General features: G+C 36.8%; 1 protein-coding gene and 1 pseudogene across 2 annotated transcripts; both read right to left on the minus strand.

Annotated features, from left to right (window-relative positions):
* Positions 1 to 13028: 13028 nt before the first annotated feature.
* Positions 13029 to 17863, minus strand: LOC143542214 (uncharacterized; annotated as a pseudogene). Its single transcript, XR_013136869.1, has 8 exons — positions 17550 to 17863; positions 17246 to 17470; positions 15757 to 16007; positions 14156 to 14338; positions 13953 to 14078; positions 13718 to 13894; positions 13500 to 13643; positions 13029 to 13432 (listed from the first exon to the last, which is right to left on the minus strand). The product of XR_013136869.1 is annotated as an uncharacterized LOC143542214 (transcript).
* Positions 17864 to 18878: 1015 nt separating this feature from the next.
* On the minus strand, positions 18879 to 33643 carry LOC143542217 (auxin response factor 23-like). Its single transcript, XM_077034852.1, has 10 exons — positions 33312 to 33643; positions 33173 to 33234; positions 21935 to 22050; positions 20390 to 21021; positions 20153 to 20250; positions 19903 to 20064; positions 19623 to 19821; positions 19294 to 19432; positions 19087 to 19192; positions 18879 to 18950 (listed from the first exon to the last, which is right to left on the minus strand). Exons 5-9 carry the CDS (start codon positions 20161 to 20163, stop codon positions 19089 to 19091), a joined length of 615 nt encoding a protein of 204 aa, XP_076890967.1. The 5' UTR covers positions 20164 to 20250; positions 20390 to 21021; positions 21935 to 22050; positions 33173 to 33234; positions 33312 to 33643; the 3' UTR covers positions 18879 to 18950; positions 19087 to 19088.
* Between the last annotated feature and the right edge of the window lie 38446 nt (positions 33644 to 72089).

Genomic DNA, 72089 nt, shown 5'->3' on the forward strand with positions numbered 1-72089 from the left:
TTTATTTTTTATGTTAAGTATATTTATTTTTAGGTTTAGTTTCGATGCCGTAGCGAATACCAACTAAATTTGCGATAACTAATCGCTACAACGCCCTAGTTTTACCGATTGTATTCATCGCGCAACGCGCGGGTAAATAACTAGTTTTAAAAGTAATTATGCACACATATATCCGAACACGTGGCAACAAACATAGTGTAAAGAGTTAGGCTATGTGTAGTGGAGGGACAACAAAATGGGGTGTTTTGTTTCATGTGGCACCCAGTCAGCAAAGAGTGGGTTTTTGTTTTAAGGGTATAGTGTTGTAGCCCTATATATACACATATATATATATATAGGGAGAGGATCATGAGAGAACTCCATTTTATGTAGAGAACTAGAGAACTAATAATTAAGTATTTTTAATTTAATTAAAAAATATTTTAAAATTTTTTTTCTTTCATCCTTCTTATATGTTGTTAATCTTCATCACAAAAATATATAAAAATAAAAAATAATAAAAAACAATTAACGTTGTAATGCATATATACAATAACTCGACTTTTTTTATAATGCATATGTGCAATAGTGTGCATTTTGATATTTGAAATAGTGTTGAATATCATATATAGTTGTTTGTATTGTATATTTGCAATAGTGTTATATTATATACAAAAATTGAAAAAAAATGATATAGTGCATATGTGCATTAGTGTTGTATTATATATATGCAATAATGTATTTTGCATACAATTATTAATGTCGTATTTGCATATATATTCAATAGTGTGTATTAGATAATGTATTTGTGTTGTATTATATGCAATAAAACACTATTTTATATATACAATACACATTAATGCACATACGCATTACATCGACGTTTTTTTTACGAACAATATCATCTTATTAGAAGGAGGAAAGAAAAAAATCACAAAATAATTTTTTTAAAATAGTTAAAAATAATTCTTTACTAGTTATCTAGTTCTCTCTAAATCTCACCCATATATATATATATATATATATATATATATATATATATATATATATATATATATATATATATATATATATATATATATCACAAACAATATAATAATGATAATTACACAGCACAAGCCCCGCGATAAATAGTTCGCCCCCTCCCCCCTTTATCGCCCCACAAATCGGTGTGTGGAGGGGGGGGGGGGGGGTTGCGGCCCAAATCGCCTAAAAATTTCGCAATACATATAGCCTTAGTATAGACTGCTTCATGAATTGTACTTTACACTTACAATATAAAATGTGAGAGGAACCCGAGTGCCTTTTAATTACAATATATATATATATATATATATATGAAAAATATATATTGTAATTAATAATTTATTTTATTTTTATAGGTTAATGGTAAATCAAATAAAACAGTGAATGATAATGATCTGTTTCATTTCCTTGTACATTTTATTCCCTTTTCATTAATCTATTACCTTCAATCAGACATACCCAAAAATTATTAAAATCACCACAGCAACAATCAAGATACATACACAATTATGCAATCAAAAATTACAAGTGACATGACAAAGTTATGTAATGGGTTATAAACAATCAGGACATGTGTTTTTATATATTTATAATAAAAGAGGTTATAAACTTTGGGGACATTATTGTACGAGTAGAGAGGTGGTTCGGTGACCTGTGGATAGTGTAAAAATCGGGGCCCTTTAGAAAATACACAAAAAATAGTACAGCTTTACGGCAGGCAGCTGGTAGCGTGTTATGAGGAATCTTGTGCCCGTGGTGGAGTGAGTGTGGTGTGGAGTCAGTATTTGCAAACTTCAATGGTGGAATAAAGCTCACTCTCCTCTTTCCAATAAAATGACAAAATGCATATACAATGACATCCCTCATTCACATGCATCATACATACATATCAAAATGCCACAAGAAAATGAACTTTCAATCACTTGGCTAGAAACCTGTCTATTACATAAGTCAAATATTCAAAATATTAAATAAAATATTAGTGGTTGGTAATAAAGATTTATAAATTTAGAAAATGAAGTAGAAACAAACTTATTTATTAGATATTTATGTGTTAGGAACCTACGCACATAGAAGCAAATCCCCACATCCTATAGCATGAATGTACAAGTGTTGTCTCGTCTTTATGTCCTATCACCTATGATTGAAAAAAAAATTGTACGGAAATCAACATAAATATTTTTGGCTCCGTCTATTGAGACACCTTATTTTTCTATTTAGACACTGATATGGGTCATATTTATCAATATGAGGCATATTAATATATCATTGTGTCTGATTTGGGGCCTAATATGCTTCATATTGGGCAATATAAAGCATATTGGGGGTGCCAAAATAGATGTTTAGGTGTGCCAATATCACAATCCATATTTTTACATAGATATCAACAAAAATAAGTCATTTTCAAAGTTAAAAAACCACGAAAACTGCATACTTTAGTTCATATATATTAGAGTCTTCTAAAAAATGCAACTTTATCATTAAAACTTGGGTTATTTGGGTTTTGTGTGTTTCATATTGTACCTAATAACTAATTTGTATCACAACTGGGTTCGTTCAATTCAGGTTGTTCGGTTATCGGGTTCATCCCGTTGACAACGGGCTTTAACATTTGTTAAATTTTAAAAGGAGAAAATGAATACGGTGTTGTTAGTCGTGTAATCTTAAACGCCAAACCCACCAAAACTACGTAGTTTTGATTAAAATCACTCTAATTCAGTTTTATTCTCTTCCTTACCTAATGATAAAAGACGATGACGCTAAAACATTTTTTTTACAAACCTTTAGTTCATACTCGAAACAATCAGCGGCCATGTAGACCGACATGGTAATTATATGAACATAGTCAAGCTCACACAACCCTATAGACTGGCTCAATGAGACGAAAACATGATGCTAAGTGAGGTGGGGTATGCCTACCCTCTGCCCATATATGTATGGATCCAGACACACGTATAACTAGCCTTAGCAGATACTAAAGTTTTAGATATATGTAATCCAATGCGAACTTTTGTATAAATGATTTATTTGTATTTAGACGTATTCACCTTTGTTATGATGATCGGTACTTCCACTGATTTATGCTTGTGAGTTACCTCAGACATATAGTCCGAGAATAAGTTTATATAAATGATCTAGCTTTAGACATTTAGTCTGTTTTTCATAGCTTTAATATTGATAAATCATTTGTTTAAATAAAACAATTAGACCTTTAGTATTTCTGTTTACTTACCAATTATGTGCTACGTTTCTTCTTCACGAAGAAACGTCTTTGTTAGGTTCTTCTTCAAGAGGAAACGTCAATTTCACTATACCCCTTATTTATAAACCTTTATGATTCTTAATCATGAAAAAAAGTTACTTTGACTATAACCTTTGTATATGTAAAGCTTATGTATACTAAATTTTAATCAAGGTTTAGGCTATACACATGATTATGGTCTAAGCAATAATAATAAAATATTTAAGCGAAACCCCTACCTTACACGTGCACTTGAAGTTGGACTCCTAAGGTTGTTTGAACAACATTACTATTCTATATGCGTACTAGGGACTAAACCAACGGAACTTTGGGGCGCGACTCGTCGGCACACCGTTCAATGTTATGTGTGTGTTTTGAAGTGTGTTTGGGATGCTTTGTGCAGAGCCCAATTGCCCCCTTTATAGGCGAAATTTGGATTACGTCGCGTACGCCGTACGCGACGCCTTGGTTTCTCCGGGAGGTTCTACGTGGCGAGACGTGGCATGTCACATTGTGCCAGGTTGTTCTACACGTGTCTCCGTTTACTTAACGTGGACATCGCGTATCGTGATGGTCCAAGGAGTAAGGCCATCACGTAGCATGACACCACCCGTTTATTGGGTTTTGTGAGAACCCATCGTGCATCGCGAGGGGCTTGTTCTTAGCTCGCCGTATAGCGCGATGGGTAGCAATTATTGATTTTCTCTTTTTGGTCCTTTGATGTTGTGTGTTTATGATGTAAAATGATTGAAAAGGATGGATTTTGCTTTCGCATAAGATCGTGTTTTAAATTTATAAAAGTGATTTCTACTAAAACTAAACACACACAAAATAGGCAAGTATACCTAGGGCTGGAAATTTATACACAAGACATGGATACACGAGACGTACCTACACGACTTTAACTGGTAACATGTAAGGCCTTAACAGGTTCGTGTACTAAACAGTGTTTTGGACAAAAATCTGCTAAGGATCAAGTATCCAAATTTGTAAATGTGAGGTAAGGTGCTAACACGATAATAACTAATGTATAAGTGAAATCTTGTTGAACTCAGCGATGTGATTACGAGGGAAAAGGCCCTTAACCAAGATAGTCTTACTTCGGTCAAAACTTATCAAGGTAATCTTTGGTCGAATCTTTTCGGTCAAGGATCAACAAGGTAACCTTTGGTCGATGAGTATGTGATTATCGTGATCTCCGGCACAAAAAACCCCGGACGGTGAAAACTATCACCGTCAAGTTTATTAATGGTAAAAAGGGTGTTACAATTGGTTGTGGAGTTGTTGATCAACGATTACAATCGAGCTATGTGTGTGTGAGTAAACTTAGCAGCTAGGGTACGTGTGAATGTGTGTGAATACAGATGTGTGTCCCTCTCATGTTGATCACAACTCAATATATAAAGAAAAAGAACAAGTAACTAACTAACAACTATCTCCTATTTTCATGGAACTCCTCCACTATCTTCATCCACTACTTTGACCAAGTGCTTATTGAAGTTGAGTACGAAATAGGTGGTAGACTAGGTCTAGGAGCCGTTGCAGTTATTAATCTTCAGTCTTCATACGTCAATCATCCATCAACAGCAATGTTGACTAAGGATCCTGGATCCAGACTCAGCTAGAGAATTCTTCAGAAGGATAATTGATCCAAGCACGTCTTCAAGAATAGCATATCCTTAGTACTCAGTTGTTGGTGACTCAACAAGAAGTCCTATAAATCCGCCACTTCTCCCACTAAACGTGTTACAGCCATTTGACCACGTGTTTGACAAGTCCAATAGCGAGATATCCGGTGGAATAAGTCTTGGAGCCGTTATACTTATTAAATAACAACCTACACACAAGAAACAATTGTTAATAATACCAAGTACTGAGGACCACTGATCCTGACAGGATCTGTCTAAAGATAACTGATCCAAGAACATATGTCAGGATAACGTATCCACAGTGTCAAATTTCCGTGCCCTAACAATTGCCCCCAAAATGGCGGTTGTGATAAGATCACAGCTGTCATTTTGCCTTTGAATTCAGACTTCCTGCAAAAACGGATGAGATTTGACAAGCTAGATATAATTATCATATATCTATAGAGTTTCCTTGAGAACTTCCCTTCAAGCTATATATCTGAAACCTCTTATTCTTCCTGCAAATCATGAACAGCTAGTAATACTTGTATAATCCGGGTAGATGTTCCATCTTTCGAATGGTGAAATCCGGGTTAAGATTTTTGGTAATTGCAAGTAAGTTTAATAAATAGTATCTTTTACCTATCTGTTGATTGTCTGTTATTTTGAAAGTTTGTCTGATATAGCTTTAGACATGTTGAAAGTTTTGAGAAATATTCTTTAGTGAAAAGTTTTTAGGATAAAATATCCTTGCAAAAATAAACCAGGATCTTAAATCCTTATAAAAATAGATTGAGAATAATGAATCCTTATATCTATGAAGATATAAACTGAAATCAAATAAGTGTAAACCGATAAACAGAAATCATACCGTAAAGTCTAGTTAGACCTAAGTTACCATAAGTATTGATCCTTCGGTGATCATCAGAATCTAACTTATGATACCTGATGCAAATAACTTATGATATTATCTGGGATTAAACCCAATAAACCGGGGACAAGCCCATAAAATAAACTGGGGACAAGCCCATAAAATAAACTAGGGACAAGCCCAACAAACTGGGGACAAGCCCAAACTGGGGACAAGCCCAAACTGGGGACTGGCCCAAAAATACGGATGTTAATTGAGGACTCGCCCAAACCGGGATTTAGCCCAAACGTGAGATAACGTGAAAACGTTATAAACCGGTGGTATGGTACGTCTACCATAAATCGTAGGATCCTCCATATAGCCTAAGACAACGAAATTGTCAGCCACTAAGCGTGTACTGGTCCCGCTGCCCTGGACTATACGTTGGATAGCGTGCGCAACCGGCGATCGTGAGAAAGGTGAAAACCTTTAAACCTAGGGGATATGACTATCGGGGGTCATATCCAATCGTGGGCAAGGCCAAGGAAAATAGTAAAGTACCTTAAATGTAAAGGAGATGTGGCCAACCTCTTGATCATTTAACCTCTTGTTGAAATATGCATTGTTACTTAAAAACTTGGAAAAGATAAATGTTAAGAATACATTATCATTAAAATAACAAGAATATGAAATGAATAAGTGATCAGATAGATATTACCAATTTTAGGATCCTTGATCCTAGATGGATGCTTGATTCTCGAAGGATAGTAGATCCTGACTATAAAAAATACTTTTTGATAAGGATAGCGTTCCATGCTCTGGGTAACCTGTTGCCTTCCATATTTAGCAAGTGACATGCCCCCTTTCCAGCTTCCGACTCGATCAAGTAGGGGCCTTCCCATTTGGGTGCTAGCTTTCTATCTGCTGGATTAGTTGTGTTTTGGAAGGCTTTCCTCAAGACTAGATCTCCTTCTTGAAATCTTCTGAGCCTTATATTTTTGTTGTATGCCCCAGCTACCCTTGTTGAAATGTTGTCATTCTGATCTTGGCTAGGTCTTTGAGTTCTTCAACGGTATCCAAGTCTTCAAAACGGATTTCTTTATTGGCCTCAGGATCACGGATGCTTGTTCTGGCTGTAGGGACCATCATTTCTGTAAGGACTACTGCTTCTGATCCAAACATCAATGAGAAGGGTGTCTGGCTTGTTGCATTCTTGGGTGTTGTCCTGTCAGTCCAAAGGACATAAGGTAGCTCTTCAGCCCACTTTCCTTTCTTGGATCCTAGCTTCTTTTTCAAGTTGTTAATGATTATCTTGTTGCTAGACTCCGCTTGACCATTAGCTTGAGGATGTACTGGAGTAGAGGTAATCATCTTGATGCCCCAGCTGTTACAAAAGTTAGTGGTTCTTTTCCCGATAAACTGGGAACCATTGTCACAAACAATTTCAGAAGGGACACTAAATCTAGTTACAATATTTCTTTTAATAAAGGATATAACTTCCCTTTCTCGGACTTGCACGAATACTTCTGCTTCAATCCATTTAGAGAAGTAGTCTTTCATAGCAAGCATAAAGACCTTTCCGCCTGGTGCCTTTTGTAGTTTACCCACAATATCCATGCCCCACTTCATGAAAGGCCATGATGAGGATATAGGATACATAGGTTCTGCTGGTTGATGTAGGATGTTTTCATGCCTTTGGCAAGCATCACACTTCTTTGAGTACTCCATTGCATCTCTCTTCATTGTTGGTTAGAAGTACCCTGTTCTTAGAATTCTGGAAAACAGAGCTCTACCTCTGGTGTGATTACCACATCACCTTTATAAAAGTCTTTGAGCACCTCTTGGATTTCAGGATCCTCGATGCACCTCAAATATGGACCTGCAAGAGATTTCCTGTATAGCATATCATCTAATAAAATATATTGTGATACCTTGAGTTTGAAAGACTCTGGATTCTCTGTGGCTGGAATTTCTCCTGTTTGAATGTACTTCTTGATCGGAAGGATCCATGATTCTCGGTTATTTGAGGATAATGGATCCCAGAGTACAATTTCTTTGTCATTTGTTACTTCGCCAACTTCTTGTTCTTATATTGCTGGTGAGAGAACATGAATGATTGGAATCTTCGTGTCTTCTGGTATTTTCAGAGATGACGCTAGATTTGCCAAATCATCTGCCCCGGAATTTTCTTCCCTTGGTACCTGATCCTCATGCTTTTGGCTAATTGCAAACCTGCGATTAGAGCTTCGTACTCTGCTTCATTGTTTGTTGCTTGGAATTCGCAAGCTATGGACTGGGGTAATATGTCCCCCTGTGGCGATTTCAGTTGGATACCTAATCCTGTTCCTCTTACATTGGAGGCTCCATTGGTAAAGAGGGTCCAAGGATCCTTAGTCTCTTCTAGTTGTTGGACTTCTAGATCAGCTTCCTTTTGTATATCACTGCTGAAATCAGCCACAAATTCTACTAGTGCTTGTGACTTGATGGCTGTTCTTGGCTCGTACTAAATATCATATGCACTCAGTTTCAAAGCCCACTTGGCCATTCTACCTGATAATTCTGGCTTTCTAAGAACAATCTTAACAGGATAGTTAGTTCTCAAAATAATAGTATGAGTCTCAAAGTAATGTCTCAATTTAGTAGAAGCCATAATAAGTGCAAGAATTAATTTTTCTAAATGAGAATACCTGGCTTCCGCATTTAAAAGACTTTTACTTACATAATAGACGAGGTGTTGTTCACCTTCGTGATCCTTCACAAGGACGGCACTTACGGCATTTCCTGAAACGGCTAGGTATAGATACAAGGGTTTCCATCCACAGGCATCATCAGAGCTGGTGCAGAGGATAAGTAATCATTTAAGGCTTTGATTGGTTGTTTCTGTATGAGGATCCTTTATTCTTTTCATGGGATTCTTGCTTCGTTTGAGTCCCCCAAATGATCCTGGATCCTCTTGTCATCTTCCAACCGTATGAATCTAAGTGCCCTGTTTCTGACTTCATCTAGGGACCTGAAAGGAGTCATCACAAGATCATCATAAAAGGGGGAGCCCCTCTGAAGTCCCATCCTAAAGGCTTCAACAGCCGTAGCCATATCAAGATTAGGGATTTCCAAGGCTTCCCTTCAAAACTTCATAACGTAATTCCTAAGGGATTCATCACTTGGTTGGATAACTCGGTATAAGTCACTGGTTAAATTTTCAAATTTCCTGCTACAGGAAAATTGGCTGTTGAACAAGTTAACTAAATGAGAAAAGGAAGTAATTGAAAAGGGAGGAAGACTTAGCAGCCATTTTAATGCAGATCCTGTCAGTGTGGATCCGAAACCCTTGCACCTACAAGCCTCCTTGAGTCTCTCGGGAATTGGATTGATCTCCATTCTTTCCCTGTATTGGGCTACATGCTCTTCAGGATCAGTGGTACCATCGTACACTTTCATGTTGGGGGTTCGAAAGCGTTTTGGGATCTTTGCGTCACAGATTGGTGGAGCAAATCTGGACAGTTTGTGGCTTCCTTCTGGTATCTCAGGAATTGGACGGATCACCCCTGGTACGCTGGATATCATATCCGTTTCTGTAGTTCCTTAGCCATAGCTTGGTTGATACCTGCATCCTGCATGGAACCACGGTTAGCATCTAAGGATATAGGATCATACAAGTCACCTCTTTGTTGCGTGAAAGTCGGCATTCCAGAAGAGTGGTTGATGTAAGAAGCGTCTGCTACAGACGTTGGTCCACCATAAGCTATGATCTGCATGGGGATTATATCTCCTTCATGGTCTTCTGAAAACCATTGATGTTGAACTCCTAAGGATCCTCGACCCTGATAGAAGGATCCATGAGGCTGAGAGTTGTAGGATCCTTGGTGATACACCCCAGAGGACCCTTGTTGAAGGATTGATGACCCTCTCTGGAACATGGAGGATCCTTAAACCTGCTGACCCATCGATCCTGGATTAAGGACTGAAGGTCCTTGCTGAAAGATCGAGGATCCTTAAATCTGCTGACCCATGAACCTCAGATCTAGGATAGATGATCCTGGGTGGAAGATCGAGTTTTCTTGAGTCTGTTAACCCATGGATCCCTGCTGAAGGATAGAGGATCCTTGCGGGAAGAATGAGGATCCCTGAGCTTGTTGACCCATGGGCTCTTGTTGGAGGATAGATGATCCTTGAAGGAAGAATGAGGATCCCTAAGCTTGCTGACCCATGAACCCTTGTTGGAGGATAGATGATCCTGACTGAACCAACAAGAATCCTTGAGTCTGTTGACCCATGGACCTCTGTTGAAGGATAGATGATCCTTGCTAAACCAACGAGAATCCTTGAGTCTGTTGACCCATGAACCTCTGTTGAAGGATAGATGATCCTTGCTGAAAAGTTGAGGGTCCTTGAGCTGGTTGACCCATGGACCCGTGGTGAAGGATAGATGGTTCTTGCTGAAAGGTTGAGGACCCATGGATCCCTGTTGAAGGATGGGTGATCCTTGCGGGAACTGAGCTAGGGACCCTGGACTGGTGAAATCCAGCATCCTAGGCATCAGGGGGTGAAATCCTCTGCTGGCCTCTTAGACTTTTTGATGTCTTTGATCTCACGCAGGATCCTTTGGTTGGTCTTGTTCTGTTGTTCCATATATTCTTTCACCTGCAAAAACATAGAGGAAACGTCATTGTTAGAGTTTACCGCCGAAGTAGCAGCGGTTGTTCTCGAGCTCTGGAAGACTGGTATTTGTGTCTTGCTCCCAGAAGTAGCAGCCTTTGGTGCTCCCGTGATTGGCGGAGGCATCGGCGGCAAGGTCCTTGAGGAGAGAGAAACCGAAGACGGCATAGTTGACAATGTAGAGGTGGATTGAGAGGCCATTGGAAGTGTATAGGGTATAAAAAAAATGAGAATTGATATGAGTAATATTGATTATAGCACCAATTGCCCCACGGTGGGCGCCAAATTGTTTTGGACAAAAATCTGCTAAGGATCAAGTATCCAAATTTGTAAATGTGAGGTAAGGTGCTAACACGATAATAACTAATGTATAAGTGAAATCTTGTTGAACTCAGCGATGTGATTACGAGGGAAAAAGCCCTTAACCAAGATAGTCTTACTTCGGTCAAAACTTATCAAGGTAATCTTTGGTCGAATCTTTTCGGTCAAGGATTAACTACGTAATCGTTGGTCGAATCTTTTTGGTCAAGGATCAACAAGGTAACCTTTGGTCGATGAGTATGTGATTATCGTGATCTCCGGCACAAAAAACCCCGGACGGTGAAAACTATCACCGTCAAGTTTATTAATGGTAAAAAGGGTGTTACAATTGGTTGTGGAGTTGTTGATCAACGATTACAATCGAGCTATGTGTGTATGAGTATACTTAGCAGCTAGGGTACGTGTGAATGTGTGTGAATACAGATGTGTGTCCCTCTCAAGTTGATCACAACTCAATATATAAAGAAAAAGAACAAGTAACTAACTAACAACTATCTCCTATTTTCATGGAACTCCTCCACTATCTTCATCCACTACTTTGACCAAGTGCTTATTGAAGTTGAGTATTGAAATAGGTGGTAGACTAGGTCTAGGAGCCATTGCAGTTATTAATCTTCAGTCTTCATACGTCAATCGTCCATCAACAGCAATGTTGACTAAGGATCCTGGATCCAGACTCAGCTAGAGAATTCTTCAGAAGGATAATTGATCCAAGCACGTCTTCAAGAATAACATATCCTTAGTACTCAGTTGTTGGTGACTCAACAAGAAGTCCTATAAATCCGCCACTTCTCCCACTAAACGTGTTACAGCCATTTGACCACATGTTTGACAAGTCCAATAGCGAGATATCCGGTGGAATAAGTCTTGGAGCCGTTATACTTATTAAATAACAACCTACACACAAGAAACAATTGTTAATAATACCAAGTACTGAGGATCACTGATCCTGACAGGATCTGTCTAAAGATAACTGATCCAAGAACATATGTCAGGATAACGTATCCACGGTGTCAAATTTCCGTGCCCTAACAAACAGGTAGACACGAATTTACCTGTTAAATACATGTTAAGTATCTGGTTAGATATATATATATATATATATATATATATATATATATATATATATATATATAATTATAAGTTAACCTAAACCCTAAATTCCTAAAACATTCTCACTCTTTGTTTCTCAACCGTCACCACTCACGAAAATTCCCTTAACCGCTTTTGTTTCACCAAACAAGTTGTCAAATATGTGTTTCTAAACAACTCTTATCGTGTATTATCGTGTTTTATCTTGTATACCAGGTAGTAACAGGTTCGTGTTCGTGTTTGAGATACATCTACAAATAATTTTATTTTAATTTTAATTAATTATTTTATATTATGTTTATTAATTTGTAATAATTTACTCAAGAAAAATCAATCAATCATACCCAGTGAAGTCCTACCAACAACAAAGCTATAAGAAGGGTCTGGGGAGGGTGGTATGTATGCACACCGTACCTCTATACAACAGGATAAAGAAGTGGCTTCCAAAGAGACACTCAGCTCTGAAATACATATGTATGAAACAATATAAAGTAAAGTGAATAATAATAATAATAATATTGTATGGTGTGTTACCAAAATAAGGTAAATAGAAGCGTTTAAGGTACTCATTTCTCCCTAAAAATCTTTAACTTTAATCCTATTTCTTCAATAATTCATATTCTCAACCATATCCTCAGAGAGGTTTAGGTCTATCAAATCACGCCTAATCCTCTCATCCCAAGTCAATTTAGGTTGTCCTCTACCCTTCATCCCCAAGAAAAATAAAAAATATAAAACGACTGAAATATGGATTGTGATGAATGAAGTGCAATTTCATGGTTGAAAAATAGTTAGGGATGCAATGACAATGACGTGAAGTAGAGATAACGTGAAAGATGGTTAGGATAGAAACCGTCTTTAAATTCTCTTTAACAAACCACATCCTTTTTCACATATCACCGACTATAGACTTTATAGGACTTCATCCATCTTTAAATTCTTTTAACAAACTACATTTAACCGCAATTTTAGACAAAACCGCTAGCCACAGTTTAAACAAGACAAACCACACCTACCAGTTTATACGATTTTACGGCTTAAGAATTTAATTTCTTTGATAGTAACACTTTTAGATTAAAAAAAAGAAAGCAGAGTTTAAAATAGCTTAATAATCATATTAGAAACTGATAAGAATTGTTCATGATCATATAATATACAGTTCATATGTCCTAAAGTGAAAAAAATAATAATGATAATAAAGAAAAAACAAATGTTAAACATAAAGCAAACACTAAATCGATGGCAAAAACACATGCACAACCTATCTTTGACATTCATTTCTACTAGTATCCAACACTCATAACAGCGTTTTTAAGTCGTGTTTACTGTGACTATCCTCTTATTAGATGCCTCTCCCGCAGCAACTTTCCCACCATACTTTTTGGTCTTGCTACTGCTGCTACTACTACCACCACCACTGCTATTTTTCACAACCGCTCGTTGCAATATACGAACAGGGATCCCACCCATATCAAAGTCCTCCTTCAAAGACCTTGTTAAGAACCTCAAGTCTGTGTCTGAAAGTCTCGTCTTTCCGCTAACAAAGGCAACAAAAGTGGGTGGTCGGGCTTTCACTTGAGTAAAATACTTCACTTTCGCCTGTGCTGCCAGATCCTGAAAAGAATGCCTGCTCATTACCTGAAACAATTCATGATTTTTTCTTTCAACCCTTTTATAATTAAAATAATAATAGGTGTGAACTAACCTTGCGTAGCCAACGGTTAAGGCGAGCAGTTGATAAGCTCAAACACCACTTTTGGTATGTCTCAATGACGTTCTGCGTTACATCTATTCTACCTTTCCCTTCTAGTTCTAGTGCTGAAACAAACACAACCGGTATCCCTGTCACCTGTCAACAATAATAATGCATGTTTGTTACTCCATGAAAGAATTCAAGATAACATGCACGTACTACAAACAAACCTGAGGAATGATCATTTGAATTTCTTCAGGAACAGCTTTAACAACCCTATCGTATAACTTTTCTTCTAAAACTAGATCCATTTTATTCACAATCACAACCAAGCCCCGTCCTTCTTCTACTGCTCGCCTTGCTATCGCTATCTCATCATGTGTCAAACTTTTTCTACCTTTTCAAACCTACAGCGCTTTCATATAGTTGATGTCTGTCTTATCCATAGAACATGTTTTGACCAACCTCTTGACCATCAAGGACTAAAGCAACAACGTGAGCCCTCATCAGGTTTTTTCTAGATTGTACAATGCTCAAAGATGATGCACCTTTTTCTGACTTTCTTCTTTGCATCCAACCTGCTGTGTCCACCTAACCAAATTTCTATTATATAAAACAGAAAGCAAAACTAATCAATGATTAAGATAATATTTAGAAATTTGAATTACCATGTATATCGTTCTTCCTTCAAATTCAAACTCAACTCTAACCGAATCTCTTGTTAAGCCCGCCTCTCGGCCCACCAAAACACGATCCTCCTGCATTGGGTCGGCCCACAAATGCTAACTGGAGTGGTAGCTTTGACTCTTCTTCCACACAAGACTCACATTCTTCATTAGTTTCATCACCAGCTTCCAACATGCAAAATAGCAACAAATAATTAAAATAAGTAAAAACTATTAGGCTTGTAAACCAACCACATCTTCAGTGAGCTGTTTCAGTGGGAATTTCTTTTATGTTTGTTTAACTAATAAACAAACGAAGATGAACGGAAGTTTTTATTCATTTATTTAAGCGAACGAACATGAACACATGTCTTATTTGTTCATTTATGTTCGTGAACCTTCGTTTATTTTGTATTTTTTTTTAAATGTTACCACTACTCTACTTTACACCAATAATTCTAAACTACTCCCTTACCCAGGTTGAACTTGAGACCTCCCCTCTAAGAGGCATCTGCCTCAACCAAGTGATCAAGCAAGTTCGTTCGTTCGTTCGTTTATGTTTGTAAAGATATTAATTTAAATTTATAGGCCCGTTACAATGTTGTATAGTTTTATTAACTTTTTAGGTCTGATACAATGTTCACATTTACTTTTAATTAAATTTATCTCACTTATTTTTGTTTATCTATGTTCAGTACAATATTTTGTTTACGTTCGTGAACCATTCATTTATATCGTGAACATAAAACTAACCCGTTCATTTTCTTAACGAAAGAAAAAAAATGCCCATTTAAATGTTTGTGCTCGATCATTTGTTTGTTTAGAGTAAAACGAACGAACAGGAACACTTTCATTTTCTTAACAAACGAACCTAAACAAATGTTTATTTAATTGTTATTGCTCAATCATGAACTTAAACAAAAACAAACACGAAAATGTTCATTTTCTTAACGAACGAACACGAATAGAAAAACCATGTTTATTCTTTTGTTCGTGTTTGTTTGGTTAGAACCAAACGAACATAAACAGACACGAACACGTGCATTTTCTTAACAAACGAACATGAATAGAAGAACCATTTTCATTTAAGTGTTTCTGTTCAACTGTTTGTTCGGTTAGAGTTAAACGAATGGACATTTTCTTAGCAAACGAACACAAACAAAAAAAAAACCATGTCCATTTAACTGTCCGTGTTCTATCTTTTGTTCGGTGAGAGTTAAACAAACAAACAACCATAAACGAACACGAGCACATTCATTTTCTTAACGAACAAACACAAAAAAAACATATTCATTAATTGTTCGTGTTTAATAATTTGTTCGGTTAGAGTTAAATGCAAGGACATAAACGAACACGAACAGGTTCATTTTTTTAACAAACAAGCACAAACAAGAAAATCATATTCATTTAATTGTTGTGTTTTTACGTCTGTTCGTTTAGAGTAAAACAAATGAACATGAACATGCTCCGTTTGTGTTCGTTCGGTTCGTTTACACGCCTAAAAATTATCAACAAAATAAGAGTAGAAGTGAAGCATTCCAAAGTTAAGGGACCTAAATGTTATTTACCTTTGTTAAGGATAACAAAAGAAAAAATAATCTTACCATCTACAGTATGAACTAGCATATGTTGATCAAGCAATGGTCTAAGAACATCATACAAATCATTCATCCCTAAACCAGTTTCAGCGGAGACAGCAACGGGATCACCAAACCCTAATGTACGGGCCTCACTAGCAGCCGAAATAACATCATCAAGTGATTCAGCTTTATTCATTGCCATAATAATCTTGAGTCGCGGAGCATGTTTTCTTAGCCACTTTCCAACATCCAAATCCATGGGTTGCAACCCATCTCTACATCACACAAACAAATTATTATTATTATTATTATTATTATTATTATTATTATTATTATTATTATTACAAATACCAAACTAATAATATTTTGCATAATAAAGCAATGTAAAAGATTGTATGATTAGAATTCATTTTAGGTGATGTAAAAGATTGTATGATTAGAATTCATTTTAGGTGAATTTTGACCCTTTGTGTTTCCTTTTTTGGTCATCATCCTTTACATGCATGATCAACAAATTATTACTTTGCATGCAGCGTCAATTTACACTCGATAACCGAAGGGAACTTTTAAAACATGCAGATTTCTCGGTTATAACAATGTTAAGATTTATTGTTGTTATACCTTTTGTCTTTACAGAAATACATTAACTCAGATTTCCACTTGTGAACTGTTATTTTGCTTGACTGAACCATAAAAGCATTGCCATTTACCACTTATTTTCTATGTGATTTATATACATGTCGTACACACCTGCCAATGTACCCATGTTTTTTTTTTATATTGAAGAAAGATCATACAGAATAGAAGAAAAAACTAGAGATGTCAAGGTAGGTGTATCAGAGGGTTCACTAGCTAGTAAAAACATGAAAATTTTGGTACACATTGGGTAAGGTTGAGCCGCAAACCAAAAAAAAACTTGAGAGTGGTGCTTGCTACAACATCTAAACATCAAAGGTAAATCAAAACGCTAGACATGCTTAGCTAGTAGTAAATAGGGGTGCGAATTTCTGCTAAACGAGTCATGTTCCGGTCAACGCGGCGGGTTGGCCCGTGTAACCCCTTTTTTTATTGTGTTTTATGTAATAATTTAAATTGGTTGGGTATCTTATGTCAAAATCTAAAACTGAAACGAAAATTGATATTAAATTTTTAGTAAACAATTTTAAATGTAATAGATAAATTGTATTTTTTTTCCTGATACTAATGTATATAAAAAGTATTAATATGTGAAAACAATAAAAACTAAAAAAAACTTTCGGGTCAATATGCATGTCATGTTCGGGTTCACGCGTCTGACACAATTTTTGGGTTTGGGTCATGTTCAGGTTTGTGTCAAACTTTAGACTCGTAATAGCAATTAGCATGAAATGCAGTCAATCTAAAAAGCCTTAGTCTCACTCACATGAAAACAAAAAGGATTCAAAACATTTAGCAAATTCACATAGATTTATTTTGTTGGTATGCCAAAAACAAGTGCATGTGAACAAAAACCAGCTAATGAAAATAAACTAACCTTGTATCAACAAGAAAGAGTGAAAAATGACACATTCTCAAAACATTTGCTGTCATTTCTGCAGTCCTACCAAGAACTGAAACAGATGAAGCCTCGGCCTCTAAGCCGGCTGAATCCAAAACCTTAAAGCGTAGATCACCCAATTTGGCAATCCCTTGGCGTATGTCACGAGTCACATGATCATTAGGAGTGTTGTACACAAGTGCCTCTCGTCTTCTTATTAAACTAAATAAAATAGCATGTGAATACATAAACAACAAGTATATATAAACTTTATGAGACGTACGTATATTAGAATAATAGCTAACCGAATGCAGATTTGCCAACATTTGGGCGACCAATGAGAAGTAGAGTTGGAAGAAAGTGTGCATCCACAACAGGTTTTCCACTTTGAAATTTGCTGCTGACATGATCCTGAGGTGGAGTTATAGAGAAGCATCTTGTATAGTCGAATGTAGAATGATGAGAGTGTGAAACTAAGTTGAAAATATTGGAACCTAAAATTGTTGTTCTAATCAAACTTTTACTTTTAATGCAGTCACGGATCAAATTCTTTTGTAGGAATATAGTAACGTGAACAAGGCGGCGGGAAAGAGCATGAAGCAATGCAAGAGACATGGCATAAATTATTAATAGTTTGTAGTAACTAATGATTGTTGCTTGTATGTATTGGCTGCAAAATGTATCCTACTTTGACAATAAGATAGAAGATAAATCAAACACTCCAGCCTAACACCACCGTAGATGTAGATGTAGATGTGTCTTTACAAACCACCACCACCTGGATAAAAAGTTTGTCGGGTTTAGAAACAGACAATAATTTACTTTAAACCACTGCTCAGATATCTCTCTCTACCTCTACATCAGCTTTTGTGATTCTTGTCGGAGAAGGAGACCGGGAGTGAGGGGAATCGTCGCCTCTGTCTTTGCCAGAAAAACCCTTACTCCGGTTGACGAGGAACAAGAAGGGTGGATGGTTTTATTTTATTTACTTTCGTTATTTCATACCAACCTAAAAGAAAATGTTAATCAATTGTTAGACTGGGTGAAATAAAAACTCGTTTAGTTCGAAGATCTAGTCACCTACTCGCCTAATCTCTCGTTCTGGTGCCGCCGAAACTATTTTGAAACATGGATCACATTAATGAAACATCAAATCTCTTCCTTACCACTCCAGCATAAACTCATTACCACTTCTTAATATTATTGAAAAATTATTTTGAAACAGGTGATAATTTTCCAATTTATATCTTTTATCAAATCCTCTTACAAATATTAGAAAAATCTCATCGATCGATTTTCATAATTTGGCCATTTATGAGAGTATAAAATGACATTTTAATACAAACCATAAAGAAAAGAGGTTCACAGCTACATGCAGAAAACTAATTATATATATGTTTTAAAAGAATTTGTTACAACTTCTTATATAGATGCACTAAAATATCATTTGAATAACAAGAACATGAGAAAACACAGAGGAGATAAGACTCCCATATCAATCGCTAGTACATTCCATGCTTCCCATCGTTTAAGTAAACGATAAGCGACTACCCTGACTTAAATTGGCAACCCTGATACTATGCAGCAACTACAAAAGACAGACGCCTTCTGCTTATTCGACATGTAATAAATAAAAGATTCTTGGCACCACCATCCGCCACCGCAATCTTCTTCCTCCGACCACCATGGTTCAAAACACAACCTTATCTTGGCTCCAATGCCCGCCCGCCTAACACATACATGGTTGCCAAATGGACAGGTCAGATAATGGGTTCGGGTACTTTTTAGAAACGAGAAGGCTAGGTTGATGGATTATACAATAAGTAGAGTAGAAATACCTTTAATCGATATCATCCATATTTTCCTCATTTGGGTGCGAGGAACTACCAATGTCCAAGACAGAGTGACTTTGCAAGCCACCCGATTGATTATTGCCTGTCACAACTTTTTTGTATCAGAGTATTGTATACAACAGAAAATGAAAGTTGGTTTTATAATAAACAACTATTTTAATCTTTATGACAAACCAAAACAGAAATGCTAACCATCGAACGGAATGTTGCAAATGACAGTCTCAAACGGCATTGAACGCCTTTGGTCAGCATTACAACCGAGAGGTCGGATCTCCCACGGGGAAACCCTGGAAGGAAGCACATCACTGGATGATAAGGCATCCCATTTAACCTGCAAGATTTTAAAAATTAAGATTACATACAGCATTTATCATGTTCTATCACAAAGATACTTCTTATAAGAACTCTTAGAAAATCATATAAAGAAGATAAAATTAAAAAAATTATGAATGGACCCTCAACAATTGAAGAAACATGTTTAATTAATACTAAAACCTGGTTTTATTAAAACAATGAGTTACCTCCAGGCATCTCCATTCCGAATTTGGCCAGTTGACAGGATCACTGTCTCCCCTTGCAGTTATGGTCCCTGAAAATCTGATTATGTGTTCAGGGTCATCTCCATTACAAAGCATTTCAAAACGCATCCCGGGCACATAGTTAATTTTAAGTGCTTCCGTGACGATATTGTAAGGAACCATAAAAGGAGAAGTGCACATCCTGCAAACAGTAAATCCATATACAGATTTAATAAAAATAATTGCATCTCACTTAAAAAGCAAAGAAGGTGATTAATTTCACCTAGGATGGTAGAGTACAGTGAAGTTGCATCCTGTCATCCTGGCCATATAGGCTTCGAGTAGAACGCCACGTCGCATATTTAATCCGGATAAATATGTAAACTCTGTGTGTATACTAACCGGCACCGCTCGTTTAACGCCTATGTAAAATTCACCCTGGTGTCTGTCACAACAAAATAAACAGTTTGTAAGAACAAAAACTATTCTTTTTACAAAAACACAAAGAAATGAAAGAAAGAATATATACTTACAGTCCTTTCATGAAGATGCAAGTGTCGCCCGCTTTTAAGCTTTTTCCCCCTGATAAACTCCTTCCAACCTGTCACTAACAAATGCCTCTTTGGATTGCCTGCATTTACGTTTAATGTCAAAAGTCCCGAACCATCTCTTATTACTTAAAAAAAACCACAAAATTTAATAGCATTACACACAAAAAAAATGCTTTTCATTCTGATGGAACTTTATAATATCAAAAAGGCAGGCAGTACCACGAAAAACATGTTCGAATGGCCATCTTGCCCCGTGTAGATCCTTCGCCAGTAAACGTTGGGATGCATGATCCTGACTCGCATCCTGCACAGATTACATTAGTTAAAACATATGACTTGCAATAGTTAAAGTAAGGAAATATGAGATACCAAAACTGGAAATGCTTTTGCAACATCCGCTTTGGGTAAGCCGCATCCCCCAAGTCCACTTGTGTCTGAGACAGTAAGAATCTTTCGGAAACAATTCGAAGGATTTTTTACAGGAACACTTCTAACGCATCCTGATGCCCCCTCACCTTCCCTCTAAATAATAATCCACATTACATAATCAATCCGACAATATAAAACTAGCAAATAAAAAATAAACGCCCTTACAGTTTGAAGCAAGACAAACTTAGCAAACACCTCATCGGTATCAGGGTTCGCCTGCAAAAAATAAAACTGAAAATAAGAAGACTGCCAAAGATATACAAGATTAAAGCACCTAAAGTTAAACAAAAGTCAAATACAATGCATTGGTCAAAGTCAAAACATACCTTTAATGTAATATCAACAACCTTGAGAAGAACTCTTGACGGTAACCCATAGGTTAGCAGAGTTGGATCATCCCTGTCCTCCACAAATGCATTCACCTAGCAGGTTATAATGACAACAGGTTAATTCAATAACAAATTTAAAATCAAGTTTCAGAGAAATTAAAAATCGTAGGTAATAATTAATTTTTTTTACTAACTAGTAAAGCATGTACATAACTACATATCAGTGGCAGATTCAGAAAACTACATTAAAACTGGGCCAGGTAAAAAAAATGGGACGGGTCAAAAAGATTAGCATATGATAGATAAAATAACATAAACGTCTACTATAATAAGTGTTAAAGATGTATTCGACTTTTCTTTTCCAAGAAAAACTCGCAACTCCTTATAGAACTATACTAATAAAAAAATAAATAAATAACATTAACAAAAAAGTTATTTCAACAATTTCAGTGCATCATCATCATCATCATCGTACTCAGTATATCCCGCCAATAGCAAAGCTATGGTAGGGTCTGAGGAGGGTAAGATGTAGACAACCTTACCTCTACCCCATAGGGATAGAGAGGCTGCTTCCGGTGAGACCCCCGGCTCGATAGTAGTTTTGCATCAAGCCTTGGACATAAGGCACATAACACTCAATCATCGGGACACCGGCTGATCGGTGCATGTACACTTGTCTTTCGGCTATCAACGCCACCACATGATGCCTGATTAACCTTCCGCCACTTTTAACGTTATTTTCACGAGATTAGTAAAATAACGTCAAAATTAGTGCAATTTCACTTTTGCCCACCCGTGGGTTCACACATATATACATTATATGCGCGCACCGCAAGCAGGGCGTAACAATTTAAGTGCAATTTCAATAATTATTTCAACTTGGTTAAACAAACAAATAAACAAAAATAAAATTAAAAAAATGAAAATAATTATGGAGTTATTTTAATCTATTAAAGTGTATTAAATATTACCGAGCAATAAGATTAATTAACAAAGAAAAACAAACCTGCTCGATGTGACCCTGCGGGAAGTAGAATACCCAGTCACCTTTCTGAGGAATTTTAACAGGAAGGCCAGCACATTCATGCCATAGTTGCTCATAAAGATCAGCATCACCTAAAACTAAAACCAAAAATAGCGAATGAATTATTTGTTTCTGTGTTTATTATGAGAGAAGAAAATTAGATGATAATAAAACTTTAACAAAGTTGTGGTTGTAGACGGAAAAATCCAAGACTATTAATTTATGTGTTTATGGTGTGAGAAAAAGATAATGGAAACAAAATTATCATAAAAAGAAGATATTTCATAGTTTTTTCAGGATCTGTATACATTGCTTCAGAGTAACGCATCATAAAAACATAAATTTAACTTCAAACACATTAAATGAATGAACACCCTGATTACTTCCAAGAAATTCAATTTGAATAACTTAATTACTTAATCCATTATGAATTAAAATGTTCATTTGGATCAAAACTGGTTACAGATATTCATAGAAATGTCCTTTTTGGTTACAGATGTTTATAGAAATATATAAACAATCAGAATGAAATTTTTCATCAGATCATTGTTAAAAAAAATGCTTTTTCATCTTAAAACCTAGAACCATAACAAGAACAAAACTAATCAAACAAAAACACAAAGGACCAATGTGCCTCCCAAAAGCTTCAAACGAACAAATTTAATCAAAGCCCCAAAGAACACACTACGCCATATCAAGAAATCAGCAAAATGAAATAAGATTATAAAAAAAATGTCGATAAGAAAAAACGATTCACCTATGTTTTGACTTGAAGAACCCATCTTTCTTTCTGATCTTAGGAAAATAAAAAGCACAAATAATATGAACAAGCAGACTAAAAGAAACTTGCTATTCGCCTTTTTCTACCACTATACGCCTTATATAGCCAACTCTTTACAATGAAGTTAAGTTATTATGTAGGGGAGGGTTCCAGGCAGATAGTGCCTCAAATCACGGATTACATTTCCGAAATGATCATGCTTTACACATTAGTATAATATAACATATTTACCACATTCAATTACTCAAATCCAAAAAATTGATAACATCTTTTAACTTTAACATTACATCCATACCTCCTTTACACACACGCATATATGTGTGGGTGTATATGGGAGGGTTCGAGACAAAACACAGTTTTTTGCGAGAACATGAAACATAAAATAAATGATTTACTTTTTCAATTTTCATTTGTTAAATATATAATGAAATTATTGATATAAAGACAAAGTTAAAAAATGCTCTTATTAATTTTAGATTAGAGTAATATGATGTGCGATTTTGTAAATGTGAAAAAGGTTTTAAACTAATGGTATAAAGCATGTATCATTTCGGAAATGAAAAGCGTAATTTGAGGCACTATTAACAATTGGATATTTATATTACACGGTGGTAATGTGGTAATTTCTTAATTGATGTAAAACATGTGCTTTTCGGTGAATACAAGTAAATATCAATCAATCAATCAATCAATCATACCCAGTAAAATTCCACCGACAGCAGAGCTATAGGTAGGGTCTGGGGAGGGTGGGATGTAGGCACACCGTACCTCTATCCAAAGGAATAAAGAGGTGGCTTCCAGAGAGACCCTCGGCTCTAAGAACATGTGTATGAAAAAAAAAAAAAAAAAAAAAAAGTTTAACAGTTATATAAAAAAAAAACTACTACTAATTATAATAATATTAATAATAAGGTCGCAGTTTAACCGCAATATAAAAGCTAATAATAATAATAATAAAATATGTAAGGGAAATACCATTATGGTAAGTGACCTAAATAAGTTAAGTCTAAGCCCTAAGGTATTCAATTCTCTCTAGGAATCCTTAGCTTTAATCCTACTTCTCCACGAATTCCTATCCTCAACCATGTCCTCGGAGAGATTTAGGTCTATCAAATCATGCCTAATCCTCTCATCCCAAGTCAATTTCGGTCGTCCTCTAACCCTCCTCCCCTCTATAGTAATGCTTTCTACGGATCTAACAGGATTCGTCGTCTGTCTTCTCTTTACATGTCCAAACCATCTCAATCTCCACTCTCTTATCTTGTCTGCTATGTTCGCCACCCCTACTCTCTCGCGAAGCACAACGTTTCTTATTCTGTCTAGCCTTGTGTGCCCACACATCCAACGTAGCATTCTCATTTCTGCTACCTCCATCTTCCGCACTTGTGCCTTCTTGATGGCCCAACAATCTGTTCCATATAGCATTGCAGGTCTAACTGCCACCCTATAGAATTTTCCCTTCAGATTAGTCGGGAAACTCTTGTCGCACAATATACCTGTGGCTGCTTTCCATCTACACCATCCTACCTGAACTCGGTGGGTCACATCACTGTCTAATTCCCCATCGCTCTGTACAAATGATCCTAAATACTTGAACTTCGTTACCTGCGGGACCACCTGCCCTTCAATTGTGATGTGTGCGTCTTCACTGTCGTTTATCTCACCAAAATCACAGTGTAGGTACTCCGTCTTAGATCGGCTAATCTTTAAACCTTTTGTCTCTAAGGTTGTTCGCCACTCCTCAAGCCTCATGTTTAGATCTTGTTTTTTCTCAGCAATTAACACAATATCGTCTGCGAACATCATGCACCACGGGAGAGTCCCCTGAATCGACTTTGACAACTCATCCAAGACTACTGCAAAAAGAAACGGGCTCAACGCTGACCCCTGGTGAAGACCTACCTCTACAGGAAAGAAATCAGTATCCCCCACTGGCGCACGGACACTTGTTTCACTCCTGGTATACATATCCATAATTATCTCTATGTATTTCCTGGGCACTCTTCTACCCTCCAAACACTCCCAGAGCACCTGTCGTGGCACACTGTCGTAGGCCTTTTCTAGGTCAATAAACACCATATGTAGATCACGCTTCTTCTCCCTATACTTTTCCATTAATCTTCTTATAAGGTGTATTGCCTCTGTGGTGGAACGCCCCGGCATGAAGCCAAATTGGTTGACCGTAACCTGAGTTTCTCGTCTAAGTCTAACCTCAATCACTCTTTCCCATAGCTTCATAGTATGACTTAGTAGTTTGATTCCTCGGTAGTTATCACAACATTGGGCGTCTCCTTTGTTCTTATAGATAGGAACTACAACGCTGCTCCTCCACTGGTCTGGCATCTTACCTGATTTGAGAATACTATTGAACAAAGTAGTTAACCACATGACTCCTTCCTCCCCCAGACACTTCCACACCTCGATGGGTATGTTGTCTGGGCCAACCGCCTTAGACCTTCCCATCCTCCTAAGTGCGTCCTTTACCTCTTCTCGTGTGATCCGTCGGCAGTAGCAGTTATTCGATTGTTGTCGTTGAAAGTTTGTGTTGTCATGTTCTTCTTGGTAAGCTCTCCCATTGTTAAAGAGATTGTGGAAGTAGGTTTGCCATCTTAGCTTGATGTCCTGCTCCTTGACCAGTACATGCCCATCTGTATCCTTTATGAACTTCACCGGTCCTAGATCTTGCCTTCTACGCTCCCTGGCTTTGGCAATCTTAAACATAGCATGTTCCCCCTCTTTTGTTTCCAGGCTTTCATACATCCGTTTAAAGGCCGCCTTCTTTGCTTCCGCCACTGCCTTCTTTGCCTCTATCTTGGCCGTTTTGTAGTTGTCCCTCAATTCCACTCGCTCCTCCTCATTCGTACACCTCATTAGCTCCCTAAAACATCCTTGTTTGTCCCTTATCTTGTCTTGCACTGCGTCATTCCACCACCAAGACTCCTTATGCCCACTTGACTTTCCTGTTGTGACCCCGAGAGTCTCCTTTGCTACTTGGATGATCTTTGTCTCCATAGCTTCCCATATATGAGTTGAGTCCCCATTTAGTCGAGCCCGCGTATGCAGTATGAGTTTATCCTTAAACAGTAGGAGATTTTCGTCCTTCAAATTTCCCCATCGAATTCTCGGTGTACCTTTCTTCTCTCGAACAGTCAGCTTATTTCTGAAGGCTATATCAGTCACTAGTAGTCGATGTTGAGTCACAACTGCCTCCCCAGGTATGACTTTGCAGTCCTTCCACCAACGTCGGTCTCCTCGCCTCATCAAAAGGTAGTCAATTTGCGTGTCGCGTCCGCCACTACTAAAAGTGATTAAATGAGAATCTCGTTTCCTAAAAAAAGAATTTATAATACCTAGGTCATGTGCCACCGCAAACTCTAGAAGATCTGTTCCGGTCTCATTCCTATCACCAAAACCGAAACCCCCATGTACGGCTTGAAAACCATCGTTAGCCTTACCAATGTGTCCATTAAAATCACCTCCTATGCAAATCCTCTCCCCCCTAGGTATGCCCCCTACCACTGCGTCTAGGCAATCCCAAAATTCTCTCTTTTCTTGATCCCCTAGGCCTACATGAGGCGCGTAGGCGGAGACTACTGCCACTACTTCCTCTCCTAGTACTAGTTTCAACACCATAATCCTGTCATTATGTCTTATCACCTCCACCACACTAGTGTGTATTTCCTTAGCCACTAGAAACCCCACTCCATTCCTAGCTCCATCAGACCCCGAGTACCACAACTTATACCCATTACACTCAGCCCCTCTATGTCCTTTCCACTTAGTCTCCTGGAGGCATGCTATCTGGACCCTACATCTTTTAAGCACATCTACCAATTCTAACAACTTACCATTTAATGTTCCTACATTCCAAGAAGCCAAACGCAATATACGCTCCCTATCTTTACTCTTTCCTACACCCCTCGATTCAGGACATGGTCTCAGGTAATAGTCATGGTTCCTACGCTCTATGGTTGCAACTAATCACACAAACACAAGCAATAGAACACCAAATCAATAATAATAATAATAATAATAATAATAATAATAATAATAATAATAGTAGTAGTAACAAAAACTAATAATAATATATTAACTAGTATATTAACTAGTTTTATCAACTAGTATATTAACTCAAGCGTAATGAAGCACACAAGTGCACACACACAGATCAGTCAGAAGACTGATGCAATCACACACCAATTAAACTAAGCACTTAGATGGTGCAAAGGAAACCCTAGGATGCCTAGTGCAATAAAAACCTACAACAAATTCAGCAATACTGGTCCCCCTAACCCAGCCAATTCATGCCTAATGCAATACAAATAAGCAATAACAGAATGTCAAATAAAGAAAGGAACAATCTCACAATGATAATCTCCACAGATGACCCGTAACCTTTACTTAGGGTTATGAAGCCACTCTTCAACACAAAACCAATCCCTGATTTGTATCTTCAGGTTATTTCATTAATTTTGCTCCTTGTATGCTTCTCTGCAACCGAATGTTTCGACCTGGTTCTTGTATCCAGAAACAGAGCAACCCCACCCACCCAATTAAAACTGTTCTTTCCGTTCTTAGTGGTTTTGTCGGAGAACGAGTCCACCTAAACGACAACTCCCCAGTGGCTTGAGACAAGCTTTACCCAGAATTTGTCCGCCTCCGTCGCTAAAATGTCTCCGCCGTGATTTGTCTTGCTGGAGATAGAGTTGAAAGGTCGTGGAGTTGATTTGCAAATCGGCGGAAACCGAGCTCCTGGTATCTTGAAGCTTGCTTGACCAGAAGACGACTAGCTTCCAGTCGGTCGTGCCTTCGTTTCTCAAACGGTGACGTGCTGGTGGTTTGTGAAGAGCCTGCGAGAAAGACAAGAGAATATGGGGGAAGATTTACCTGGTTGCCGGAGAACTGGTTGCCGGAGAATTTCCTGTCGGGAAGGGTGGTTTGCAGGTGGACGTTGGAATTGTTGTACGGAGAGAAAGAAATAAAATGTATGAATACAAGTAAATACCGAAGCAAATACATACATTCACGGTAATACACATTACACTATGTTAGTAGTTTCATAATTGACGTAAAGCATGTATTCAATGTGTGACATCTGCCCCGATCCGACCCGACCCAGGTACCCGTTTCTTTGATCCGATCTCTTTCTTTTATGATTTAATATTTATTTATACTTATATTTTACTTATAATAATAATAATTTTTCCTTCCCGCCTCTCTCTCTCTCTTCTTTCCGCCGTCCCGTCCCTCTTCTTCTCTCTTTCCGCCTTCTTTTCCCTCTTGTCGCCGTCCCGCCCTTAAGCCTTGAACCCCTCTTAACCTTTTTGTCTGTCCTTTGTTCCTTCCCGCCTAAGGTTGTCTGCGCAGCTCCACGCGCCAGACTCCTTACAAGGAAGCCTGCGTGAAGACCACCTGTTACTGCGATACGCGAGACGAACTGTCCCCGCAGCGCGCTAAGGGTTTTAGTTCTTTCCGCGGCGCGCTATGGATACCGTTCTTCCCGCGACGCGCTAAGGAATATAGTTCTTCTCGCGACGCGCTTAGAATTGAAGTTCTTCCCGCGACGCGCTTAGAAATATAGTTCTTTCCGCGGCGCGCAAAGGTTGGTTCTGTCTGCCTTCGCGCTCGCGCTCTCTTGACCTTCTGTGTCTGCCTTCGCGCTCGAAGCTTTCTCGCGCTGTCTTGTGTCCTTTCTTCTGTTTTAACTTGCTTGTTTGCTTTTGATATCTTATCTTTTGTGCTGTTGACCTAACCTGTCTTATGTCTGAAAAGCCACTTTTGGCGCAGCATACCAACCCCATTGGTTGACAGGAAAAGTGACTGACATAATCTTTTGAGATCTGCTTTTCCATGCTTGACCAGTACCTTTATCTGACCCTCCCATGCCTGTTTACTGTTCCCTGTCAGCTTTATCTTGCCCCCCTGCAGCTGCCATATCTTTTGATATCTTTTGCTTTTGGAATCTTTTACTTTTTGGAGATCTTTTCCCCTTTTCTAGGGATTGTGTTCCCTAGGGTTTCTCTATAAATAATAATGTTATTTTCCTAACACTACACACACAAAGCACTTAAACTCTCCTATTCTCTCTTGCTCCTTGCTCTCTCTGCCGTCTTCCTCTCTGTCTCCGTCTTCCTTCCTGTTCTGCCTTGCTTTTCCGGTAATATATATTATATATAATAATTTACTTATTAATTATGCTAACTTATAATCAAGACTTAAAACAAATCATTAAAACAATAATCTTATTTATAGGTTAACTTGTGCTTGTTTAAAGTTGGTTCTTGCTTTATCTTACACCGCACCGTTTATCAAGTGAGTAATCTCGTACCTAATCCCTTTTTATTTTTAATGTTTTGGGATGTTCATGTGTTCGTACAAACTTGAGTCTTAAACTGGTTTATGAACTTTAGTCGCGCAGTATCCCATGTGTTGAGGACGTTTACTTGGCTGTTTATTTGTATGTGTGTATCATTAACCGCTTTGTTCGGCCTATTCCGAAGTTTTCATGGATCCATTAGATGAACACGGGAGACCTATCGTTTACGGTTTTCTTTGTTTACACTTGCACAGATGTTTTCTTGTTTTTGTGCTCATTTGGGAGCACGGATTGAACTATGAACTATGATCTATTTAGGCTTGATCACAATCTGATTACACCCTTGTTAAGCACCAGACATACACGTGTTGCGCGCAGTGATTATTGTTATCTATTATTATCTATTAAACTTGATTTCTCACCAACACGCAAGTGTTTGACGTTTTATTTTAACACATGTTCAGGTTTGCAGTAGCTGTTTTGGAGCTTGTGGACACATAGGAAGTTTTCTTTATTTTGGACCTAGATTAAAATGTATCAAGACAAGTTATTGTTGTTCTAATATTTTGCCTTATAATATATTGATTTATGCTATTTTGTGTTTACGTTGCGCGTGCGCGAATGAATATATTTATTAAATATTGACACCCAATAGTGTCACGAGTAATGAAACAATATGTGACGCCCCGATGTATAATCCGCCTTTGGTCGGGGTGTTACACAATGGATGTAGCGTATTCACATGTGAGTACAAGTAACCGCCAGTGACTATATTACATAAAGCCATAGTGTATTCACCCATGAATACAATAGGTATATACCGTACTGTATTCACTTGTAAATATGCTACTGGAAGCTATATTTATTTGTGATACACTAGAAATATTATTTGGCATTGAATACATTTATTGAATGGTGAAATGGTGAATACACTTATGTAAAACATGTGTTTTCACGTTAATTACGAAATAGCCATGGCCAAACGAAATATTCATGTAGTGGTTCTCAATTTTCAAGTGGTTTTTCGAATTTTTAGTGGTTCATATTTTTACGCATTATACTTTCCTATAAATACGCCCTGTTGCGGTGCGCGCATATAATGTATTTATGTGTGGGCCCTCGGGTGGGAAAAGGTGAAATTGCACTAATTTTCACGTTATTTTACTAATTTCGTGAAAATAACGTTAAAAGTGGCGGAAGGTTAATCAAGCATCATGTTGTGACGTTGATGGCCAAAAGACAAGGGCACATGCACCAATCAGCCGGTGTCCCAATGGTTGAGTGTTATGTGCCTTATGTCCAAGGCTTGATACAAAACTACTATCGAGCCGGGAGTCTGATAGAGTCTTAAAGATATGATCCTAGGCCTATTTATTCTAAATGTGTTGAAACTTCTCCATTACTTTAGCATTTGACTCCTCAAATTAAGCCTTTGACTTTGACTCTCCTTTGAATACTCTTTAAATTAAATGATAGGCGGGAAACTGAATATGTTCTTTAATTGACTTGACCCGTTTGGCATTATGGGTATTAACCCGAACTAGGTTTCTATCAGGGTCTCATCGGAAGCAGCCTCTTTATTCCTAGGGGGTAGAGGTAAGGCTGTCTACATCTTACCCTCCTCATACCCTACCATAGCTTTGTTATTGGTGGGATTTACTGAGTACGATGATGATGACTACTTTCCTATAAATACCCTTTCTTTAATACAGAAAGCAATTATATATTCTCGATTTTATCACAAGGTGGAGTTAGGCTGAAAAGGCTAGAAAGCAACCATTAGATAGTACTCAAATCATATCTTTCATTTCTGAAATGATACATTTTACACCATTAGTTTAAAAACATTTGATCACATATTTATCAAATTCATATTACTCAAATCCAAAACTAATAACATCTTTTAACTTCGTCGTTGCATCAATAAACTCTATTATACACACAAATGTGTGTATTAGAGAGGGTTCGAGGCAAGACACAATTTTTTACAAGAACATTCATCACAAAATAAATGATTTACTTTTTCAATTTCATTTATGTATACTGGGGTTATTGATATAAAGTCAAAACTTAAAAAAGATGCTCTTATTTATTTTAGATTAGAGTAACATGATGTAGAGTTCTGTGAAAATGTGAACAAAAGTTTTAAACTAATGGTGTAAAGCATGTATCTTTTTAGAAATGAAATGCACAATTTGAGGCACTATTGACTAATGAATATTTATATTACACAGTGGTATTTTTCTTAATTAAGGTAAAAACATGTGTTATTTGGTTAGTACAGGTAAATACCAAAGTATATACATATATTCACGGTAATACACTATGTTAGTATCTCATAACTAAATATGTAAAGCACGTATTCATTAGATACGGTGTATTCACCCGTGAGTACAAGTAAACACCGGTGAATACACTATGTATATGCTATAGTGTATTCACATGTAAGGATGCCATTAGAAGCTAGATCTATCGGTAATACACTGAAATACGTGTGCTATTGTGTTAATTAAGAAATTGCCATGGCAATATGAAATCTTCATGTAGATCCAATGGCTAAAAGTGGTTCTCATTTTTCTAATGGTTTTTCAAATTTTTAGTGGTTTTTAATTTTGTGCATTATACTTTTCAAAAAATAACCTCTTTTTTAAAACAATATTATACTCTTATTAAAAAAATAAAAAATTCTCAATTTTATCACTGTGTGGATTTAGGCTAAAAAGGCTAGGAAGAAACCAGGGTGCGACACGAATCATGGGGGTAATGGTAAATGGGTAAAAAAATTCAAGTTGTAAAAACACGTTTGGCACCCAATTGTAGAATAGCATCTGTAAAGTCTAAAACACCGTCTGTAAATTAACACCCAGCGGTAGAATGGCTTGTGTAAAGTGTAAAACACCACATGTAAATAAAGGCCCAATTGTAGAACGCCATTTGTAAAATGGCATCCAGGTCTAACACCATGTGTAAATTGACAACCGTGTGCAAAACACTATGTGTAAATTGAGGCCAGGGAGTAAAACACCATGCATAAATTGACGCTTAGTTGAGAAACACCATATGTAAATTGGCGCCCAAATGTAAAACACTGTTTAAAAAACCCAGAACACCATTTAAATGTTAAAACCAAACCAATGTTCAAACAAACCCAGTTCAAGAAACTTTACTTAAAACACATTTTTTTAATAGTATAGCACGTTCATACTCATTAAAGATAAAGCTGGATTTTATGAAGTAATTTTAAAAAAATTACAAAGGCGTATAAAAAAGTTATTAGCATTTCAAAAAGTTGGTGAAGGTTAATAAAAAGCCATCTCCCCATTCATGCTCTTTAACCAATAGTTTCGGATCCTTCCTATCATTTTTAGGATTTTGTGTCTTTTTACCCAAACCTCAATCTATACATATAATATATACAGATATGATATAATATAGTATGCACATCTAGACTTGGGTTCTAGTAAGAAGGCTATTCATTTCAGATCCAAGAATACGTTGAGAACTGCGAGTACCGCACAATGAACTTGTATATTTGCTTTAAGTGTGATATAGTAGATGGTTATACCCCACTATCTTATTAATTCATTAACGGGCTAAGTACAGGTGCTTTATGCAATTCTCAAGGTGCTCAACATAAATTGGGTTCTGAAAAGAACGCGTCTCTATATATGTACTATGTAGATACAATGTATTACTTGTGGCTACATTATAATCTTTAATAGTGTATTCACAAAACAACTATAGTGTAATTCGCTATAGCTTCTTGTAATGTATTAGATACAACCACGTAAAATAAATACATTATAAGAAAACAACATGAATTTCTAAATTGTAAGATGTTATAGCACACAAACAGGATGTCAAAGCCTAAATTGTAAACAAGCATAACTGCATACGGTATCTACTGTTAAGTAATGACTGGTTGGCAAGTTTTCTTTTTACAGCACAGAGACACGGTTGTAGAGATAGATAATGAATGAAGTTTATAATCATAATGGCACGGGATAATATAGGCACTAAAGCTACTAAACATTAAAATTGCATGGTGACTCAAGAATCAAGTTTATCATTATGTGCAAGTAACTAGTTAACTAATTATAAAAAAGCAGTAGTTCTTTCTTACATTAGGCAGGCAGCCAGAGGATCCACTTCTTCATTCCAGCAGCAGCATGCTATTGACTTCTTCTGTCAAACACAATACATGTACACATTATAAACGCATACTAAATAAACAATCTCATATTTCAGTTCAACCAAGCAACCTGAGAAGCAGAGCAAATAGGTTACATTTTAAAGCCTCATCTTCCTTCCATGGCCCTAACCACCTAAAAACCAATAACACACATGCAGAAAGGGTTGTTACTTAAATCACAACAATATTAACAATAAAGTTAAGTTATTATGTAAGGGAGGGTTCCAGGCAGATAATGCCTCAAATCACGCATTACATTCTCGAAATGATCATGCTTTCCACCCTTAGTTTAAAATCACATGTTTACCACATTCATAGGGGTGTTCATCGGATCGGATAACAGTTTGTTCGATTTATTCGGTTCAGTTATTCGGATTTGAAAATTTTAGGACCCTATCCGGAATCCAATTCGATCCTAATTAGGAAAATTCCTATCCGATCCGAATCTTTCCAAATTTAATTCGGATCGGATTCGGGTAATATCCGAATAATCCGAAAATATCCGAAATAAACCTAAAAAATTTCCCTAATTTTTTCTTTCTAACATTTAATAATTTAGAATCACAATAAACATACAAATTGTAAAATACGAATTAGTTTTAAACACAAATTTTAAGTTCAAACTTCAAATAATAGTCTAATAAATATACCAAACCGGAAAATATCACTAAAATCATGCTATTTTTCGGTTTAAACGGATATCCGAATAATCCGAACAATCCAAATTTTTTAAAATTCCATATCCGAATTCGTATTAGTTATTCGGATATTCAGATTGATCCGATCCGAATAAGAATTCGGATCGGTTTTGGTTTCCGTTTGGATTTCTTGAACACCCCTGCACATTCATATTACTCAAATCCAACATTAATAACATCTTTAACTTTGACATTACATCCATAAATCATTTACAGGATAGGGTTTGAGGCAAAACACAGTTTGTTGCAGTACATGCAGCACAAAATAAAGGATTTACTTTTTCAATTTTCATTTTTTTAAATATATAATGGAATTATTGTATCAAGACAAAGTAGAAAAAAATGCTCTAATTAATTTTAGATTATTTTGTAAAACGTGAATAAAGATTTTAAACTAATGGTATAAAGCATGTATCATTTTGGAAATGAAACACGTTATTTGAGGCACTATCAACTATTGGATATTTATATTACGCGGTGGTATTCTCTTAATTGATGTAAACATGTGTGCTATTCGGTGAATACCGGAGTAAATACATTCATGGTAATATGCTATGTGAGTGTTTTCATGATTAACGTATTCACTGGATGTAGTGTATTGACACATGAGTACAAGTAAAGAGCGGTGACTATATTAGTTAAATCCATGCCCGTGAATACACTAGGTATATATCAGAGTGTAAATATGCTAGTAGAAGCTGTATTTATTGGTGATACACTATTAAAAATATTATTTAGCACTGAATACATTTATTGACAGGTGAAATGGTGAAAACACTTATGAAAAGCACGCGTTTTCATGTTAATTACAAAATAGCCATCGCATGTAGATCTAACGGCTATAAATACCGCTTCAGAGTATTAGTTTAGAAACCTTTATTCACATGTTTACCAAATTCATATTACTCAAATGAAATCCAACATTAATAACATCCTTTAACTTTGTCGTTACATCACAAAATTCAGTATACACACACATGTGAGTATAGGGTTCGAGGAAAAACACAGTTTTATGCAAGAAGATGCATCACAAAACAAATGATTTAGTTTTTCAATATTCATTTATATATAATGGGGTTATTGATATAAAGACAAAGTTGAAAAAAAAATGGTCTTTTAGTTTAAGATTAGAGTAATATGATGTGGAATTTTGTGAAAATGTGAGCAAAGATTTTAAAGTAATGGTGTAAAGCATGTATACTTTTGGAAATGAAATGCACTAGCCGATAGGAACAGAGGATTGTAATATTACAGGTTCAGTTAATACAAGTATATACTGATATATTAATGATAATTGTTTCTTACATTAGGCAGGCAGAGGAATAGAATAGGATCCAGTTGTAGTTCATTCCAGCAGCAGCATGCTGTTTACGAGTTCTGTGAAGCACAATTAGTGAATAAGCACTCAATTAATGTGATATTTGAGTTACACAATAATACCTTGAACAGCAGAAGAAGATTACAGTTTAAAGTCCATGGCCGTAACCTAAAAAACCAATAATAGACAACTAACTAACTAACTAACTAACAAACTTTTGAATAGAAATAGAAATGATGATTGTATTGTATACTAATAATCAATCAAATCAAATGACTAGACTCATGATTTCAATTTTAACAACAATACATAAATCTGGCTAGACCGTTGGTAGGTTGGTTGTTTACCTTGTGATTGTGAAAAGCATATACTATGATTGATTCCGTCATTTTCTAACAAGAAGTCTCTACTTCAAACCTCAATTAAAATGAATCGTAATTCCAAACATTATTATAAATGGATCTAAAAATTTGGTAGGGATGAAATATAAATAATAAAAATATTCCTATCTTCAAATAATTTTTTTTATCAAAAAAATAAATTGCAATGGCAACGATGGTGGTGGCGGTGACAGTCAGGCGGTGGATGGGATGGTGGTGGCGGTGGTAAATGATAGGGTGGCTGCAACAGTGGTGGTGGCCAGGTAGACAGTGGTGGTGATGGTCTGACGACGGCGGTGGTAGCGCTGGTGGTCAGGTGCGCAGCATGGTTGGGGCCGCCCCCCTCCGCTTTTTCGCTAGACAATGTAAATTTATCCTTTTGCGGTTGAAAATTTTTATATTCAGCGTAAATTTACCCATTTCTTAACGATATTTTGAGACAGTGTAAACTGTGTTTATGTCTAAAGTGTTTCTCAGTCGTCTTCCTTGTTATCGGGTTACCCCTTAGTTGGTTTTGATGTTGTGTACATAGAGCTAGAACGGATTTTGTTTTTGTGAATGTGATGGTACTGCTACTGGTGTTTTTAAAACCCAGAAGGCGATAAAGGAAGTTGAGGTTTGGTAGGTTCGCAATAGTTATTTATAACATACAAACAGAAAGAGTATATGGAACACTCAACCTGAGTTGTTTCAAGGCAAACCTAATTTTGATTTGCTAATGAATCTACTCATCTAATCTAATAATTATTCATGTGAGAAACATATTAGGATCAAAACATAGGGATACTACAATTACAGTGTGGTGTTCTAGGAATTTTTTTTGGAGCAGATATGTAATGGTGATTTTTTCCGGCCTCTCGTGTGTCGGAGTCTTCTATCCTTATCAAGTTATCAGCACATTCGAGTTGAGTTGTTGTACACCCATGGGCTTATTAGTAACTTTTTTGGTTTGTTGTATTCCTATGTGCGCATTTTAAAAACCATGCGCCTGATGATGTGGACATCCTCACTTTCGAGAATACCCATAAACTGGAAAATGGTAATAGCCATGTCTTCAAGGTCCTACACCAAGTTTGAAACACAAACAACTAACATACATTATGTAAACACATTAAACATAAATAAGAATAATAAAAACATATTGTTACAAAGGGACCAAAATATTGTGTCAAATGGCAAACAGAAATCACACATCAATGTGCTAACAGGAAAAGTGTAGGCAACCTGCAATGCTCAAGCAAGAAACAATTTATCGATAAGCAATAAGCATAAAACATCACAGGGAAGGTAAATCCGGACGTGACATAATTAATGCATGACAATAGTAAAGAATAAAAGTGGAGTGTTGAATTGTTATTTCTAAGAAGACTGTGGAAAATATGAGAAAGCACCAATGCATGGTAATTTCTTTCATTAGGATTGCTTATGAAAGTAAGCCATTTGTTTCCAATACTGAAGAGGTAGGTCCCAGCAGAGCCCAGTTGGACCCGCAAGACTCACCTTGAACAGGGACGTCTGCGCAATGACCAACTGCTCCAGCAGGACCCACCATGCTCAAAGAACCTTACGCGCAGTACGCCAGCTATACCCGCAGGGAAAGCCTCCCAATGGTGAAGTACCCCGCCTGTTCCCGCAGCTGCGGATACAAGCCATCAGGGAAGACTACCCGCACTAACAGCAAGGCTACACGCACAAGGCATTCGTTACTTCAGTAGTCACATGAAGGAATGAGCAAGGCGGGAATACTCCCGCCTAAATAAGCCAGTCCGTATGCTTCTGGAAGGTCTTTCGTACTATACCTACTAAGGTATGGGCGGAACAGACAATTTGACCAGAGCAGCCCATGAACTAATCACAGGGTGACAGCTCACCGACAACAATACGAGGAGGAGCACCCTCTAGTACTGTTTGTCACTATTAGCCGCTGCCTACTCACCAACCCTTACGAGGGGACGTGCGCAGCCTACAGTTGGTGGAACAGTGCGTAGCCGGCAGTAAAGGAACAGTATACAGCCGACCTTTACTGTTGGCCGTAGCCTACCCACCAACCAACATGGCCTGTGCGTAGTCCACTGTTGGTGGAACAGGAATACTATTCAGCCGGCAGTACCTTCTAGGAAACCTACCTTCGGCTATAAATACTCCAACACCTTGGAATGGTAAGGACATCATCTGATATCTCAATCTTATCTAGCAATCTCTTAATATACACTTATATTCAGAGCAATCTAGTCTGATTCTCACGCCGGAGGGTGGTCACAAGGAGGAACCCCCCCCCCCCCTTCTCAGTGACGAGCTTACGGTGTCTGTTTTGCAGGTCCATTGAAGAACAACTCTCTGCTAGACCTCATCCTCGTGGGAAACATTACTTAACCCTCAGATTATCTATAATCTGTCCAGGGTTCACTTAGTGTTTCTTCATTGGCGCCATCCGTGCATAAAAGCTAGAACTAATTTAGTTTTTTCAAAATTTCTGAAGAAATGGTTAACGTTACTCCGGTCCCAAGGCCAGTAACCGACCAAGAAACCCCGGTAACCACAACCCCAGCAACTGGGGGGAACACCGGCGGTTATACAAATCTTACGAACACTACCCCGACTACCCAAGCCGGGGCAAGTGCAGTAAATATTCCACTGGGGTTCACTGATGCCCAGTTGGAAAAACGAACGAGGGCCCCTCGCCAAACACTAGATCAAGTGAAGGCGTGGGCCGAAGCACGTCAAAGAGAGTTCCAAGCTGAATTGGATGAACGCTTGCGTTCAGTTCAACAGGCTGACGAATTCGGCAGTACTCGCCAACAGCTCAATATGAACAGCGAGTGCGAGTACTCAGACGAGGAGAGAGAAGAATCCGATACCGACGCAAACCCTCGCCATAAGGCGAAAGGGAAGCGTAAGGAAACGGACTTCCAGCCAAAAAGGAATTTTGGGGAAGCTTTTAAACCAACAAATGCGGAGAGAAACCCGCGTGACTTCTCAAAAACCTTTAGGCCAACTGCTACAAATGCAGGAAAATCAAAGTTCGCAAGGGACATTGCGGAAGCAATCGCCCCGAGAAGTGCCAAGCAAATGTCCAACATTGGCACTTATGATGGTCTATCCGACCCAGACGACCACTTGAACAGATTCATTGCGGGGGCAACCGTCAGTAACTGGACGGAACCCACGTGGTGTTATATGTTCCAGATGACTCTGGTTGGAGCGGCCAGGGCATGGTTCGATCGTTTACCGGTCCACCACATATATGACTGGGCGGACTTTCAGAACAAGTTCAGCCAGCACTTCAGCCAACAGAGGAAATACACTGAGGAACATTGGACGATCCTCAACTGCGTTAGAGAGGAGGATGAATCTTTATTAGACTTCATCACCCGCTTCAACTCCAAAAAGCTAAGTCTCGGCAATGTAAGTGAAGATCTTGTTCGCGCCGCTTTCATCCAAGGCGCCGAATACCCGGAGCTTATCCGCACATTGACGGGTAAGGATGGCATGCCATCAACATGGGATGCCATCATGACGGCGGCCAAGCGCTTTGCCGAGACAGAGAAGCAACTGGGAAGAGATCTTCCCCAGAGTACACACCTCTACACGCAGAGGACAAGAGAGAACAATGTCCGGATCGCCCGGCAGAACAAAAAGAGGAAGCTAGGTATCTGGCAGTCAAGGGTAAACTTTGACACCTCATCCAGCTCTCACCCTCTTGTTGGCGGAAGAAATCACACACACCCTTCAAGCCAAAAGCACCGGTGGACGCCACTCACCAAAAGCGTCACGGAGATATTTGCCACTGAAAAGCTACCGTGGCCAAAAGCTCCAGTGATCCGGCACCGACCTAATGCGGATCAGAGCAAATCCTGTGACTTCCACGGGACAAAAGGTCATGGTACGGAAGAGTGTACATCCTTGAAGGATATTGTTGAAGCATTCGTCAAGGATGGAAGACTGGCACACCTGGTGGCATCAATCAAGAAGGGAGGACGGAGAGACAACTGGTACCGAGGCAACGGACGAAAGCCCGTTGACATCAACATCAACATGGTTCATGGTAACATCAGAGGAAGAAAAAGGCGAACGCCAGAACCATGTGCGTGGAAGGAAGCTGAGGTGCGCTTCCCGCGAGTGCCAGGAGGACCCAGCAAAGAAGGCCCTATCGTCATCAAAAGCCAGCTGGGGCACTACATCACTTCTCGCACTCTTGCTGACAACGGCGCCTCGTCAACGGTGATGTACAGGCAGTTCTTCGACAAGCTAGATGACGAAGACAAGGAACGCCTGGAAACGATCTGCGCCTCGATGGAAGGGTTTGATGGCAGCACAAACACCCCCCTGGGTATCCTATCTTTCCCCGTCACTCTTACGGATGGGAAACACTCCCGCACAGAAGATGTGGACTTTGTCGTGATGAAGAAGCCACACCACACATACGACATTCTCTTCGGGAGAGACGGGATGGCAAGATTCAACGCCGTGGTATCCTCAGTCCACGGCATGATGGGATGGCCAACAGCTGAGGGTGTAGCGATGATCACCGGCATTCCCCAGGTATGCATCGCATCTGTCTCATCTAAACCCAAACCAAAGATGGCTAAACCAACCATCACCGAACCAGAAAAATGGGCCTTCAATGGCAAGTACCCTGACCAGGCCGTCACCATTGGCCCGACAATTGTTGATCCCACACGCACCCAACTCAAGCGCTTATTACAAAAAAACGCTGACATCTTCTCGTGGACACCAGCTGACATGACTGGTGTACCCCGAAGTAAGGCAGAGCATAAGCTCAAATGCGATCCGGCTGTTACGCCGATCATACAAAAGCTCAGAGTAATGGGGCCAGAACAAACTAACGCGTGTAGAACCCAAGTCAAGGAACTCCTTGACGCAGGTATCGTACGCGTTAGTAGATATCAAACTTGGGTTGCAAATCCCGTTATGGTACCGAAGAATAACAAACAATGGCGCATGTGCATAGATTTCAAGGACTTGAACAAAGCATGCCCCAAAGATTGTTATCCGTTACCCGAAATTGATCTTAAGGTGGACTCGTTGGCACCGTTCCGCCTTAAATGCTTCCTGGACGCGTATAAGGGGTACCATCAAATCCACATGGCCGTTGATGATCAGGACAAAACCGCATTTCGGACGCCCGATGGCACATTTTGTTACCAAATGATGCCATTCGGACTTAAGAATGCCGGGTCCACATACCAACGCCTGATGGATAACCAGTTTCATACCCAAATTGGGAGGAACTTGGAAGTCTACATGGATGACTTGGTCATCAAAAGCCCTGACCCAGAAGCGATGTTGAAAGATATCGAAGAAACTTTCAACACGCTCAGGAAGATAAACATGAAGCTCAACCCGAGCAAGTGTGCCTTTGGAATGGAAGAAGGGAAGTTCTTGGGGGTCATCGTCACTAAAGATGGCTTCAGAGCGAACCCTGAAAAGGTCGAAGCCATTATCAAAATGGAATCACCTACTACCATCAAACAGGCTCAGACACTGAATGGACGACTAGTGGCACTTAATCGCTTTTTGGCAAACCACGCGGATAAGTCGTTTCCCTTCGTGTCAACGTTGAGAAACTGTTTGAAGAAAACGCACTTCCGCTGGACACCAGAAGCGGAAGCAGCTTTTCAGGAGATTCGGTCACGCTTGATCGAACTCCCAACACTCACAGCACCAGAAGCGGGAGAGGAGTTAATCCTATACCTTTCCGCAACTGATAGAGCAACCGGGGCAGTCCTGCTAGTAGAGCGAAAAGGCATCCAGATGCCAATCTATTATGTCAGCCGTATCCTAACAGACGTAGAAACCCGGTACTCTATCCTCGAAAAATTAGTCTTAGCACTTATACACGCTTCACGCAGGTTAAGACGATATTTCCAGGGTCACCCAATCACCATTCTCTCCAACTTCAAACTTGCAAACGTTCTAGGCAAACCCGAGTTATCGGGACGCCTAGCCAAATGGGCAATTGAGTTGGGAGAGTACGCGATAAAGTATAAGCCAAGACCAGCCATAAAAGGCCAGGTTCTGGCCGACTTTATTGCAGAAGTGCCTGCATCACGGGAGAAAGAGTGCCAGGAAGAGGCTCAACCCTCTCCAGCACAAGACATCAATGATGTCTGGCGACTCTACACTGATAGGGCAGCCAATAACGAGGGTTCAGGCGCAGGGCTAAAGCTAACCAACCCAGCGGGCCAAGAATACACTTACGCTATTCGACTGGATTTTCCAAGTACGAATAACGAAGCCGAGTATGAGGCATTCTTGGCTGGGCTGAGAATTGCGCGTAAGATGGGAGTGAAAAACTTGGAAGCCCACGTGGATTCCATGTTAGTAGCCAATCAAATCAACGGGGCGTACACGGCCGTGAACGACACAATGGCCCTATACCTCGCACAAGCAAAATCCCTTATGCGCGATTTCAATGACTGCAAAGTCATACACGTCAAGCGAAGTGAAAACAAATCTGCGGATGCGTTAAGCAAGCTTGCATCATTAGCCTTCACCCACTTAGGAAAGGATATCCGCATTGAACTCCTCGAGGCACCTTCGGTCCCGCACAAGGAAATTTGTGTCATCCAAACCAGCTCGGAAACGTGGATGACACCGATAATAAAATACCTTGCGGCAGGTACACTACCAGAATCCAAAACACAGGCAAGAAAACTACGCTGTAAAGCACTGAACTATCAACTCATCGATGACATCCTTTACAGACGTAACTTTCTTGGCCCACTCTTAAGATGCGTGGACAACCAAGATGCTGACTACCTCCTAAGGGAAGTAAACGAAGGCATCTGTGGAGTACACGTAGGCCCCCGCGCTGTTGTAGCTAAGCTAAACAACGCGGGATACTTTTGGCCGGGGATGCATATGGATGCACTGGCATACATCAGAAAATGCAGGTCTTGCCAGCTTTACGCACCCAACACGCACCGCCCGAAGAATGAACTTGTTCCAGTCACTTCTTCATGGCCATTTCAGAAGTGGGCCATCGATGTGACAGGCCCATTTCCTACAGCAGTAGGAAATGTTCAGTTCCTAGTGGTAGCCATCGACTACTTCACCAAGTGGATAGAAGCAAAACCTTTAGCCCAAACAACCGCGAAACATATCAAAAAATTTATTTGGGAATTTATTATTTGTCGTTTTGGACTTCCACAGAATTTGGTGAGCGATAACGGCACCAACTTTGCTGACAAGAAGCTACAGCAGTGGCTAAAAGAACTTCAAATCACCCACACCTTTACCTCAGTGGCATACCCGCAAGGTAATGGTGAGGTGGAAAGAGCAAATAAGAGCATCGTCGAAGGCATAAAGAAAAGACTCTTGGAACACAGATCCGGCTGGGTGGACGAGCTTCCGCACGTTCTTTGGGCAAACAGAACGCTGAAGAAGGCCAGTATGGGAGAAACCCCGTTCAGTCTCACTTATGGCACTGAAGCCATGGTCCCGGTCGAAATTGGTTTACCCTCACCAAGGGTCTTGATTCAGCCAGAAGACAATGATGCGGAAAGACGGTTAGACCTTATGCTAACCGAGGAACGCAGAGACTTAGCCGCAGTGCGTGAAGAGAACTACAAGCGACAAATGCAAAAGTACTACAACACGCGGGTAAAACTCTGCAACTTCAATGTAGGAGACTACATATTGCGTAACAACGAGGCTTCGAACCAAGAACGCCCAGGAAAGTTGGCCCCGGTCTGGGAAGGGCCATACATCATCAAAGAAGTCCTGGGAAAGGGCGCATACCGGCTCGAAAGGCTCGATGGCACTCTCATCCCAAGAACATGGAATGGAGCTCAATTACGCAAATGTTATATGTAGATCAATTCCAAACTTGTAAAGAAAAGGCCTAGAGCCACTTCTAATGGAAATGATTCTCCTTTCACAATGTGTTGACAGCCTTACCTTTATAATTATGAACTTCCCACACTGGTGCCGGTATTCACCGCACAAATGGGGGAAGAAGTAAGTCGTTACGTGTGGAAGGCGGCAAAACCCGCATAAACACAACGCTAAAAATAAGGAAAACCTACACGCAGGTCAGATGTAAGTAAAGTTTAGCCATCCTTGTAAGTGCAAGTGACGGTCTTACCCGCACAATCACGAACAAGGAAGCAAAACTTCAACCTATCATCTACCACGTTCAAAGGTTAACTTATTCTAAACACTTAGAAATTTCAAAAAAATGATGAGGAAAACCTACACGCAGGTTAGATATGGGTAAAGTTTAGCCATCCTACTAAGTGCAAGTGACGGTCCTACCCGCACAATCACGAAAGAGGAAGCAAAACTTCACACCTATTATCTACCACGTTCAAAGGTTAACTTATCCTCAGAAAAGATGAGGAAAACTTCCACGCATGTTAGATATAAGTAAATTTAAGCCATCCTACTAAATGTAAGTGACGGTCATACCCGCACAATCATGAAAGAGGAAGCGAAACAAACTTATAATTTACCACGTTAAAAAGTTAACTTATCTAAGTACTAAAGAAATTGCTAAGTTAAAACATGCGTAAAATAAACAAGGCAAAGAACAAACACAATCTTTATTTCGTCAAAATTCAAATATTACAAAGAGCTATACAAAAGCAAAAATCTACGCTAGTGGTGGAAAGGGATCTTCAGAATCAAGCTTCAGGACCACTTCCACTTGGACCCGCTCCATCAGTAGAGCGTGGTGGTTCAAGGAAAGCTCTAAGGATAGCAAGCCCATCATCAGCAGCAACGACTTCGTTCACCTTCTCCACCACCGGATGCGGGAAGGCGGCATACTGGTTCACTGCTTGGTCATAAGCAGCTTCAGTATCCACATTATACAAAGGGAAGTTGTAAGGCGGGACGCCTTTCTCAACGAACCCTAGACCAAGCAGGAAGCCGGCCCGTTCCCCATCCTCGTGAGAAGCGTTGAGGGCTGCACTCATAGCATCGTCATAAGATGTCTCTGAGAAGACCCGATGCACAACCTACAAGAAAATATACAAGTATCAGAACCCTTTCTACTTACAAAGAAAAGCGTAAAGACATGAAAGCTTACCTGAGACAACGCTTCTCGAAGAAGCCATTCCTTGGCAACCAGAGCTTCTTGGAGGGCAGCTTGAGCTTCGTTACGGGCGCGTTCGGCTTCACTCTTGTTAAGGTTGGCAAGCAACACTTCTTTAGCCGCAGCCTCTTCGACGCCCTTTAGCTTCCGCTCAATATGGTCAAGCACCCCCCTCTGGTCCAAGATTTCTTGGAGCTTTTTGGCGTCTTCCATCGCCAAGGCATCATGAGCCTGCTGGAGAGCCTCTAATTTGGCTTTAAGTTCTTCATTCTCCACGCGTAGAGGCTCAGCAACAGCTTCAGCCTTGGTGGCCCTCTCGGTTGCGTTCCTCGCAGTTTCCTTAGCCAGCCGAAGCTGTTCATTAACAGCTTGGGCAGCCTTGGAACGGGCCTCGAGTCGAGCCTGAACTTCAACCTCGAGGGCCTTGAAGGCCTTCTCCTTCTCCGCGGCCACTGCGGCAAGTTTTTGGTTCTCCTCCCGGACAGCCCGCGCCTGAGCTACTTCCTTAAGGCGAGCTGCTTTTAACTTGTCGTTTTCACGACAAAGCAGCTCGACGCGCGGCTGCATCCGGGCCAGGAGAACCCGAAGCTCATTGGTTAGCCTACCCTCCTGGTAGCTAGCCATGGCTTCCCCCAACGCACCACTGGGAGCAGCGTGACAAGCCCATTCCACGCACTCCACAGGGGTGCGAAGGGTTGTTCCTCGGCGAATGTTCCATCGTGGAACATACACTTCATTGGAATCCGACACTGCAAAAAACACAAAGCAGTTAGGAAAAGATGATAAAATATATATATATAAAAAATGGGCCAGAAGAACCCTACGCACCTGTAGGGTCAATAACAGGCCGATAGCCGCCGAACCCATCACCTGAACCCAAAGGAAATCCATCCAAGAGGTCAGGCAGATGGGAATGTGGCAAAGACTGGCGAGAAGCCCCATGCGTACCTGATGGACCGGCCGTCGTTGCCGATGGCGGAGGCACGGTAGCAGCCGCCGTGGTCGCCGCCGCGGGATCCGCAGCAATAGTAACCGCCGGCTCGGTGAAAGATGATGTAAAAATAGCACTCACAGCCGGCGGTGACGTCATCTCAGCTGGAACAGTCGGCTCAAAGGAGTGAGCAACTGGACCAGCGGAAGCAGGCGCAGGCGCCTGGGTCGTCGCCTCAGGTAGGCTGACCAAGCCTACCGTCATTGGCGGGGAGGTACTACTCGGCGCTCCACCCTGAAATGCGTCAACATCCACGCCTGCGTAAAGAAGAAAAGTGTTAAAAGATATTAAGCTATGAAGATAAAAGCTAAAGGAAAGTTGTACTTACGGGTTTTCTTGAGCCTAAACGTACGGAGAGGCGGGGACGGACCCGATGGAGCCGGCCTCTTTGCGCCGATCACCGTCGTCTTCTTTGGCTCTCCGGAGGTGACAGTCGCAACCTCCGGAGCGGTGGTCTTATCACCACCGGGATTCCCCGCCACCTCTTCGCTCTCGGTCTCCGTATCAGACCGAGGCGCTGGATCGGCTGTGGAGGCCACCTTCTCCTTCCCCTTCCCGCCGGTAGCCTTCTTCTTCCACACCAACGGAGGACCATCTGCGGATTCCTCATCAGAACACACGATTAGAGGAATTCCAGCAGAGGTTTCAACATTGAGGGGTCGAGGGTCGAAGAGCGCCTTACCTGGCCGACGGGCGCTAAGGATCTCATGGCCTAGCGGATAGACCTCCACGAACCGATCCGCCGTTTGTTCTAGGATGGGCAACTCGTTCTCATCTAGAGCGCGAGTACCCATCCGTGCGGGACCGTCAGCCTCCCGCGGGTTCAGGAGCGACTGCAAGTCGTTCCCCTCTAAAATAAACAGGAAAGAAGTTAGAAGAAATTCAAAATCAACAAAAGGAAAAAAGGCATACCGTAAGGAACAGAGTTCGAACCGTATTCGAGGACGATCGGAATCTTGCGCGCATCAGCCTCCTTCCACACCCGGCTCATCCCCAGCATCACCATCCCGGACTCCGCAAACCGGTAAACCGGAGATTGGACCCGAGATATCTTCGCAAACCATTCCGCCTCCTGGTAACTGGAGGCGTGAAGGCTGGGAAGTGCTTGCCCGTTCTTGAATTTCATGGCAATGGGGATGGCGCGAGCGGATATGAAAAAGAACTCCCGCTTCCACGAGCGAAGACTGCGCTCGGTCGCGCAGATCTTTAAACCCTTAATCCGGGTTGTCAACGTGTACCACCCCTGAATGCACCTCCAAGTGTAGAAGGTCATCAGGCGGTCAACATAGGGCTCAATGCCCAGTATCCGGCACACCCACTCAAAGTGGCGAATCTTAGCGATCGCCATGGGGTGCAACTCGGTCAAATGAACACCGTGCCTCTCAAGGACACGGTAAACAAACTTTGTCAATGGGAACCTAAGATTCCCATAGACAAAGAATGCAGCATAAACCCCGATCTTGCCTCTGGGGGCATCGTATACCGTCTGGTGGGGTTCAGGAAACTCAGGCTCGAGAGACTCGAGCATGAACTTCCTGACGATGTACCGATACAGATCGCCAGGCAGAGCACACTGGCATTCGCCAGCAGTACTCTTGTCATCGACTGTAGATTCGAGATCACGAGACATCTTGCAAAAGAAGAAAACGATTTCGGGAGAATGCTTGCCTGAAAAGGTGAGTATTCGCCGGAAATCGTAAAGAAGATGAAGAGAAGAGTGAAAGTGTGGATTACAAAGAACCCTCTCCCCCTTTATATACTAATCGCAATTAATGTGATGAAATTAATGCGGAAGAGAGAAAAAACGAAGGTGCAATGAAACTATGACACGTGGCAAAAAGCAAGCTGGCAACAGCTGTTGACAGGACGCATACCATTAATTTCGCGGCCACGCGCCCGAAAAATCGCGCCCACGCGCCTGAAAAAGCGTCTGGAATGACCATGTAATGTCACGTCACCATAAATTCCTGCACGTCCTGACACACTCAGAAGAAACCGTCGCACGACGTTTCAGAGGTTTGGACTATTCTTATCCTTTCACCAACTCTTCGAATTTCAAAATTCAAAATTCAAAAAAGATTCAAAAGTAAGCGGGAAAATACCCCTTACCTTGGCAACCAAGTAACCATAAGACGGGTGCGGGTACGGTGTCAAGGCAAAACCCTTCACATACTTAGCACCCGCAGGGAATTGAAGCCAGGAATACCTTGGAAATAAAGTAACCGTAAGACAAGTGCGGGTACAGTGTTAAGGCAAAACCCTTCACATACTTAGCACTCTGCAGGGAATTCAAACCAAGAAGGATCTTCTGGGCCATACTTGCGGAAACGGGAATAACATCCCCGCATGACGGGAACGTCGAGAACTATATTGTTTGAAACTCCAAGATGGAATTGGTGGTTTTAGCATAATTGATCACTATGTTGAAAACTACCAAGACCCCATGGAGAATCCACACAAGTGGGACTCAACGCTCCTGACGTGCGAGGAGGTTACAAACCTACCCGCTTCATACCCAAAGATCAAGCAGAAAAGTCGGGAATTTCTGCGTGACATCAGGAAAACCGCGGGAAGAATCACCATGGAAAACCTAAAAACTAAACCCCTTTTCAAAACCCCTTGCTAAGTCCAAAAGTTCACCTCACTTATTAATAATTCATGAGAAGAACATTGGACTGGGGGGACTTGAAGAGGTAGGTCCCAGCAGAGCCCAGTTGGACCCGCAAGACTCACCTTGAACAGGGACGTCTGCGCAATGACCAACTGCTCCAGCAGGACCCACCATGCTCAAAGAACCTTACGCGCAGTACGCCAGCTGTACCCGCAGGGAAAGCCTCCCAATGGTGAAGTACCCCGCCTGTTCCCGCAGCTGCGGATACAAGCCATCAGGGAAGACTACCCGCACTAACAGCAAGGCTACACGCACAAGGCATTCGTTACTTCAGTAGTCACATGAAGGAATGAGCAAGGCGGGAATACTCCCGCCTAAATGAGCCAGTCCGTATGCTTCTGGAAGGTCTTTCGTACTATACCTACTAAGGTATGGGCGGAACAGACAATTTGACCAGAGCAGCCCATGAACTAATCACAGGGTGACAGCTCACCGACAACAATACGAGGAGGAGCACCCTCTAGTACTGTTTGTCACTATTAGCCGCTGCCTACTCACCAACCCTTACGAGGGGACGTGCGCAGCCTACAGTTGGTGGAACAGTGCGTAGCCGGCAGTAAAGGAACAGTATACAGCCGACCTTTACTGTTGGCCGTAGCCTACCCACCAACCAGCATGGCCTGTGCGTAGTCCACTGTTGGTGGAACAGGAATACTATTCAGCCGGCAGTACCTTCTAGGAAACCTACCTTCGGCTATAAATACTCCAACACCTTGGAATGGTAAGGACATCATCTGATATCTCAATCTTATCTAGCAATCTCTTAATATACACTTATATTCAGAGCAATCTAGTCTGATTCTCACGCCGGAGGGTGGTCACAAGGAGGAACCCCCCCCCCCCCTTCTCAGTGACGAGCTTATGGTGTTTGTTTTGCAGGTCCATTGAAGAACACCTCTCTGCTAGACCTCATCCTCGTGGGAAACATTACTTAACCCTCAGATTATCTATAATCTGTCCAGGGTTCACTTAGTGTTTCTTCAAATACATATAATAATTCTTTACATGTAGATAAACACTAAGCAAGTAAAATGCAATTTAAATCCCAAAAACATTACCTGATTATGTAATACAAACAGCAGCAGAAAACAAAAACAAAAAAAATCCCCTTTCAAACAAAAGCTAATACCAAAATCAAAATCAAAATCAAAATTAGGAAACAAAAATTATCCTCAAATTCACCTACAAAAAGCAACCCACATAAGTATACAACAAATTACCCATGTAAGTCAAACACAGTAGGCTTCGTTAGTGAAACTCTAGGTATAATACATGACACCAGATGTCAAAAAAGCTACAGAGTTAGGGAAATTAACAAATTGGTATAGCACCTAAGATCAGAAGTCATTAAGAGTAAGCAATTAAAATGGTAATTGGAGGGGCGGCTAACCTGCATGAATCGAAAGCCGAAGTAAGGAGACGATGTAACAGAAAAGGTACGCCAGTAGAGAACACGTGGTCGTAATAGCCATCGTTGGGAACGGAATCAGGGTTTAATATTATGGATTAGGTCTTTATCAGCAAGAAAAGGGAAAGGTCTGGAAGGTTAGCTACAGTAGTAATTGTAACTGCTATATTGAAATTGGTGTGGCTAAAGCACACGTGTAAATACTTAATAAGTTAATGTGATGAATACTTGAATTATGTGAGGTAACGGAAAGTTACCTTTTAATATATATATATAATATAAACTTTATCGTGTATTGTGCACTTCACCTTCTTTATTTGCATCTATCTCATACATCCAATTTTCAGTAGAACTTTTTTTTTACAGTTTCTTCTTTTACTTCATTGTTATTTGCTTGGTTTAAAAAAGCGCGCCTGAGGCGAGAGCTTCATCGCTTTTGCCTACTCAAGGCGAGCAATGTTCAAAATGCGAGAGTGAGGCGCTATTTTTAGGCAAAAAGCAGCCTGAGGCGAAGCCGAGGCGAACCCGAAGCGAGCGCCTTTTGTACAGATGTCGTTTTTATGCATCAAAATGTTGTAAAACATGTTTTTTAGGTTGTACATGTAGATAATTTATATATTGAATCATATATAACACCTATTTATTGCTACATTTAGAGTTGGGATGCTAAAAACATAAGATATATATTTAAAAAAATTATATAAAAACCTTACGCCTCATATACGAAAAGCTTTCGCTTTTTGCGCCTTGCGCTTCGGTTTTAGACCTCATCGCTTTTGTTCGCCTCTCGCTTTTTAAAACCAAGGTTATTTGCTCCTACATATCTCTAACTAACAATTTTGAAGGTCAACTTTCGTTATCAAGTCAAACCTTCCAAAAACTTTTGCGCCCTGGAAAAGATGGGCCATGAGGGGTGGCACACCTTGCACACCCTCAGGGCCGGCCCTGCCCGTCCGACTTGCATGTGTTAAGCATGCCGCCAGCATTCATCCTGAGCATGGACCGAACTCTCCGTGAGATTCATAGTTGCATTACTTATAGCTTCCTTATGCATAGACAAAACGGATTCGGAATTATCTTTCATTCCAAGGTCTAACTTGTATCCATGCGCTTCATATTCGCCCAAAGTTCGCTCCCATAAATATAGCCATCCCTGCCCACTCACGTCAATCCCACAAGCCTCTTATCCATTCTCATACAATCACAACGGGGTAGCAAATCAAAATGAAAAACTCACATTGGGTTTAAGGATAATAAGACTCGAACTCATGACTTCCACCACATCGAGGTGATACTCTAATGCTGAGTTATATCCCTTTCCTACCCCACCCCCACCCCCGTTAGGCCCATTTTGTGTTTTAGTCTTTTGTATTTGATAATGCTTGAACGTTTATGTATGTTAGCTAGTCGGTTTGTGTTTCTTTATATGTTTGGGCCCAATGTCATGTATTGTAAAGCCCAATGGGCCGTGAATAATGAACAGAATGGTGCATGAGTACACACACTATAAATAGTGTGTGCATCTCATGCAAACTAACCTTTTGTCAATTTTGTATCCTTATCATATTACAAACTCTCTCTACTCTGTCCTTTCTTTTTCCCTCACGAAAATAACAATAACCAAACAAGATCCGAGATCGCAGTCCTCACTAGTGATTTCCGCTAGCTAGTGTAGAGGTTGATCCAAGAAGACAAGTTTTGTGTTGTTAGATCCGAACAAGGGACCTACAATTGGTATCAGAGCTTTCGGGCTCTACTAGTTGTAGATCTTGGGTCACAACCTTGGATTTTGGTCTTTTTTGTGTTTAAGACGGGTTTTCAAGTGTTATAGTGGGTTACGGGTACCTTAAAGTGAAGATAAAGTGTTTAAAAGTTCATAACTTCATGTGTTCAAGCTTCAGGTTAAAGGTTGAGTGTTAATTTGTGAAGATTCAAAGGTTAAGAGCTTCAAAAAATTCAAGATTTTGTGTGTAAAAGTGTTAAAATATGGATGTTTCTTAGATCCATAAAGGGTCAAAGTTATTGAGGTGACATCCTTAAAAAGATAATCTTGAAAAAGGTGACAGAAAGTACAATATGTACTTTCCTTAAGTTCAATCTTCTCGAATCGAATATGCTCAAATCGAATCGAATCAAGCGTTGTCTAATCGATTTGAAGGTTCTCTTGTCGAATTGAAAGTAATCGAATCGAAGGACATCAAGCAATCGGATCGAATCTCCAATCTAATCGAGTCTTCAAAGTTCTCTGATCGAATCACCTGTATAATCGAATCGAATACAAGAAACATTTCTAATCGAATCAAAGTTGTAATCGAATCGAATCATTATTCGATTAGATTAGATTAGATCATTCGATTAGAAAAGAATCTCATTCGAATAGATTTGAACTATTCGATTAGATTACTCTGACATTCGATTACATTCTCATTTGATTACTTCACACTTAGCCAGTTTTCCTTTGAAACAGTTTAACCATTCGATTACACTTGTATTCGATTACTCTATACTTGTGTGTTTCAAGTAGAATCTGTTTGTGTTTGTGTTTGATCTTGAGTTTGTTAAGCAATGGCTAATGCAAGTGAAGAAGTTAAAAACGAAGTTATGAGGAGTTACTTGTATTTGAGAACGAGGCCGGAACTACAACTAAGCCTCCAAAGCTACTGAATTGGGACAATGACTTTGAAGAGTTCAAATGGCATTTTAAGAACTACATAAGAATTCTTGATTATAATATTCTTAGACCCCTTTAGCAAGGACCATACATTCCCATGACAACTACTGCTGATGGCCAAGTTCCTAAGCCCGTGACTGCTTATGATGATAATGATAGAAAGATGTTTAGTGATGATCACAAAGCTTTTGGTGTTATTAGTGTTTGCCTCTCACGTGAAATTGCTCAAACCTTGAGAGATTACACCACTGTCAAGGGTCTTTCGGTTGCTTTGGTCAGCAAGTTTGAAGGAAACATTGAAATTCAAAACAGCAGAAAAGGGATGCTCAAAGGTGAATTCAACATGTTCAATCATGTGCAAGGAGAGTCACTCACAAGCCTCATTGACGGATATGAGACAATGATTACAAAGATCAAAAGTGCAGGAATTGACTCTGAGCAGATTGAAATAAATGACAAGTTGTAGAACTCTCTTCTGTACTCCTGGAATAGCAATGTAATTACAATCAAAAGAACTACAAATCTTCAGATTATCACTCTTGCTAACTTGACCTCCATCATTAAGTCATTTGAGATGGATGACAAACTCAGGATGGGTAATCATATCAGTTCTCTCAATCAAGCTGGGATATCCACTAGATCAGGTTTAAGCATAACATTTCTGAGCCACGCACACCCACTATTCACACTACTAATTCTGCCTTCAAGACAACTGCTGCACCTCAAGCACCATCAAGTTCAAGATCCTTACAAGACGCAGTTGACAAAGCCGTTGCGCAAGCCTTAAAAGCCCATGATCAAGAAACCCACAAGCAGTCAAGCTCATCCTGCTCCTCAAACCATTGCAGATGATGACTCCAATGTGGCACTGTTCTATGCCTTTATGGCAAGCTATGAGGAGTTTTTACATGGAAAGTTGCTTCCTCCTTCATTTGAGCAAGGAGACCTTCCCGAGATCAACATGAAGGATCTCAAGAAAATGGAAATCAAGTACCAGATGGCCATGGCTGTTCACGAGCATCAAACTTCATGAAAAAATATGGGAAGAACAGTTTTAGAGATTCTGATGGGAAGAGCATTGGGTTTGAGAAAGAAAAGTTGCGTTGCTACAACTGCAATGAATCGGGTCACTTTTCAAGAGAATGCACCAACCCACCTATGGTTGTTAATGACATCAAGATCACCGAGATGTCTGACAATGAAGGTGCAGAAAGAAATAACAAGAAGCACGTTCCAAGTTACTCCTCGAAGTCAAGAGTCCCAAGAATTGGTCAAGGAAGCACATCCAAGGGAAACTTCGAGTCGAGCTCAAAGGCTATGATCACCTGAACAGCTGAAGCAACTCAACCAGATTGGAAGGATGACCAATTTGAAGAGCTGAAGAATCCTCTAACCTTTTCTGGAATAGCCTTCACAAATGAAGCAAGCACCTCTTCAAGCCCTGCTACTGGAACACCTACACTTACCTCTGTCATTCCCGAGATACACAAACTTTGCTCACAAGCTTGTATTAATAAAGTTATGAACTATAGAACTCATAATGTAGCCCTTATAGATGAAAATGTTAGCATCAAATGTCAGAATGATGATCTTAGGAAAGCTGAAAAGATATTTGTCACTAGGATTAAAACTCATAATAATGATATGGCTAAGATTAATGAAAAAAATTTCCAAGCTAAAAAACTAGTTAAACAGCACGAAAGACGTGTTGTTGAACTAAATGCTAAAATTGAGAAATTAGAGTTAGATTTACTCAAAGGAAAATAGTCGTTGATATATTTGAGTTAGCTTCTGATAAGCTTAATGGAATAATAGGGGCATAGATTGGGGTGAGACAAAAGACTGGAATAGGCTATGATGATAATACTGTTCCACCTCCTTTTAATGAGAATTATACTAGCCTTCCTCACTTTAGTTTCAATTCCCCACCTAAGGACGAAATGGTCTATGCTATTGGACATGTGCCAAAACCAAAGACATTTACTCCTGCTGACCCCAAGACCGGTGATCCAATTCTTCCATAAATTAGTCCTAATGGTAGTTCATCTTCTTCGGCAGGTTGTGTAGAAGAAAGTGATTGTGTGGAAACTAACAAGGGTTATGGAGATAAAAAGATTTTAAATTCACTTTTCGATTCAAGTGTGAATCTAAAACCGTCTGTTGTTAACCCTGTCTGTAATTATGCTTTGAAAAACATTTTGAATGATCATGTACTTTGCGAGAGTGTTGAAGTTGGCACTTCTCCTAATGATTTGAATGAAAATTATGTTTATGTGACTGACAGTGACTATGAAACAGTTTTTGATGAAACATACAGTAACAAAAATGTGCAAGAAAATGTGTTTGTCGAGACAAACGTACCAAGTTGTTCAACGGAAGATTGTAAAATTGAGGAAGATAAACGTAAAGGAAATTGTTTTGAAAATGAAAAGACAAGCACTTTTTGTAAATATATTCCACGACATAGAAACTCTTTCTACCAAACAACTAATCAATTTAATCATCCTCAATTATACAATCATTTGGATAATAACTACTATGGTTGTCATCAACAAGATTATGTTAGTTCGTTCTATTCAAATGTTTTTGATGATCGAGGTTACAGATTAGATAGCCTTTTTGTTTCTTTCCAAGCATCACCATACTCACCACAACACGTATATCATAGTTCTGAAGAGTTCTATAAGGATAACTGAAAAAGGCTTTGTTATGTTTGTGGTAACCTGTCTCACCTTGCAAGACATTGCAATAACTGGCATAGAAAGCAACAAGAAATGAAGAATCAGTTTAATCAATTCCGTTCCAAGGCGACACCAAGCTCAAGAATAAGAAATTATCGATCTAATAGTTCTAACTTCTACCAGTGAAATGCATGTGAGATCCAAGAACAAGAAAACTAGTAAACCACCTTTTTAGATAACCAAAAAGGAAAGAGCAAAGTAGAATTCTAAGACTGAAAAGTCAAAGAATTCACCAAAAAGTAACAAGAAAAGGAATCCAAAGATTGAGAAATCTGAGGATTTTGTTTTAAAACAAGAAGCAGACAGTCTAGAAAATCTTCTAAAACCAGGAAACCTGCACGTGCATGGATTCCTAAGGACTGTTCTTCTGATTCCCACACATCCCAAAACTTTATAATTGATGACACAAAAATAAAAGACGATAATACTGTGGTCGACCTTTCCGAGACAAATAAGTCTCGGAAACCCATGTCTAATTAGTTTGCTAATGTGTGTATGGTCAGTTACTTTTGGCAACTCATTTTATAATGAGTTTAACCTTAAAATGCCCTTTTAGATTACAAAAGTTTATAGAAATATACAGACAATCTGAATGAAAATTTCATCATATCATCGTATTTAGAAATAGATTCTAGATCTTGAAACATAGAACCATGTAAGAACATAATTAATCAAACACAAGGACCATTGCGTCTCTCAAAAGTTTCAAACCAATAAGTTTGATCAAACGCCACAAGTAACACACATCACTACCATATCACGAAATCAGCAAAACGAATATAAGAAAAAGCGATGCACCTATGTTTTGACTTAAGGGCACCATCTTTCTTGATCTTAGAAAAACGAAAAGGCACAAATAATATATGAATACAAAGATTGAAAGAAAACAACAGAACACTTGATCTTAGGTAATGAAAAGTGCATTTTCTTCTTCTCTTTTTCAGCTAGATGTGCACAAAGCAGTTTTTGGTCCAAATTGGGTTGATTTGTAAACATGATTGGATCAAGTCAAAGTTTGCCAAGCTAGTTCGATTTAGAAACTGACATATGATGGGAAAAAAAATTGGATCGGTTTGAAACATGTTTCAACAAAATTACAAACCATCGGAAAAGACGAGACCAAACCAATTTATGGGAGAATATTGGAAAACATCAAACGGGAGTGAATAGTAGGGTTGTTCAACTTGTAAAAAACCCAACCATGCCCGAGACCGGAAATAACAAAAAAAAAAAGCGAAGTCGAGGACCAAACCATTCATTCCCTATCCGGTTTCGGTCGGTCCTAGTTCTAACGAGTCTGGTTTCGGGTTATACCGGGACCGACTTCAACGAAAAGGAAAAAAGAGTGAGAAATAAAACATCAGGGAAATTTGCAAGCCAATAGTAAGGGCGATGATGTTAGTATTGAGGTTTTTGACTATGTATGGGCTATGGGCTGTTAAAGATTCAAGAAGAGCATAATCGAAGTTTTATCATAACGACACAACGTGATTTTTGAAATAAGAAGTTCCATTGTATTGCAACCACATCTATAAGAGAGAAACGAAAGATGAGTTTATTAAGAAAACAAAAGAATATAAGGAAAAAAAATGTAAAAGATAAGTAATTATATGTTAGATAAGAAATGAGTTAATAAAAGTTCTAAATAAAACTTTGAACAAAAGTTGCCTGCCGGCATGCTATTGTACTTTATAGAATCATTCGCTTTTATGGTAGTTTTATTTTTATATTAAGTTATGATATATTTTTTATTATTCTTTTAACTTTTATTAGTTTTAGCATAAATTTTTTTATTTTGATTTTTTAATTAGAATAAAATAGGTCTGTTATATTTAAGTCGTATTTATCTGCGTTATAAATTGCAATATTAATAAAGTAGATGACAAATTAAATATATGAGTATTTAATTAAATGGCTAAACATAATACACAATAATGTCATGTTTTCTATTTTTTCCCGGACTAGTCAAATGGATTTGGCTAAATATTTCAGAAATGACTAATGAGGGCAAAATGCTAAAGAAACATGAAGCGTACATCTTTGAAAAAAGCAAAAAAATGAAGTGTACATAGTACCAATATCAGTCAAAAAAAGTCTAAGAACAATTAAAGCAATGTTGGAATCCACTCCACATAGAAGACAAGTATCATTGCTACCTAGGAGTGTAGGAGAGTATGGGGTGTATTTTGTGTCCACTAGATAATTGTATCAACGGAGTGTTTGTTTTACCCAACTCTTTCGGAAATCCAGTGTATTTGGAGCTGGTTTTATAATAGCTCAATTTATTTATCATTTTCTATTTTACAGACAACTAGTGGTTATCAACAGGCGTTGTGCGATGGATCGAACTTGGGGTGGTATACGTTCATTTCGTTGGCTGCAATCAACGTTGCACATTGAATCGTAACCACGAAAAGCTACGTCGCTATATAATTTTGAAGGAGAGAATCAAACTCACAACCACTAAATGAATTATTTAGGATTTAAAAAGTTTTAGTTAACTATGAAAAGAAATTAAAAGAACTAAAAAGGAAAAAAATAGAAGTTAAAAAACTACCTAAAACCCAATAATCAACGAAATGGAGTAAACTGGACTCAAACCAAAGTATCTCTTCCCCTCAACTTTATTAATACTAAATCAATAATAAAAAACACTTTAATATTACTCTAGCAAATGGTTGTCCTATTATATAGGATACATCATACAGCACTTGTTGATTTGTCATCAAATAAATCTAACTAGGAGTACAATTAGTAGCTAGGGTTATATTGTATTTGGGTATATTTTCTTCATTGTTCATCAAGAAATGTGTTATATCCCTATGAAAGTTGGTTGAATAAGAATTCTTGGTACTTGTTCTTGTTTTACACGAATTGAAAGGCCTTATTATTAGACTTATACTTGTACTATGATTTTTATTTTTTTTATCATAATTAGTGGTTGTATCCTATTATACGTCTTCCCTATGTTGTTTTTAGATTCTGAATGAATAATTATTCCATTGTCATTTATCATTTTTTATATCGTTTTCTATAATGTATTATGCGTAAAATTTTGGTGGTGATCCGTCATGAAATTCGAAATGTGTTTGATGCAAAGATTAACGCCCAGAAGCATTTGTCCATAAGATAATCTATTTACATGGATTTCAGCATGTGTTCAAGGCAAAGTGTACATAAACTTATGAAATAAACACATATTTATGAAATAAATGTATTTTACTAGCATAATCATTACATATCTAAAAAGAAAACAAGAGTTTTTTTTCCGTAATAGTATTCATTGAAAAACTATTTACTAATATAGTGTTTTTAACCGTATTTATTTTCTCACTCTCAATTTTGTTAGCTAAAACCAAGAGGGACTCATGTCTATGTCTTTCTTTAATTTTGTTTTAAAAATAATAATTTTAGTCTGTATCTATAACAAATACTTTTACATTTATATATTTTAATTTCTTTTTTTTTTAATTAAGTCACCTCTTCTTTTTTAATAAACCCTTAAAATAATATTTAATTCTTGTTATTCTTAAATTCATATTCATGTAATTTTAAACAGTTTTTATAAATAGTAGCTTAATTTTTAATTATAAGTACATATCTATATTAAATAAAAACCTTTTCAAATATATATTTTAATCTAGTTGCAACAATGAACTAAAAGAAAATATGTTATACAAATATAGAATATTTTACCGCAAAAAACTCATGCTTTATAGTAGCTTAATCTTTATTTATAAGTACATATCTATACTATATATAATGCACCACTGATGGGCAAATTAATACACTCAACTTTAAGTAATTTATAAATTTTAAAACACATAGTACAATCTTAAATAGGGGTAAAGTAGTTATTCTAATAAGATTAACTTTAACGTTCTTTTATATTTCTTTAAATTATTTACAAGCTTGACCCCTCAACTTTAATCAACATTTGGAAATTTAAAGAATAGTTACAACTTTGATCATCCATCTTTTAACTATATATTATTTATAATTTCACTTTTAACCCAAATTCACCCACGATTTTTAAACGGTTATAACTTTTTCATACGTTAATATTTTTTTTAAAAAAATTGCACAATAAAAACGAGCATTTAAGTCTCTTTAATTTGAGTATGATATTGTCATAGTTTGTTTTCAGTTAAAAAAATAACATCTTACGTATAGACGCTTGTGATCCGATTTTGATGGTTTTAAACTAAGCCGTGAGCCAAGCCGTTTTTTGTCATCGAAAACTGAAACCAAACCATTGAAATTAAAACCCAACAAAAACAAACTATTAACAATGGTTAGGTTTCGGTTTCATTTGTACTTTGGTACTAAATTGAGTCTAAAATAAGAATTCTAAATCCACGGTTTCAAATGGAACGATGAACACCCAAAAATATCTTACGTGATTACTAAGGTCTATATTTCCCGCTGCATCGCGCGGGCACTCGTCTAGTCTATATTAAATAAAAACCTTTTCAAATATATATTTTAATCTAGTTGCAACAATGAACTAAAAGAAAATATGTTATACAAATATAGAATATAGTTTGAGGCCCGTGTATTACACGGGTAATTGTTAAAAGTTTTATACTGTAACCATTAAGTGAAATATAGTTAACAAAATGATCATATATTTTATATGGTTACAATTTACATTAAAATTACAAAAATTGCATAACTAAGATTACACAAATATGTTAAAAATAAGTAAAACCTCCATTGTACACTACATTTGTGATTGTATTGGTTTGTACACATTATTTATCACATATCAAAATCTTTAGTCCATATCTATTTGTAACTCTTGATAAGGGAACATATAGGTATGCTTATAACTCTTGATATAGGCACGTATAGTTGTGAGTATGACAAATAAGATTCTTCAAGTGCATGCCAACCCTAGATAAATTATAAAAAAATCCATGAAACTATAAAAAAATATCCATACACATAAAATATCATACATTTTAATCAATTAATATAATATCATTTGAGATCATCTACTCATGTTTATTCCAAAAACATGATTATCCTAAAAATCCAGATTACCTGAACTTTGATGATATAGTCATCGTTATAAACTTTATAATTTGAAATTGATTTATCATGATAAATTTGGTGTCATTAATATTCTGTGTATGACAAATTTTTACTTGATTTATATTTTACAATTAACAATTGTATAATCAAACAACATATAAAACCAGAAATTAAAATTAACAAAGTGATTTTTTTTTTCATTTCATGTTAGTGAAAAATGACAAATAAATACTAACCTTAAAGTCATGTTCAAATAAAAGTGATTATACTGAGTTAGCAGGATATTAGAATATTTAAAGTTACATAAAGTGAATGTAGTAATTCTTATTTATAATAGTTGAAAGTATTGGATAAGAATTGTTTAAATTTTAAATACTAATCCCGTGTTATTAGTTAACATTATAGGAGTTGTTGGAATATTTAATTAATCGATATCTATATTTTAACAACTTATAGACAAAAAACAAAGATTTCGGATTTGTTGGAAGTATGGTAAATGAATTTTAACCGGATTAACTATTTTTTTATATTAATGTGAATATATATGTTTCTTAAGCATTTTGGTCTGAGTTATAGAAGAAAATATTAAAAACTAAATATTGATTTTCTTATTGCTAAAACCCTTTATACTAACAAAAAAAATCATATAAATAAATGACATACCATATAGTAAATTGGTATACATATAGAATATAATTATCATATTCAACTTCAATAATTTAATGCTAAACACCAAGATATATATAATAGGTATTCTCCATGTTTGTAATATTTATACAAAACGTTTGGAGAAAACAAAGAAAATACACATTTTCCTGTGTTCAAATTACATATTGTTGCTCGAATCCGAGTTTAAAAAGACAATTTGTAGCTTACCATACAAATCCAAATTATTCGATAATGATGCACCTTTTATTTGTTTTAATTTTACTTGTGACTTTAAAATTTTATTCTAACAAACCTGCAACGTCAATTTTAATATTTCCTTATTTTATTATTTCACCATTAATGTTAATGAATTAATCGATTAAGATTTACATGTAATAAAAACAAACTTGAATCTCATATATTGAAATAGCTTAAAAGATAAGGGATATATTAAAATAAATGAAAAAAAGGTGGGGAGGGCTATGAGATTGACAAGTGGCAAAAGTAGGTAGTCTTTTTATTAGAAGAGATAGATTTTACCGCATAAAACTCATGCTTTGATTTACGAACCTTAAAATACAGGTTTGTTTTATTTTTTTCCAATATTTTCTACTATTTTTTATCAAAATTAAAAAAAAATATTAAAAATGCTATAATTTTTTTTTCAAAATTGGTTTTAACAAAAGTATAGGTTTATTTAACTCCTCAATGAAATGTTTTATTATAAACTAGGTTATTAACCCGTGTATGACACGGGTGGAAATATTGAAATTTTCGAACAAACACATGTCATTTGAAAGGACAACATAAGTTGTTATATGTTATTCAGGACAACAACATACTTTAAGTTGCAAATAATATTTGTACGAACACAAATGATTGTGAAATACAAAGATAAACCCAAATAACATTCCAATTACAGTATTTGAAAACATAATCAAAAGTTAAAAATGTAAAATTCATAAGCTATTAAAAAGAATTTCTTATAAACCATATTGATTCTTTATTTGTAACTTTATCTTCCTTTTTTAATAAGAATTTTAACACCACTCTTCGCTTTTGATAAAGTTACATAGAGTTGTCCATGTGTAAATACCGGGTCTCTGAGATATATGTCAACTTTTGCTAGAGATTGACCTTGACTTCTATTAATGGTCATTGCAAAACATAATACAATTGGAAAAAAAACTACATTCTCTTCAATTTAAACGGAAGTTTCATATCTGAAGGTGTTACACCACAACGAATTATATAAGTGTAATAACCAGTATTAGTACCTGAAATAACTTTTACTTCAACAAAACATCTTTCCCAACTTAATTACTCGCAATCTAGTTCCATTACACAAACCGTTCTTCTGATTCATATTTCTTAGTAACATTATTGGCACATCGACTTTTAGAACCAATCTATGAGTTAAAATAATTTTGGTCTTTTTGATTTTATTTATATCATGTGTTTTTGAAAATTTTAGTTCAAATTAAAATCTAAAAAAATAATTGGTATGATCTTAATTAAAAACCAAAAAATTGATTTTTTTATATGGAGCACAACTAAATTTGTTAATTTTGTTGCCAAGTATAGAAACAATATAAATTGAGTAAACCAGATATAAGTAAAAAATGAGGAATAATATCTTTGCGCCTCTAATTAACATAATTTATTCGTATCTACATCTTAATTATAACATATATTTTAATTGGTTTTAAGAAAATAAAATAGTATGGATAACTGAAAATTATGTTTCGTATCAATTCTAAAAAGAAGATAGAAAAAAGAAATATGTAAACATACATTCAATGTTATTAAAGATTTGTTTATCAAAAAGGTATAATGTATTAACAATAAAAATATTAAAAATCGTTTATAATTTTCTGTTACAAGTGCCTAATTTTTAGGTAATAACATATTAATTTTTATTTACTATATTTTAGTTAATAAAAAAATTATACTTTAATAAAATATAGTGTATTAACGCGTCTAAAATAAAATGTAACCGTTCAAAATGTTAATAAGTAGTTCTCTTGGCGTTGAAGCTGCACGTTTACAAAAAAAATGCATACATAAAGTTTTTAAAGGGTAACTAAAAATATGAAAATAACTAACCGTTTGAAATCTTCTTATTGGAAGGCGTTGATTGACCAAAAATTACTTTTTCTTTAATTTTGAAGACATCTGTAATATAATATAATATAATATGGTTAGCATATGAAAAGGATGAACAACATAAATATAAAAACAGAATTTTATAGAGCATGATGTTTCAATTTTTCTTACATAATGAATGATTTTAAAACATAAAACAAAAAATTTAGAAAACCAGGAAACCAAATACTATTAACTTAGTGACAATTGTAGGTTATTTATATTTGGTGTTCAGAAATATATTAAAGACATGAAAATTAGAAATATTACACAAGAAACAACAATAACACAACTTAGTACTCTACTGGATATGAAGACTATCAGCTAAATTGAATCCACATAGATGATCAGAAATTCATTTATGTAAAAGTATCTAACCCACCAATATATTTCTAGAATAGCAGCCCATGTTACACATGGGTTGAAAACATATAAACAACCATATACATATAGACAACCATAAAATTTCATAACTAACATATAAAACCAACAAAAATATTTAACATAAGTTTGTAACCAAAATATTAAACATTTTGACTGTATACATAAAAAAGTTAATACTTACACAAACTTACTATATACCTAAATTAAAAAACCAAATGAAGATACGAACATGTTATAATCATATTAGCCCACCATTAACTTCTTTGATATTTTACAAAAAAAATTGTTTTACTTCACAATCTAAAAAACAAAATAAACCATAACAGCCTGATTAAATACACAGCTAAAGTTTTTAAGGTATTATGAGTTTCATTTCAATATTAATAAATAAATAAAGGTATATTTTATTATAAATTATTTTGTAATTAAACTTTTGTTTTATTTCAATTCAAAGACCATTTAGTTAAATGTATTAAGTTAAATTGAAGTAATAAAGTTTTATTCTACTAATTTCACTAATTAAGTCTAATTAAAATAATATAGAGACAATTAAAATTAAATCGCTTAATTTTAATTTTATTACATAGAAGTCATTCCCTAATTAAAATTTTGTTAAATTGACTGCAATCTAAAGTAAATTATGTTTCAAACTCTTTAACATCATTACTTTATTTAAAATCAATTTCATTATATAATTCTTTTTTCAATTGTATACATTAATCTGTACATTTACGCCTAATTAAAATTGTTCAAATATAAAAGATGGAAACTTTGTTGAGATTGGAGACTATTAAAAACTACAAAAGAGTTGTCAAATTCGTTTATTAAAGATGATGATTATTTAGCATAAATACACAATTAAAGTGAACATCAGATTTTTTAAATATAAATTTGAAATAAGTAATTAATAACATATTAAATTGCTCAAAATTATGTGTATTTAATATAACACATATTAACTTTTCAGTATAAATCAAAAGTAAATTATTTAAATTTTCTGTATTCATTAAATTTGTCATTTATGCTAATTAAAATTGGTCAAATATAAAAGATGGAAAGTGTTTTGACATTGAAAACTATTAAAAACTTCAAAAGATTGTTGCAAGAGTGGTCAATTTCAGTTTTGAAAAACAAAAATAAATAAATGTAAATATTATTATAAAAAACTTTCCATTTTGTTATAAGTTTACTAACTAAACAATATACTATTAACTTTTTTTAATTATCACGAAATTTATTGTCAAAACTCTAGCATCATTAACTTATTTAACAATAAATTCATTAGATAATTCTTTTTTCAATTTTATACATTAATCTTGACATTTATGCCTAATGAAAAATTAGTCAAATATAAAAGATGGAAAGTTTTTATTTTCCATTTAGTTTATTAGTTTATTTTTTAATTTCAACAGAATAATTTAGACGAATCGATAATTCTTGACATTTATGCCTAATTAAAAATTGGTCAAATATAAAAGATGTAAAGTTTATTGAGATTGGAGAATATTAAAACTAAAAAAGAGTGGTCAAACTCGGTTCTTAAAAATAGAAATAAATTAATGTATAAATGATTAGAATGTATCATTAAATTAAAGATGATGAATATTTTAAAATAAATAAGCAACTATAGTAAATATATAAGATTTTCTAAATATACATTTGAAATAAGTAATACACCACATATTAAATTGGTCAAATAAATTATTTTTTTAATACAAAACTTATTAACTTTCAAGTATTATCAAAAGTAAATTATTTAAAATTTCCGGTATATATTAAATATGTCATTTATGCTAATTAAAATTTGGTAAAATATAAAAGATGGAAATTTGTTGAGATTGAATACTACTAGAAACTAAAAAAAGATTGTTGCAATAATGGTCAATTTTGAATTTTGAAAACAAAAATAAATAATTGTAAATAATATTATAAAAACGTTCGATTTTTTGGAAGTTCAATAAATAATTGTTAAAACTTTCAAGATAAGATTCAAAAACTTTAACACAGAAAAAATAAAGATTGTTATTCATATAAAAATGAAATAATTTACATGAATTTTCTAAACTACATAAAAATGATAGAAAATTAATAAGTAAAATACATTAGTAATTACGAAAACAAACATAATCAAACTACTCTCCATCAAATATTTTTTCCATGCAATTAGCCAATCTACCAATTTGGGCCGCCATAAACTGAAATTATTTAAAATAAATTAATGTTAGATATACTGAACTATTAAAAAACAAATTAGTAAGAATTATCAATTGATGTAATCGGAATAATTAACATAATAATTTCAATAAGAAAATAAATCAACAATATTTTCGTATATCTCAAAACCTTGGGAATGCAAGGCTTCCTTACATAGGCTTGCATTCTGTTGCCCTGCAAATTATTATTAAGATTAGTAAAAAGTTGTATAAATAATATAGTAAATTAATGAATGTGTTAACAATACCATTTCGTCTTGAACAATCATTTCGATGGACCAATCTTGCCCGGGCTTTGAGTTGTCATTCAGCCGCCAAAGTTTCAAAATACGCACCTTTAGGATACACTCACTGTTAAGAACATCCAATTTGTTCAACATGGTGATATTTTGTTGGCTCCATCTTGCTAGTGGTGAAAAAATTAAAAAAACAAAAAAATAATTTATGAACAATAACACTTTTAAGCAAAAAAATGAAAGATGAATTGAAGATATATAAACAACAAAAAGTAAAAACTTTGGCACAAAGCTAATTGTTTTTACTAAAGATGCTTTAATGGTGTAAGAATTAGCATCTCAAATGTACGTATTTATACGAAATGAATTAGGTTATACTGAATTATAGAAGGAAGGTATACAGGTAATTGATTAGAAACATAAATTTAGAAAATTTTAAAATTTTCAAAAAAGTTATAGTAAGAACGAATAGAAGGGAAATCGTAATTAATGGATTTTCAAATTTTGAATTTTCTAAAATGCAATGTTACATAATTAGATTAGAAATACAAATAATATATTTCCAAATTTTTGAATTTTCTAAAATGCCTAATTTCCTAAAATGCAATGTTACATAATGTAAAAATATAAGTTACTGATTATATTATTTACAATAATATAATTAATCATCAATTATCACTCCATATATTATGTAATGTAATTCATATAACGTGTGAAAACAAAAGTTACTAATTTTGTTATATATATGTAACTCAATTGTTAATTAGTAAATCGTAATTATAAGTCAATGTTTACAATAATAAGTCAATGGGTCAACAATGGATTTGTAACTCAATTGTTATTGTTGAACAATAATAAGTTAATGAACTTGTATTATAATTGTTAAAACTTAATTAATGATCGTAATTAAGTCAGTGAGTCAATGGATCAATGAGTCAAATGAATTAATTATAGTAAAATTTAATGATTGTTAATTAATTCAAATTTACACAATAATTTGTACAATAATTAATTCAAAATTACAATTAATTACATTCAAATAATATATAATAATTATTCAAATTTACAAATTCCGTAATTAAACCATTTCCTTAATCAAATGGGTCATCCTTTCCTAAATTTAACATGAATGGTACAAACCTTTACAACTTTATGAATTTGATAAATTTAAATAAATATAATATTTTAACAAAATTTTAATATTTTAAATCGGTAATCTCTCTATATTATATATATATGTATGTATATATATATATATTATCTGTAATCTATATATTAAATCCATAATCTATATTATTGATGAAATATCAAATAATTATCTATATTATATATTATATATTATCTAAAAAATTAACAAAGGTGGTGAATGAAATCAACCAAAAATAATAAAATATTCAAAATGAAATTTTGAATATTTGGTTTTCGAAACTATAGCTACGATTTTAAAATATTACATTAATTAGAATATTCAAAATGAAAAATTAGACATTAAATGAAAGAGGAAAGATAATACTTTAATAGCATTGATGAATCTTATTTCAATATATTATTGATTTATTTTATTAAGTTGAAAATTAGAGAAGACATTGATATACATGAAAGTATGAGAATTAACCAATAGGAAGGGAGGATATGGACTTAAAGCCTATTGCTTTAATAGTATAGTTAGATATTTTAGAAAGAATCTATGCTGAAATTTTGAAGAAAATAAACAAAGTTATTAATAATACATGTTTATTTAATGATACAATGAAAGCATATTTTCCAAAATTATAAAAATATCAGGCGATGTTATTTTTATACATTTTTTCTTTCAAAATAGTTTTTCTATTACTAAAGCTGCAAGTTTTGTTTTAAAAAATTTGTTTACGTTGAACAGTGGAAACTTTAATTAAAAAAAAAGACAGGGTTTTAAAAACTAATAAACAAAAGCTATAACCTTTTGGAAAATAATTGACTTTTTATAAAAAACTATTTAATCATATGCACTATTTAGATTTTATTAAGTATGACATGAAAAAAAAAGAGAAATCGTAATTGAATAAAATATTCTTTATTAGCTTTAAAATCTATTATTTTAAATAAGTATAAAAAGATATGATATAAGTCCATCTTGGTTTTATAGCCAATAAAATTGAAAGAGAGAAATAAAAACTTTGTCAAAAACACTATATTGGTAAATAGTATTCAATGAACACCATATTGGTAAATACTTTTTCCACCAACACCCTTTTAAGAAAAAAAAAATGTACGTTGTGAATTTCATACTTTGTTTCTTCTTAGCATCTAAATTGGGGAATAACATGTCTATTTTAAAAGTGTAGTTATGAAAACATGACACCAATATCAGTCAAAAAATTTAACATCCTACTTTAATGAATAAATAATAAAAGGCTTTATTTAAATGATTTATGTGTTATTATTTAATTAGGTTAGATAATAATAATAATAATAATAATAATAATAATAACAGAGTGTGGGCTTGGAGAATAAAAGATAAATTAATGAACAGTGATGGAGCTTAGGTCCATAGCTTGAGGGTATTTAAACACCTTTAAATCTCTCTAAAACCATGACACCCTCATTTCCAACAACCTTGCCTCCATACACACTCAAACACACACACAAACATTCTTCTTCAATCCGGATCCAAATCCGAGCTAACGGAGGGCAGATTCGTGTTCAAGCATCACCAAAAAACCGCTGAAACACCTAGATTCATGTGTTGAATCAAGTCTAAAGCAAAACCGAGCCATAAGAGGTACGTTTGTAGTTTAAAGGTCATGTATTTCGTGTCGGTTTGCCAAACGCTTTAGTAGGATGATGAATCAGACCTCATATTGTTAGAAAAACATAAACTTTGTAATAAACAAGTAGTTTGAGATGAGTTGGGACGAACTAGTGGCGGTCGGACCGAGTTAAAGTAAGAAAATGAAGTTGTTATGGCCCATAACTCGTTTCATCAGTAAAACGGGCATAACGGTATGTAAGAAAGTGATTAGAATGGATAGGCATGAAAAACCATATTCGAATCGAGTTCCTAAGAAACTTGATTCGTTTGGAGGAAGAAACGAATCGAATCGAATTGAAATGAATCGAATCGAACTGAAACTTGATTCGATTAGATTGAAAACTCGATTCGATTGGAATGAAAACTCGATTCGATTGGAATGAAAACTCGATTCGATTAAAATGAAACATTTCGGTTAGAATAAAGACACGATTCGACTATATTCAACTTGATTCGTTTAAACTTTAGTTTTCTGATGAATTTTTAGTAAATGCTTATTAACTATCTAAAAAATAAAGTATGAGCACCCCTGATTCCTTTAGTAAAAAAACACATGATTTTAACTCCAACACATTAAAGGTATGAACACTTGAATTACTTGCTTTTGATAACTTAGTTTATAATGAGTTTAGCCTTAAAAATGTCCTTTTAAGATTACAAATGTTTATAGAAATATATAGACAATCTGAATGAAAATTTCATTAGATCATCGTATTTAAAAATAGATTATTTAGACGAACCGAACGTCCGGTGAACTGTTCGTAAACGGTTCGGCGGGAAGTTCGTTTATTTAATAAACGAACGAACATGAACACAAAATTTGTGTTCGTTTAAATAAACGAACGAACATGAACACACGTTCCGTTCGTTCATTTATGTTCATGAATGTTCGTTTATGTATTAATAGAAAATAATTAAATATTATCTGGATATATCATCTACTTAAATATTTTATATGTGTTAATTTGTGTTCGTTTATGTGTTTGTGTTCATTCACATTGGTTCGTATAAGTTTATTTTTGTTCGTTTATATTTGTTTAGTCATGTTTGTTTATATTTTAAACAAACGAACATAAACGAAAACAAATGTCCATTTTTAAATAAACACACATGAACATAAATATTTGTTCGATTAATTATAAAGTTAAATGAACGAACACGTATATGCCTTTGTTCGTGTTCATTCGATTCGTTTACGGGCTTTCAATATTCACATTGATGAATACATCGATCTTATTCTTTAGCCTCCACCGATTTTATTTGTGTCCGTGAACCGTTCGCGAACACACTAATTTCCTTAATGAACGAACACGGACATAAAATGTCGTTCGGTAAGTGTTCGTGAACCGTTCGTGAACACAATATTTTCTTAACGAACGAACATGAACAAGGCCATGTTCGTGTTCGATCGGTTCGTTTACAACCCTATATATGAATCAAATACACCATTTAAACGTAATGATTCGATGTTTGGTGGGTTAGGGTTTGTAGGCGATGTGTATACGAGCCTATTGGTACCAAAATCGTGTTGTTTCGTTGTGATTTGAAGGATAATTGCGAATTTGATACGTGTTCCTGTAACGAATGAGCCTTGCATTTGTCCCAAAGAAAGTCATTCGTTATACATTGATTCGTCCTGATGAGATAACGAATGGAACCACGACTCTGATATCAAATACTATCATGGTAAATCTAATGTGGTTGCTGACGCGCTAAGCCGTAAGAATGAAGAAGTCATTGCAACAGTGAAGTCTTATAAGCTGATCATTAACTCAGATCTCTTCGGAGAAATCATCAAAGTGCAGTCTGAGGTGCTTATAAATGAAGGGTTGGTAAAGAAGGAAAAAATCTTCGGACAGCAAGACGAGCTGATGGAAAACGGTCATGGTGTGAAGACTAGATTTGACCGCATGTGGATTCCGCGCCATGGAGATCTTAGAAGCCGAATCCTAGATGAAGCTCATAAGTCAAGATACTAGATCTATCCAGGATCCACCAAGATGTATCAAGACCTAAAGAGAGATTACCAGTGGCCGGGTATGAAAAATGATGTAGTAGATTATGTCAGTAAGTGCTTAACTTGTTTGCAAGTTAAAGCATAACACCATAAACTTATGGAAAGATGCAGCCCTTAGAGATAGCAGAATGGAAATTGGAACACATCACCATGGATTTCATAACTAAGCAACCATGCACATCTAAACATCATGATACCATTTGGGTGATAATGGACCGTTTAACGAAGAGTGCTTATTTTCTGCCTATCCGAGAGGCTATCTCGTCAGAAACGTTAGCAAATGTGTTCATAAAAGAAGTTATGACTAAGCATAGAGTGCCATTTTCGATCTTGTCTATATAGATACTCGCTTTACTTCGAGATTCTGGAAGAAGTTCCATGAAGCTATGGGAACAAGACTGAACATTAGTACGGCGTATCATCCTCAAACAGATGAGCAGTTTGAAAAGACGATCCAAACCCTTGAGGATATGCTACGTGCATGTGTTTTAGATTTTGGAGGAAGTTGGGATGATCATTTGCATCTTGCAGAATTCTCCTATAACAACAGCTACCATTCGAGTATTGGTATGCCGTCGTTTGAGATGTTGTATGGTAGACGTTGTAGGACCCCGGTATGTTGGGGAAAGATTGGTCAGAAAGATATTGGAAATTTGGAAGTTGTGCAAGAAACCTCGTCAAGGTTCGATCAGATCAAGGCAAGAATGAAAGCTGCTCAAGACTGACAGAAGTCGTATGCTGATAAGCGGCGATGACCGATCGAGTCTAACGTTGGTGACAATGTGATGCTCAAGGTCTCGCCTTGGAAGGGAATTATTCGTTTCAGGAAGAGAGGGAAGCTGAGTCCAAGGTACATGGGACCATTTAAAATCCTACATGGGACCTTCAAAAACACACACACGTTCCTTTATCCCGAGCCATCATCCGAAGGTGAAAACCCGATCTTGTTAGAGCATTGTAACGAGCCAAGGCCGATATCAAAACTATATCGCGTACGTAAACCGACTCGTTTAAGGTAAGTTTATAATGGAAACTTGTTCATTTAGGTTCGGAGTTGTTTAGTAATCTTAGATCTGTATGAGTATGGTAAAAACGAATCAAACATGATAATTCTTGTGGAAATTCGTTAGCATTTGATAGTTTAATCTATAGCCTAAAGAACCGTAATATATATGAATCAAATACACCATTTAAACGTAATGATTCGATGTTTGGTGGGTTAGGGTTTGTAGGCGATGTGTATACGAGCCTATTGGTACCAAATCGTGTTGTTTCGTTGTAATTTGAAGGATAATTGCAAATCTGATACGTGTTGACCAATTGTGTTCTTGACGATTTTGACTTTGACCTCTAAGTCAAAGTTTTGGATAAGACTAATACACATTCGTCATGACCAAACGAATCGTTGGACATTCGTTAGACAGCCATAACGAATGGG

This window comes from Bidens hawaiensis, unplaced genomic scaffold (assembly GCF_021521415.1).
Source record: "Bidens hawaiensis isolate Kalapana, Puna unplaced genomic scaffold, B.hawaiensis_p1.1 tig00012795_1, whole genome shotgun sequence".
In the NCBI taxonomy this organism is placed as follows: domain Eukaryota; kingdom Viridiplantae; phylum Streptophyta; class Magnoliopsida; order Asterales; family Asteraceae; genus Bidens; species Bidens hawaiensis.

Bases quoted from the DNA above. Each gene is read 5' to 3' on its own strand.
- LOC143542217 (XM_077034852.1), bottom strand. The intron at 19,822-19,902 runs GTGAAATTAATC...TACTGTTTGCAG, and splicing joins ACTGTACTCTACCATCCTAG to GATGTGCACTTCTCCTTTTA. The intron at 19,433-19,622 runs GTAACTCATTGT...AAAATCTTGCAG, and splicing joins CGGAATGGAGATGCCTGGAG to GTTAAATGGGATGCCTTATC.